This window comes from Martes martes (assembly GCF_963455335.1).
Source record: "Martes martes genome assembly, chromosome: 14".
Taxonomy (NCBI): domain Eukaryota; kingdom Metazoa; phylum Chordata; class Mammalia; order Carnivora; family Mustelidae; genus Martes; species Martes martes.
Genome location: NC_137902.1, coordinates 36,645,113 through 36,717,201, shown reverse-complemented (window position 1 = coordinate 36,717,201; position 72,089 = coordinate 36,645,113). Strand labels below are relative to the sequence as shown.

The 72,089-nt window shown below is 42.7% G+C and overlaps 1 protein-coding gene across 3 annotated transcripts; it reads right to left on the bottom strand.

Annotated features, from left to right (window-relative positions):
* Positions 1-12,068: 12,068 nt before the first annotated feature.
* PANK1 (pantothenate kinase 1) lies at positions 12,069-69,579 on the bottom strand (the record flags this gene model as incomplete). 3 transcript variants are annotated; one of them, XM_080822437.1, is made up of 8 exons in its annotated part: positions 12,069-13,580; positions 16,476-16,601; positions 20,153-20,276; positions 20,777-20,953; positions 25,516-25,769; positions 35,197-35,549; positions 68,222-68,301; positions 68,877-68,935. In XM_080822437.1, 7 exons carry the CDS (start codon positions 68,232-68,234, stop codon positions 13,521-13,523), a joined length of 1,107 nt encoding a protein of 368 aa, XP_080678563.1. In that variant the 3' UTR covers positions 12,069-13,520. The 3 variants fall into 3 exon arrangements, with proteins under 3 accessions (XP_080678563.1, XP_080678561.1, XP_080678562.1); XM_080822435.1 differs by lacking the exon at positions 68,222-68,301 and having other exon boundaries at positions 68,877-69,579; XM_080822436.1 differs by lacking the exons at positions 68,222-68,301; positions 68,877-68,935 and adding an exon at positions 67,933-68,175.
* Positions 69,580-72,089: the final 2,510 nt, after the last annotated feature.

Genomic DNA, 72,089 nt, shown 5'->3' with positions numbered 1-72,089 from the left:
TGCCACTAAAGTAATTGTGCTGGGCTAAGTTGGAGAACAAAGAATTTGATTTGCAAAAAGAAAACTGTCTTTAGGGGCACCTGGGTGGCTCAGTGGGTTAAGCCTCTGCCTTCGGCTCAGGTCATGATCTCAGGGTCCTGGGATCGAGCCCTGCATTGGGCTCTCTGCTCGGCAGGGAGCCTGCTTCCCCCTCTTTCTGTCTGCCTCTCTGCCTGCCTGTGATCTCTGCCTGTCAAATAAATAAGTAAAATCTTAAAAAAAAAAAAAAAAAAGAAAAGAAAAGAAGAGAAAACATCTATTTCAATTCATAAGAGAGAAAATTGACACAGAAATCAACAAAAGTAATTTTGGCATGGGTCTTCACAATGACAAGTCAGTATTTTGTAGAGTCAAGTATTTTTTCCTGGACAAGGTGAAATACATATTTTAACCACATAGAAATTTAGTCAATACATTTTGTTGTGTTTTGTTTTGTTTTGAAAATTTTATTTATTTATTTGTCAGAGAGAGAGCACATACAGGCAGGAGGAGCGGCAGGCAGAGGGAGAAACAGTCTCCCCACTGAGCAGGGAGCCACATCTTGGGATGTGGGGCTCCAACCCAAGACCCCGGGATCATGACCTGAGCTGAAGGCAGATGCTTAACCGACTGAGCCTCTCAGGCGTCACTGTTGTGTGTTTTACAAGGACTCCAGTGTGTACTGGTCTGCATCAGTGTTGGTATAGAATGTGAAGGAAGTGTGAAGAACAAACAAAGAAAGAAGGCCACATGGAAGAATGCTCATATTAACTGAATGACAAGGAAGGAAGGCACCTGAGCTAGGACCTCAGACCAGCCGATGTGAACTTGTGAAGAAATTTCGGTGAGATGAACTGTAGGCGTGGTAGTTGCACAGCAACATCTGGATCATTTGGACCCAAAGAAGCCTCGAGTTTCCCCAGAAGGCCGTTTCAGGATTCTGGATTATTGGCAAGAGATCAGGGGAGTGTTCTTTTACCTCTTTGAGCCTCAGTCTTTTCTCCTGGCCAGTGAAGCTAGGAACCCCCACCTCCTTCGTTGTCTGAGTGGACTCAAGGCGGTTGCAGGAGAGCCAAGCACATGAGGGCTTCATCTGTCCGCGCTGTCATTGTTAGGAACTCCTTTCCGTGTCAACACCTCTTATTCCCATGTGGTACCTTTGAAAGGGCAGGCCCAGGGCCCCTCATAGAAGCTCAGGTTTGGAGGGTGTTGAAGATCATCTCTGTTCCAAGCCCTCCCTCTTCCTTCAGTGCCAGGTCACAACCTTGTGAGAGTTGAAGGGAGTTCAAAGAAGGCTTAAGATCGGGCACCTTCCTAAGGGATATTTTTTAAACAATTATTTAGCATTTATTTGGGAATTTTAAAATTAGAATGACAGTGGAAAGCCTAATTTCCACTTCTCCTACTTGGTGGCCTGGCTTTGGGCAAGGCCTTTAGCATAGTTTTGCAATTTACCACTTGAGGGATCAAAGTTAACTTTTCCCGAGGTGAACGGCAAGACTTACTGCTTCCACCGAAGTTCTCTTGTGGCACTGAACCAATGAATACAAGCTGACCTTCAAACAGGGGCAGTAATTAATCAGTAATGAACATTATGTAACGAATTTATAAATCCCTAGGTCTTAGCGTTTGTATGCCACGGTATTTCGAATTTGCTCAGCATCCCAAAACTAGGCAGTTTGGCGTTTCCTTTTTAAACCAATCTTAATGCCATCTACCCTTCAAAAAAGGTTAATTTCTTATAACCAAGTGAGGTTACGTCTTGGTAGTATCTTTCTCGATGGCCACCCAAACAGATAATGCCACAGATGAAACTGTCCTTAGGGTTCTCTGAGAACAAGATTTATAATGGACAGAGATCCTGACAGCCTGATTTTGGCCCACACACCTCACGCTTCAATTCACCATCATCGCTGTGACCGCCACAGCCAGCGGAGGTCGGACGTGGACCATAGGACGCAGGCTAAAGGATGGGAAGAATTGTGTAATCAACTAAGTGTTCAGGGCAGAGCCAACACAACTCAATTTTCCTGGACAACCAAAAGTTGCTATAAATTGTGTGGGTAGGATCTATAGATAATCGCCTCCCTTCTCCCCTCCGGTTTGCCTGTCTAAACATTGTGAAATAACTACTTGATAAATTCAGTGTTGATATTGGCGCACACACACAGATAGACAGGAATGACTGCTCATTTCAAAATTTATCAATCCAATATAACTAGTAATCAAACTCCAAAGGAGAATGCTTAAAACTGTTCCTGTTTAAAATTCACAATCCCATTTAACTTGCCTAATTTCAACCCACACACTTCTGGAGCTCAGTATAAAAACACTTTTGGTCTATATTTAAAATAATGTGTCACTTGCCAAACTATTCAAATATCTAATTTAAAAATATACTCTGCCAAAATTACAGTTTTGATATAAACTCCAGATTCATTACTTGCACAATTAACTTGGGGTCTCTTTCCCCCTACACCCCATATACAACACCCACACACACACACATACACACACACACACAACATAAATGCTAGAAAACACAGTCTGAGAACAGAATAGAAAACATTTACTATGTCAGGGTAAATAAACCTGATCAGTTAATGGAAAACAATTATTTTAGAATTTATAGTTTTCTTTAAAAGTAAAATTTAGGTATCTCTTAAAGACACACAAGGTCCACCTGTCTTGCATACGGCATTTGCTAAAATAGACACAATTCTTCAGCCGTGTCATGGTGGCCAAATGGCATAAATTCTTCAGATGCCAAACTTGGCTAAAATAGCAACAGTGAATCTCACTGAACTGAGTGAAGGAAGAGAAGAGAGAAGAGAAAGTGCAATATATTAAAAAAGGTCCAGTTTTTTCATGTTGCTTTATGACCTAAGGGAAAATTTAAAACTCTCTTTAAGCTGCAACTGCAAAAAGGAAATCGATTTGTTTAGAAAACAAAAACAAAAAAACACCCAGCAATTTACACAACTGGGGCTGAGGCTTTTTGCCTTTATATCACAGTGTCCCTACTGTCACCACATCAGCTTTGGGCCACATAAATTTTACTAAATGCACTTGGTGGTTGCATCTAAAAATGTGATCATTCAAGAAATGTACAAGGAAAAGAAGGTGGAAAAGCAAAATAACAAGTAGACTATGTAACAAAATTAAAAAATGATGTCAGGTTAAAAAAGAACATCCAATTATTAACATACATATTTTCACTTTTGCACAATATTCAAAGGATTTTTTTCAATCTTTGAATTTAACTTGCTTTTGAAAAATGACTTTACTGAAATATAAGTCATATGCCCATTTACTAGAATAAAATCCATATGCCCATTTAAAGTATATAACTTTGGACACCTGGGTGGCTCAGCCGGTTGGGTGTCCCAGTCTTGGTTTTGACTCAGGTCATGATCTCATGGGTTGTGGGATCGAGCCCCACGTCGGGCTCCATGCTCCGTGGGGAGCCTGCTTGCGATTCTCCCTCTCCCTCTGTCCTGCCCCCCAAGTGTGCTCACTCATTCTCTCTCTCCCCAATAAATAAATAAATCTTTTAAAAAATAAAGTGTATAACTCAAAGATTTCTAGTTGAGTTGTATAACCACCACCACCTCAATCAATTTTTCATCACCCAAAAAAAGAACCCTCTTTTTTGTTAGCAGTGACTCTTCATTTCTCCCAAACCCCTAGCCCTAGGAAACCACTAATCTACTTTCTATCTGTATAGATTTGCCTATTTTGGACATTTTATATAAATGGACTCATACAATACATGGTCTTTTGTGACTGGCTTCATTCACTCTGCATAATATTTTCAGAGTTTGTCCATGCTGTCATAGGCATCTGTACATCATTCCTTTTTACAGACAAATAATATTTACAGCCATAATTTTCCCCTAACCACAACTTCAACTGCATCCAATACAGTTTTGACATGTATTATCATTGTCATTAATCTCAAAGCATTTTCTGAGTTCCTTTGTAATTTCTTCTTTGACCCATTGATTATCTAGGTGTGTATTAATTTTCATGTATTTATGAATTCCCCAAATTTCTTTTGTTATTGACATCTAATTGAATTCCATTGTCATCAGAGAACATAACTAGAATGACTTCAATCTTTTCAAGCTTGATGAGGCTGGTTGAATGTCCTAAGCATGTGGTCCATCCTGGAGATGGCTCCACGTGCTCCGAAGGAGAAGGTGCATTCTGCGGCTCTTATCGGGTCTTCCTGTGTTCCGCTAGTGTTTTATAGATGTCTGTTAAGTCTGTTTTGTATATAGCATTGTTCGGGTCTTATATTTTCTTGTAGATCTTCTGACTAATTGTTCTATGTGCTTTGCGAGGAGGGATATTGAAATCTCCACCTGTTGAATTTTCTATTCCTCTCTTCAGTTCTACCCATTTTTGCCTCATATAATTTGGGGCTATGTTACTTTATTTTTAATTATAAAATTTTTTTCTCACTTGATAATATTTCTTTGCCTAAATTCTTATGAGGTAATTTTCAGGAAGTCTTGTAAGAGACTCTGAGATGACAACTATTTTTAAGGGTCCATCCCCTGATGGGGATTTTATTGACATATCTTCAAGCTCACTACAACATTTTACATATATTAACAGGTTTAATCCTCCTAACAAGTTTTGTTTGCACTTAACAGTTGAGGAAAGTGAATCACAGAGAAGTTAGCTTGCCTAAACGCATACAGCAGGTGGCTCCAGAGTACCTCATTGCCTCTCTGATTCTGACCGTTCAGATTCCTCCCTCCGCCCCATTCCCAGAATGCTGCAGTCAAGCTTACACCTCCGGAGAGTACCCCGGAAGCAACTTCTCTGGAGGATATCACCAATCCCAGAGAAAAGATCCAAAGATACTGACAGGGAGGCTCTCTAAAGAAATGACTGAGCCAGATCACTTTACAGTAAAGTCCAATCAACAAGTTCTACCCCTTACTTAAAGTTTTGGGTGCCTGGGTGGCTCAGAGGGTTAAAGCCTCTGCCTTCGGCTCAGGTCATGATCTCAGGGTCCTGGGATCGAGTCCTGCATTGGGCTCTCTGCTCAGCAGGGAGCCTGCTTCCTCATCTGTCTCTCTGCCTGCCTGTCTACCTACTTGTGATCTCTGTCTGTCAAATAAATAAATAAAATCTTCAAAAAAAAAAAAGTCTCAATCAACTTCTGGTCACACAGTGGAGGATCACAAGACATCTAGGGAAAGCCTCTGAAATGAAAGACAGAGACCAAAACACAGGAAAAAGCAACTTGAAGGAGTGATTATTCAAAGATGTAAAAACTTAAAAGACAATGTTATCTTTTGAGAAGCAAAATACAGGCTACAAAAAGGCCAGAGTATGAAAAGAGATCTTGTGAACTCCAGCCTGATGGTAGAAATAGTAGGTCTTCTCCATAGAAGAGCTGGAAAATAAAGTTGAAATGAAGCAAAAAGATTAAGATGAAAAATAGAAGAAAAACAATAGGAAAACTAGACAACCAGTATAGGAAGTCCAACATCCAAACAGGAGTAGTTCCTGAAAGAGAGATCAGAGAGGGGATGGAATTACAAAAGAAATAATATTAAAAATTTTTTCAGGGGCGAAGGATACAAATTTCTAGTTTGAAGGAATCCATTATGGAACCAGCTGATTCAATGAAAATACATTCACAGTAAGGCCTATCATTACAGATTTTCAGAATACTGGTGATGTGGTGAAGTTTCTTTCAGTAGTTTAAATATTTTTAACCTATTCTCTTACCACTTGTGTGGTCTTTGAGAAGTCCACTGTAGGTCCTAGCATTGTTCCCCGACGTACAGTCCCCCCAACTCCTCCCTTCTTTCAAAGTTTTCTCTTTGTCTTTCATTTTCTGTAGTTTGAAAGGATTTACCCAGGTATAGATTTTTGGTATTTATCCTGCTTAGATTATCAAGCTTCCTGGATCTGTGGTTTGGTATCTGTCATTAATTTTGGAAAATTTTCAACTGTTATTACTTCAAATATTTCTTTGGCTCCATTCTCTCTTCTCTTCTGGCATTCTACGTATGTGTATGTTACCCTGTTTGAAATGTGCCACAGGTCTTAGGTATTCTGTGCTATCTTTCTCATTCTGTTTTGTTTGAATTTCTGTTTATAAGTTTTTACTGACATATCTTCAAGCTCACTGATTCTTTCCTTAGACCATGTTTGGTCTGCTGATGAGCCTATCAAAGGCATCCTTCATTTCTGTTGCAACATTTTTAATTCCTAGGATTTCCTTTTGATTCCTCATTAGATTTTTCCATCTCTCCGTTTACATTGCCAATCAGTTACTGTTCTTTTTCCATTAAAGTCCTTAACATAGTAATCATATTTATGTTAAATTCCTTGATTGGGAATTCCAAAATCTATGTCCTATTGGTGCCTGATTCTTGGTTGGTCTCTTCAGACTGTTTTCTTCTTGCCTCTTAGCATGTCATATAATCTTTTACTGAAGGCTACATGGGATGCATTATGTAATAGAAACTGAGGTAAGATGGCTTTTTGGTGTGAGGTTTATGTGACTCTGGCTAGGAGTTGGGCTGCATTTAATGTTTGCTATAGCTGTAGGTACCAGAAGCTTCAAATTCCTCTTGCGGCCTTGTTTTTAACTCTCCGTTGTCTTTGAGTTTCGCTAATAAGTTCTTATTAAATAGAATCTGTACCTTACAGCTCTCTTTCAGCTGTAATCCACTATTATTATACCGAAGCTGTGGTGATGTGGTGGTAGGATATGAGGGGAAGCATCCATAATCTGAAGATGAAATCTCAGTCTTCCTTTCAGTGGGACTGTGTCCCTGGGCTGTGGTCACAAGTGTTTCCCAGCATTCCTGTTTCCTCAGAAATATGTTTCTCCCTTCTCTGCCCCAGTAACCCCTCCCCTAGCCTTGGCTGAGTTAGGGATGCAGCAGGAGGCTGACGTTAGGTAACTTCCTTTCGCCCTGGGGTGAGATAAGTCTCTGATAAACTCCTGTCTTCTGGAAAACAGCCCTTTTTCATGCAGAGCACTCTAGATGTATTTCAAAATGGTTTCTTTTACTCCTCCCTCCCCCCACCAGAGACACAGGAGAATTTTTCTTGGCTCTCCACCACAAGAACTGGGTGTGGTTCTTAGAGGTACAACCCCTGAAAGTGTAGAGACCCTCCTTAAGACCGTGGGTACCCAGGAATTTCTCACTCTTATGTTAGTCAGCCTCCATGTTTGTCAAAATTGCCATTTAAGTGTCCTACCAGTTTATGAGTGGTAGGTAAATTGATTTCAGCTGTGATTTTCTGTATTTCTTGTCTCTTCAAATTTCAATGTGGCAGTCTGCTCTATGTCCTTGATTCTCTGATAGGTCCAAGAAAAGTTACTGATTTTCAGTTTGTTTAGCTTTTTCCTTTTTTTTTTTTTTTTTTAAGATTTTATTAATTTGTCAGAGAAAGAGAGAGAGCCATGAGCAGGGAGGAGGGGCAGAGGGAGGAGAAGCAGGCTCCCCGCTGAGCAGGGAGCCCGATGCAGGGCTTGACCCCAGGACCCCAGAAACACAACCTGAGCCTAAGGCAGACGCTTAACCAACTGAGCCACCCAGATACCCCATCTTTTTTCTTATAAGGATGGGAGTGATGAATTGTAAGCTCTTTACATGTTAGGGTTGAAACCAGAAGTTGAAAAATATCTAAAAGCTTCTAGAAAAGAGAGGAAAAATAGTCACATAGGAAGATCAGGAGCCAAAATGACGTCAGTGTTTCTCACAGCAATGCTGGACACTTGGCAATAATAGGGCTATGCCTTCAAAAATCCTGAAGGAAAATATCTAATCTAAAATTCTATATTTTGCCAAACTATCAATTGAGTATGAGCATAGAATAAAAATATTTTTAGAAACATTTAGACATACAGCTACTCCAATCTTTCCCTTCATCATCTTACCCTTTCTCTGGGAAGCTGCTATGCTTAGAAGAGTGAAATAAAACCAGACAGACCAGCAGCCAATGTTGAAAAATGAGTTGCTGATAAAAAATACAACCAGGCATCATTGGTTGGAATGCTGAGCATACCCCTCTCCAAAATCCTCCAACCAAGACAGTCTCTGTGGCTATGAGTCTTAGCTACAACCTTGGTGGTCTGACATGTCCAAGTATACCCTTTTCCTGCCCTTGGCTTTGCCTTTACACCTGAGAAAGCACCATTTGTCACGAATAAAGTATAAAGAGAAGTGGGGGGGGAAGATAAAAGAAAACATGGGTACTGCAGTCTTTTCATCGTCTTCTGGAACTTTTAAACTTTTTAGATTATATGCATATAAAACTTACAAAAATTAAAAAAAATACTTAAATATAAGAAGAGGAATTCTAACTGTAGACTGGTTGAGAATTATTTGGTGACAACATTAACTGAAATCACCTCAATTAATTCCAATTTAGAATGTTTGGTGTTTACCTGATGGAGTGAGCATAAAAAGAGGCAAAGAGTTTTAATACAAATTTTCTTTTATTTTTGTATTGCAAGTGATGAATACTTATAAACTAACCTTTTTAAAGTTGACCATAAAAGGCACTACATAAATGGTTACACTGTGGCATCACCAATATAACACCTTTTGGAAAATAGAAACAAATAAGTGAGGTCATTGTGAGAATAGGTGCTTCTGGCTTGGTTAAAAAAAAAAGAAATGTCTAGCGTCAATATCATAAGTAGATTCAAAAAGTGCTATGTGTCGGACTTGGTGTGCTCTGGAAACCACGAAATGACTCTGGCCATGACAAAGGCATTGACAATAAAGATTCAAGTGAACAGCCTAAATAATATTGTTTCATGAAATGAGTGAGTAGTACAAAGAGGGCATTATTAAACTAATCTATTTTTTCACATAACATATGGTTTTAAATTCATATGGGAACTAAATATTCTAAGTAAAATAAAATGAATTAGCTCTCAAACTGTTTCCCAATAACATCTTTCATTTTCATTGAGGAGGTAGTAATAAATGAAAGCAAGAAACACCTGAGGGTCATTCCTCAAATGCTGAGGCCATGATTTCATATTTGTATCTCATGCCCAGCTTACTAAGGAAGTCTTTTGCCTTCCTCTCTGACACATCACCCTGTTTCTTCCTTCACGGCATTGATCACTAACCGCTATTTTCCTGTTTATCTGTTGGCTCGCATGCTTAAAGTCTACCTCCCTCATGAGAATGGAAGCCCGATGAAAGGAGGGACCTTGGTGTCCTACAACTGAATGTCTCCAGAAAGTTACCCAATCAGTGCCTCCCAGATCACAGGCATTCAGTGAAAATGAATCACACCACGAGCATCTGGTAGACCCAGTAGAAAATGTGGGTTAATTCAATTTTCCTCACAAATTTGGGGTCATCTGATCACTGGGAGAAAAAGAGCCTTCTCTCCAAACAATTCTTGCAAGGAACAGAGTTAATGGTAATCACAGATGTTGAAATCTCCCTAGTCACTAAAGAGAATCATAGCAGGGTTGTAGCTATTAGCAGCCTTGGTCCTGTGCGAAAATTCTCAAGACCTTATATAACCCTCTTAGTTACAGAGAAATGTGGTTCACTAAGCAGCTACTGCATGAGGTTGGACACAATAGAGGAAGTAAAGTAAACATGGTAACAAAAATGGTGTTATGTATTCAAAAGCACAATAACTGGTTTACTCGTTTACCTCAGTAGGACATTTTGTTCTATTATCACTTTGAAGCCAGATTAATTCTAGTTTCACTTTACTTGAAACCCTTTGATGGCTCTGCACTGACTACAGAAAACACCAGAATCTTTAGCATGGAATATGAGTCCTTCCATAATCTGGTTGGTTTCCTCTCTCCCAGTATCTGGTTTCTCTCTCCCTAACCAAGGCTCCAGCAAACAGCTTCTGATTCCCTGAATAATCTGACCACTTTTCATCTCTCAATGCCCCTCTCACGATGCTCTCTCTGCTTGTGAAGCCCTCCTCTCCAGGCCCACTCAGTGGTCTCTACTCATTGGTTAAGACACTACGGAAACTTCTCGAGCCCTCTCTTCCAGGAAAAGTAACCAATTCCTCCTTCAGGAGCAGCTTCTACTCTCACATACAGCCCTCATATTGGGCCTGGCCCACAGTGGCTCCCAAAACCGCATTTCCTGTCGCTCTTCGCATTATTTACTCCACACACACTGGAATCCTTGCAGTTCTTCAAAACCTTCATTCTCATTTGCCAGGAGTAAAAAATGATCTCCCAGGTATTTATACGGTATGTTCCCAACTTCATCTGACTGCTCGAACATCTCCCCTTAGGAGAAGTTGTCTTTAACCACTCTACCAAAAAAGAATCTCTTCCCTTCCACTTTCTAAATACAACTACCTCCTTTCCAGCCCCTTACCTTACCTCATTTTCTCCTTGTAGTACTGATCTAGCATTATCTACTTAGTGATTATATGTCTTCCTTCTAGAATGTAAGCTCTGTGAGGGTGGGTCTTTGTTTTGTTCACTGCTGTTCATATTGGTGAATGAACGAATGACACCTGTGATATTTTACGTCAACTGGTTTGAGACCTGTTTTCCTTGCTGAACGGCAGGGGTTACAGCCAATTCCTCTTGGAAATTCCTCAGCTCCTTCCTGGCACAAAGGAACTTATTCCTTGTATGACCAGATGATGTCAAGCATAAATTACCTGTAACAAGAGTTCCCAACAAAGGGACTCTGAACCCACATATACTACCTAAACTGTAGAATACAACCATACCTCCACAATTCCGTTTACCTAAAATTCTTGGGACCAGATGTCTTTCAAAATTCAGAATCATCCACTCCGTGGTAGAGCCCTCAGTAGAGCCTGGGGCAGTACCCTGTAATCAAACACATTAGAAGCTTTGCACCAAAACATGCTAAGAGTCCTATAGAGTTTGATAAATAATGCTCAAGTTAGCTTTTTCTGTCAAGTGACTGTCAGGATACATTTTAAGAGTTTGGAATTTTGGAATTGTGCACACAGGGTTGTGGACATGTACTGGCACAGCGAGATCTGTATCTGTGCTGAAATAGGTTCCCTACATTCTAGAAGGGTAGATACCACTGATTTCACATGTTAGTTTAAAACATCTGTTTTTCTTTTCCCAGTAGCTACCATTTACTGTTTGTCAGCCTTTGTGCTCAGCTCTTTAACTACGGAGGTGAAAACTGTTTGTCCTGTTTTATGAATAAGGAAGCTAAGGTTTAGAGAGAGGGTTAGTGTGTTGTCCAAACAGCTAGGCAAGGACTGAGCAAGAGCCATACTGAAACTGTCTCACAATTAAAAGCCATACTCTGGACTACCTGACCATCTTGAATTCACAGAGTGCAATATAAAAATTCTTTAGTCTCAGCAAGTTCCTTCTTAATGTTGAGCCAAAGGAAAGTCTCTATGATTCAAGTGAATGTAAAATTCCTCAGGCTACATGTTTCTCATTATTTAAAAAAAAAAAAAAAGGCTGGCTGTATTTAGCCAACATTTACTAATATTTGTGTAGTGGAAGAATTGATTTTCTCAGCTAAACCAATGTCTTACACATTTGCAATGAAAGATCAAGTGGTTCCAGATAATTAAAATATTATATAATTACATTAACTTGCCCTGATTCCTTTTGCAGAACCATATCCAAGGTCTACTATTCCCTGACAGAGGAGAGTAGGACTGATAGAAGGGAACAGTCAAAAAAGGCACTAATGTAGATCATATGTACATTTTTACACTTATCTTTTTTCAAGAACATCTTAGCTGGTTGAATTTTCTTAAGCCAAGTGGAAGTTAATAAAATGTATTTGTGATGACCAAATTTTGAAAAATTTTTTGAATTACCAAATATAGTAATGACATTTTGGCAATGAGTCAGTTGTATAAGAATAAAGCTATTGAAAAAAAAAAATCTCTGCATAGAGTTACAGCTTCAACTGAAGACACCCTTATGTGAAAGCCTCAAATTATGAAATGTAGTGTAGCAAAAATACAACACATTCATTTTATGGTACAAAAGCAGATAATATGGACATGAAGATTAAGAAATGAAAATAACATATACACTAAAAACATCACAACAGAAACAGGCTTTATTTCAACCAGACAAGTGAGAACTTCAATTAACATCAAGTTCTTCAGGACTTGAAGATATGGCAATTAAAGATGGTGCTCAGGAGGCAGAAAAGGAAAGATTCATCATGGAGGAATTGCACTGCCTTCAAAAATCCCTTTCAACAATATGCTCAATTCAAAAGATTAATCAGTTCTAAATCATTAGACCTCATGCGTTTCAGTATTTGTACAAGACTCTCATTTGAAAGTTACCCATCAGTTCCAATGACATCTTTCAAAAAAGAAAAAAAAAATGTATAGATAGATCAGTATCATGATTTTTTTTTAAATATTAGAAACTGGGATTGAAACAGTTTTCAGTTTGAAATATTTCAAATGAAAAAAATGTTATTATTTAAGATGCCTTGTTACAAAGCTCCTATGTACATATGTGTACAAAACAAATAGGTATTATTACCTGACACCTCAACCCGTGACTGCTCCCCCATCTCCCAATGTGAACAGTTAATCTACTGGGAGACTTTACCTGGGAAGTTCCAAAGTCCTGCATAAGGATTTGCTGCCACTCATAGGCTGGGCATGAGCGAGGACATTTCATCAGAGAAACATTTCAATTTAATATAACCTAACAGAAAATAAATCCAACAAAACATTGCAAATTCGTAAGGGTTAAGACAAAATTGCGTGTCATTTTCAACTTTTGCCTGACTCTTAAAATTCTTTCAGAGTTTTCTCATCAAGGGCACTTTCGAGAGCTTTCGATCTCAGGCTTAACTTCGTATGGAGTTGGTCAGCACCTTGATTGATACGAACGACTGGGTTAAAGAAAGGTATTGAGAAGGAGAGGGAGTCATTTGAGGACAGAAACAGGGGGAAGGACTTTCTTTCTCCGTAAGACATTCCAACAGAAAAAAAAAAAAAAAACAAGACGAGAAAAGTTATATAAACAAACAAACAAAATCGTGTTCACAGTAAAACATGCCAGATTTGTAGTTTCATTTGAAACCAACAGCAGATCATGAAACGTCATGAAGAATATAAGTAAAGGTAGAATCTCCTAGAGTCATTACTAAATGAAGTTAAAATTACCACACTGATCAGTAAACCCCAGAAGAAAAATAAACAGCACTTACATTTCGGGTCCTTCTTATACATCATTTAACTTTTCAAGGTTAATGCATAAAATTCGTAGGTTTGGCCTCGCTGCACAAATGTTTTTTTTTTTTAAAAAATACCGTATACAGAAAAAACTCTTGTATTCCCCATTTTGAATCATCAGCTCAAAACCCAAGAGTAAAAGATCAGCTAGAAGGATTTTAAATTATTTACAAATCCAGCAGGTTCATCTGCCGTAATGGCTTGGCTTCCGTCCCACAGCGGCATCTCCCTCCTCCGGCAGCAGCTCTGAGTTCTCTGTTCTCCCAGAAGGCTCTTCCACCCGCCCGTCATCACTACTGGTCATCAGTCATCTTGAACAGTTCCAGCAGCGCCCCAACAGCTCCGAAATAACCCTACAAGAGCAATGCAAAAATGTGCCCGTGATGATCTCTAAACAGCCAAATGCCTACTGTGTTGAATACTTCTAGGAATGCTGCCCCCTAAGTAAGAAAAACTTAAAACCTGAACTCGACCATGCACCGTAGAATAACAGTCGTAGTATTTATTAGATACACCTGTTTTTCTATCTTAACTACGTTAACCGATGTAAATAAAGCGCTAAGGGAAACATCTGGCACCTAGTCGGACTACACGAGGGCTGCTGTTGTTAGAATTACAATGACTGCATTTTAACCTGTGCCAGGGCAAAAATCATACTCTGACTCCCATTTTACTGATGAGAAATGGAAGGTAAAAAAGTGAATTTCCCTTTCCGGGTCACACACTTGTGCCAGGGCTCAACCCCGAATCCGTCGGACTTCAAAGTGTATGTCACAGGTGAGAACTCTTAAGCCCCCCTCAGCAGAGCTTGGAAAGGCAACTTAATCAACCAGAGATGCCCTATGCTCATGTGTAAAATAAGAGCCCATGTTTCTGTGGAAGTGAAAGGAACCGAAAAATAAAATTTTTTTTTTGGAGAACTTGGTTTCTGAAAGGTCTGAGACTCCACTCCTGTTGCCTGACTCAAGGGGTCACCAACCCAAATGGGTGCCAGGACCGGCAGTTATGTGACAGGATCTCTGCTTTGGCTGCGCCAACTAACATTTATTGAGGCCTCATTAGATCCTAACAATTGTTCTAAGCACTTTACATGAATTTACTTATTTAATCTGCACAATAACCTTATGAGACAAATATTATTATCACCCCACGTTACAATGGCTAAAACAAAGATGGAGAGGTAGAGTCACTGTCTAAGGACTCCTTGTCAGTCAAGAGACACTGTCTTATCTGCTTGGCTGACGACTTCTCCATCCTGTTAGTTGAATGAATGAGACAACGAGAGTGAGGACTCCTGAAGCAGGGCAGGAAAACCACCACACCAGTGCCTTCCAAAAGTTCTCTGTCCGTGGTATCCTCCGGGAAGGCCTGCCGACGGCAGGGTGAATTTAAGAACGCAGAGCCTCTTCTGAGGGATCTTTACACGGGGCCGTAAAAATGCTCCACTTTCGCTGGCCATAAAGACTGAGCTATGCGCAAAGTCAAGCCACAGTCCACAGTGCGTAGGTTTGCACGAGCTAATGTGACTATGTTTTCACCTACAGAAGTGAGTTTCCCCAAAATGTGGGATCTCACTCCCTATTTTACCACCAACTCCCCATGTGACCTTGTGGATGGCTTTTAATTCCTGATGGATCCCTGAGTTTGTTTCTGCCTTAGCTGAAGAGAATCTGGACTTGGGGTTGCCAGATAAAATACAGATAAATGCCAGATAAAATAACTGTGTCCTGTATTTTTAAATTACTAAATATGGCAACTCTAGCTGAACTGGAACAGTGTTTCTTTTTTCATTTTAATTGCTTCTTTAAGCTGAGGTGCTTTTTCCTTTTTCAAACAAAATTTTATGTGGAAATGATAAATAAGTAGATAAAAAGGGAGGTGCTCTGGTTGGGGGAGGGGTTGAAAATTCTGGGGGAATTCTGGGACTCCATTCCCCTCACCTCCCAAAAGTTCTATCACTCCATGCTTTAAGCCTGCTTAAAAAAAAAAAAAATCAGGCTTTCTTTAGTATTATGTTTAAGTATTAAGTTCTATCACTGGGCCTTAACTATTTAGTATTTGAGTTCCTACTGTTTTATCTGCTTTAAGAAAACAAAATATGGACTTAGGAACCTCTAAATAACTTAAAAATACATGGGCAGCTTTTCAGATAAATAATTTGTTTGAAGATGAGAAAAATGCCAGAGTAGTTATTCATTACAAGTTTGTGATATTTGTTCTCTCACAATTTTTTCTACTACAGTATACGTCAGGGATTACATACCAACCCTCCCCCTCCATTCCGTGATAAACAAACAGTTGCTCTCTACAGTACTGATTTTAAAGAAGGTGGCAGAGGAGGTAGGGAAAAGAGAGGAAGGTAAGGTCCTCACTTACTCTTGGAAACCTGATTTATAGGATTGTAGAAACTCGATAGGAGGGGCTCTCTCTAACTGATGTTCATAGCCTCTGCAGAGAGACTGCTAATGTCTAAGGACACCAGCTCTCTGGGCCACCAGGCTGCTCTTAGCAGCCGCAGAACTTCTGTTCTCACCAGTGGAGTCGTCTGCTTGCCAAGAGTCAGCTGTGTCTATCCTCAGATCTGTTTATGACAGTTTTACATTAATGTCATAATCTAAGTTAATTATATACTACCTAAACCAGTAAAAAGAGTACAAAATAAATCGGTCACTTCTTTGAAAATCCAGTTAAATTTTCAAAAAAGATTGAAAAAGGCAGTCCTAAACCATTACTCTTTACTTAGGTGGATACCACAAATGAAAGGTTAAGGGGAAAATCTAGGATTATGTAACCACAGTGCTTCATAGGTATCTTGAGCTTCTTGATCCATTTTAAAGAAATAAATCAGAAATCAAAGGAGGCATATAATACTTGTGGATTTTGAAAAAAAGCGTTAACGGCAGAACCCCTGGTTAAAAATAGGCCTTAGTTCTACATCAAAGAAATTGGTGAGTGAATGAAGATTTATATGTTTTATGTTAAAATAAAATGGTTAAAGTAGAGTTTTTTTTTAATGATTATCCATTTCAGCTCATTTTTTTAAAAATTAACCAGCTACCAGTCCTAATTGCTGGAGAAGAAAACTTCCATTTTATATATAGTTTTTCTTTATCTTTTGTATAAATGCAAAGTTTAAACGGCAACTCTTTCTACTTGACCAATTTTAAAACTGAGGGACTCACTCGAAAGTTAGATGACGCCAAATACACTCCACGTAGGACAACTAAGTCCATGCAGACTTGACCTACCTCATGTTCCAAAAACAGAGCTTTTAGCTGTCCTTTGGACCAAAAATCCATTGCATATGCTAGCAGCTTCATGGAGACCATATTGATTCTGAGAAAGTTCCCAACAAACACAACTCTGTCAATATTCTGGAAAAAAAAATTAAAGAACAGCTAAATAATGGTATAAAAATAGTATTTAGTAAAGACTCAATGTTCCATACTTCACTGTATTCCCAGGACTTTGCAGAGTCAACTTGTTAAGTGAAATTATTTCAGCATTTCCAGTATGAAGTCAAACAAACTTCATAGTGCATTCCACGAGAACAAAAGGGTGAGACTCTGGTTGGGCGAGCTAGAGACTTCTACTGGGCTTATTTTATTTGCAGGTGTTACATCAGACTGACTTAGGCCTGATATGAAATGCAGCTACTAACACACATAATATAAAACTGTAACTGGAGTTCAAGTTCAGCTAAATCTGCCTTTGCATTCCTTTCAATTCCCCCAAAGTTTCAACTATAAAATATTATTATTACCAACCCATAAATAAAATGGCCATGGCATGGGTTATTCATCTAACCAGTTTGCTCAATTTGCTCTATGCCAAATATCAGAATACAAAAAGAAACACTTCCCAGTGTCTATCCTTGGGATATATGGTGGACCATCCTGTTTGGTCAACGTGTGGGTTGAAATATCATAATGAAAAATATATCTATACTTTTGTTGACATGGATATGGACTTGCATTCTGCATACACACTTAACACTGAGCTCATCCTGTCTACCATGCAGGGGCTGTCACCAGCCACCCACTCACAGAGCCAGTTGCTATGGTCACTTATGGCAAAGGGAAGAGAGTCCCAGAAGATGGCATTCTATTCTGTACAGTCTATCAAGAGTCATCAGGATCTAGGAATATAGCCTTTTAACTGTCTCAAGTTTTGACAGTGTCAATTGATGAGCTCATTAACTACTGTGAATATCTTTTATGGGAAGAGGGTTGGGAGGTGGTTTTAATAAGTTTCCACAAATAAGAAGAGTAGCTACAAACTGCCCAGACTGAACTGTGACAAGAAAGACTCAGAGTAAATAACTCAGATTAAAGACGAATTTAATTAAATTTAGGAGTTCTCTCTTTTCCCCTAAAACAAGTGAGTCCAGAGTAGGACTTGCTCAAAGCCCCAGTCCTGCATTACTCTGGTAATGAGCCAGAAGGAATAGAATAGCAATAAAAGCTGATGAACATTCCTTATTTCAAATAAATTCCAGGTGGGTCAAATACATGAATATATGACTGTGGGGGCGAGGGGGGAGAAAGAAAGAAAGAAAGAAAGAGAGAAAGAATAAAAAGACAGACAGACTAGAGGAAACCACAGGAGAATTTTTTTTTTTAAATAACATCAAAGTAAGGAAGATATTAACACTCATATTATCATGTAAAAAAGCATGAGGTAATGTTTCTAGAAGTACATATTGAAGTACATAAGGTAGACTGATACAACCTCTGGATTTGCTTTCAAATTATGTTGTAAAAGACAGAGGAAGAGGAGGAGGAGAAGAGAGGAACAGAGGGAGAAGGAAGAAGAAAACAGATAAAGCACGTGTGGCACAGTTTTGCTAACTATTGAGTTGGTAATGGCTATAAGGAGGTTCTTTAAGCCATTCTGCTCCTTTATGTATGTTTACCAATTTTAAAAATAAAAGGTTGATACACAACCAAAGCAACACATAAAATAGTATGAAGGTGAATTGTATGACATGTAACTGTATCTCCTAATATTATTGTTCAAAAAGCAAGAATGTGATATATGTAGAGTTTGCTGCCCTTGGAAGGCTGTGTCTGCTATCTTGCAGACAACAGAGAGTAAGACGCCAAAAGTGAAAAACAATGGCTACCTCGAGTAAGGCTAACATTGCAGGACAGGTACAGTTACCCACTTCCCTGTACATCCTTCTGGTGTCTTTAGAACTCTGTATTAGCTGTTTGTATTTTCTACTAAAAAATGTGAATAAAAAATTCAGTGTTGGTGGAGAAGCATTTTACAGGATTCCGATGATCACAGCAGAGTCGGTAAATGTGGTGTCCCTCTATAAAACAGCTGAGTTCAAGGCACTGGTAACTCCAGTGCCCTCAGCAATGGCTGAAGCTTGCGTTTTGACTCGTCACAGGAAACATGGCCGCCATTTCTGCATGCACCCACAGGAGCCCGCGTGGGCGGGATGTCCGCCAGTGAAGCCCTCGCCCAGGGTGATCTGTGATTCCTCTCACTGGCCATACTTTCAAACTGCCATTTTTGCTATACTCCAACAACAAATGGTATTGAAATTGAAATCAAAAGTGAATAATAAAATATGTCACTCTCCCCCCAAAGTGAATACAATTATTGTAAAAAGGCCTCCTGCTGGCTCACTCAAGGTCTGTGGAAAGCAGGGGAAAGGGTATCTACCACTTTGTGGGGCAGGGGACATTCGGGCTCATTGGCCTTTGAGAGTGCACGAGGACAGCCCACAACACACATACTGGTCAGGCCTTGTTTGGCTACTTGAAAATATTCCCTTTAAAGGTTAACGTCAAAAAATAAACTCTGTTAAAATGAGTCCTGGGACTGAAGTGGACTTTGAAAGGCACATATCTGGGATACGTTCTTCCTTTGCATTTCGGCCTTGCATTTGAACTCCATCTCACACAGGGACATAAGAGAGCTGTGACCCCGAGCTACAGATCAGAGACATAGTCTACTCGATGTTGTAAAGAAGCACGTTTCTCTCAGAACCCCAAGGCTCCAAGGCAGGACTGTCACTGCCCAGCATCAAGATCACCTCTTGCCCTGTTTAAGCCCCGACTGCTCGACCGGGAGGGGACAGGAGGTGGTTTCTGCAGTACCTGTAATGTTCTATCTCTTGACTGAGTGGTGGCTATACAGGTGTGTGTGTGAAAATCCAAGCTGTCTCCACACTTGGGATTTGACGGTCTTCTGTGCTTCTATTAAAATTGTATTTTTAAAAACTATTGCTGTGGCGACTATGATGCTTTAATCCTTCTGTTACCCGTTGCCTGTCCCAACCCCTTTCTTGTCTTCCTAACACAACTCAGTGAGAGCTGTTGTACTTTACATGTCTTGGGTTACAGAAAAGAGTTCTAGCTTCCCAGAGGAATTTTGCAGTGTTTCAAAACCTGTTCCCAAACCTTTGCTTGTCCCCAGCTCCACCCCTTCTTGTGCCTGGGACTCTGGGTGGCCTCAGCCGTAGCAAGCTCTCCATGCTTTGATAGCCCTGTACAATGCTGCTTGAACTCCATGCCACAAGGCAACACTGTAAAGAAGCTGAAAGCAGAGAGAATATCGAATATTGCAAGTGGAACGTCTTACCTGCAATTATTTGCAAGGGTGCACCAAACTTTTCCCCACACTTCGGTAGGTGGGTGGTAATAATGATGGTCAGAGAGGTTATGGTACGGGTTGTGATTTTACCTGGACCCTGGGTCGAATGGCTTATCATTTATTATCTAGTGCCGACTTAAAAATAAGATGCATATTCCTCTCCATTCCCCCAAAATACACCCCTCGTGTTCTACAAGATGTGACTAGGACAAAGGGTAGGCTTCCCAAGGATCTATCATTTTGTAAGGGTCAACAGTTTTGCACTGCTAAAGATGTGTATGAATGACACAAGGCTTCCTCTGGATTAAGGCCTTACCTCATTCAACGCACACATCCGAGCAATGGAGCCAATGTTGTTGGTGATGGTGACCAGTGTGGCTCGGGCGAGGTCTTCCTTGCTGATGGAATCTCGCTTTTCCTTACTCATCATGTTGCCAAAGCTATGTTGGAAATATTAGCGAGAGTATTCAAAATCATCTTCAGGCAGGCCCAGGCTTCCACCAAAGTACTGTGGAAAGCTTTATGAATAACTTAAAATTTAAATGACCTGATTTGGCTACCATGTATCACAAGCAGACAGGATTACGATATGGATGGTTGGCTGCCCTTTTTTTTAATAGGGGCAAAGTAGCACGGCTATTAATGGGAACAAAATTTTTTTTAATGCTCTCTAGATATATTGACAAGAATGGAACAGGGGAAACTGTTGCAGTTTTCCAGAACCTTCTTTCAAAGCTGCCCTATTTTGCTTGATGCACAAGCATCGGGGGCTAAACATTTCAATGCTTTGTCAAGGGCGGGAGATCAAGTCTGAGCTCCAGTAATCATAGATACTTGCACCAGGCTGGTGGGTTGACATTTTAAAAATAACTAAGTGAATGGCCAGGGTGGAGAGGTTGTCTTGTTCACACACTACTGCTCCTAGCTACTTTGTCTCTACCTTGATGCTACAGCGGATCCTTGAAGGCCAAATCGTTCATAGTCTCCTCCGTAAATGTCCTTCACCAGCTTATCAACATTGGTGCTGTCGCCTTTAGCTGCCATTTCCAGAGCTTCTTCAAAGGTCTCACAACCAGTCAGCAAGCAACATAGGCCTAGGAATGTTCCACCTCCAAGACTGAAGGAACAATAAGGTTTATTTTTAAATTTTACTTTATGATATGCCCATCCAAGTCCCCAACTACATCAAGGTCACTAATATGGGTTCATAAAAACAGGAGAAGAAAAACAAAGGGGCACTTGAATCAAAGTGTAGGGTGCAACACAGTCTTAGGGTAGATTGGCTTTTTTAAAAAAGGGCAGAGGCCAAAAAGGAACGTTAAGGAAAACTTTCCCCTGAATTTAAGAACAAACCAGAGAAAGACTCTCACTGATTTCCGTTGTGAGACCTTCAGCTAGCTGCTAACCTAAGTACCTCATTCAGTCTCCTCATCTATAAAATGGGGCCAAATCAAGATCTTATTTGGTGGTTTAAAAGCAGCAAATAACCAGAGAAATGACTGGTATTAAAAAAAATGTAGCCAAATACAAATACCTGGAGAAAGAAACCATGTGTACATGAAGTTCACAATGCAGAGCCAGACTGACCTAGGGCTACTAGGAGCAGACAGTCCAGAGGCTGTATCTTTTACGTTGACTTTGATCCTCTAGCAGACATCATCTCATTGAACCTTCTCAGAAATTTCTAAAAGGAAACCACTGATTGCTCACACGCTGGATTTTTTTTCTGGTAGACTATGGAAAAGGTTATTAACATTTTACCTACTACTCAACAGTTAAAAATAGTAACTCAATGCTCAACTGTGTTTTAAAAGCTTTCAGTTGCTTTGGGGGAAAATTCCTCTAAAATCGTCTTTCCAGACAAAATTAGAAACTAATTACAGTAGGTGAGAATGAATTTCATTGCGTATGAATATCACAGGTATGTGACAGAAAGGAAAGGAGACTGAGAGTAAAGCTATCACCAGTGACCACCTGGCAGCATGGCCGAGGACGTGGACGTCACTCTGTTTACCACGAGCAGGTGCAGACGAGTGTACGCAGAACAGTCAGTTGCTCACATCAGTTTGTTCTCAATCCCAAGAGCTGCTAGCCCTTGGCTTTCCCTTCCGAGAGGAAAATCCAAGTCGAGATGGAGGTTATTTTGAATGTGAATTTGAAGAAACAAACTTAGGGGAGATTATATTTACTGTCAATAACCATTAGCAAAAAAAGGTGCCAGACTGCAGACAGGCACACAGTTCTCTAAATTACATCTAAAGTGAAACCGTCATAGCTCTTAAGTAGTGACTGTCACAAAAATACACACTAGATGGGAAGGAGAGCTCCTTGTGGGGAATTTGGTAGCTAAGCACCACTGGCGGCAGCTACCTGAACCCACAGGGAGGTACCAGGAGATCAAGAGCCTCATGGACATCACCGCCTTGACAGCTCAGTCACGGCGGAGATTTTGAATTTCCTCTATGAAAGCTTATCTTTATTTTCATTTAACACGGCATGTCATGTGCGTTGTTGGGTTCAGGCTGCCCTACAAAACTCGTATATTTTAATAGGAACAATTTTTGGTCTGCGTGGCCTCGGGATTTGTCTCTGTATATTTTTAAGTCTTTTCTCACCCTTCTAGCTGCTTTCATCCACACTGATAAGGTCTCTTTGAACATCAGGTATTCGTATCCATCAAGGCATTCAATAGCCTACTCTAAGCATAGGCAACAGGAGACATTGGCCAACTTAGAAAGAAGGCAATTCATCAGCTGATGTGTTGGTATGAGTGAGAACGAAGTGCTTTATGTGACTGGAAGATGAGCGGTGACTGCGGACAAGGCATCGGGGCTGCGTGGGGAAAGCGAGCATGCACACTTCAGGCACAAGGGAAGAAGGCACAGTTGCAGGAGAGCACCTTAGTCCTATCCTCAACCCCGCTAACTCAACCCGCTAATCAATGTGGTGCCCTCGCTCACGATCAGATAAGCTACTTCTGTTTGTTGCAGCAGACACAGTTAAGATCCTCAGCAAATCGGAGACAAAAACATATGGCCAGAGACGGCGGTTGAAAAGCATCATTACTGTTCGGAAAGCTCAACAACCTCGTAGTGAGGGATTTTAGGGGAAAGTAGAAGAAACCCTCCATTACTGAGTGCTTGTGCTCTTAGATTCCAAAACAATTAGATGTGCTGCGCTACTCCTTTCACTGAAGATTCAAAATTCTTTACATTCCTCTTTTAATCATCTGCACATTGCGACGACAATGTCGGCTGCAGAGTCCTCTTTTTCCTTTGGCTTCTACAATACACTTGGAGTAGTGTCAGTAGGTAAAAGAAAAAAAGCAAGCGTTGCTCCCTAATTTAAGATGCAATAAAATCACACATAACATGAAACAAACCATTTAAAATCATATGTTTAAAGGAGAACCGATCTCCCATAATGATGTGGCTCCCTAAAAATAAAAACATCCCAGGAGAAACTAGGGCATATAGCCTAATCACAAACACCTTGGAATTACACCTCTCAGTTCACAGTAAGAGTAGCAAACTTGAAGCTGAAGCCATTTGCTTAGATCAGTGATTCCCAAAGTGTGTTCCGCACACTCATGTCTGCTGCTCACCGTCATGGTTTCTATCAGCAGTTTTGTAACTTAGATCAAAAGACGCCTTTGGCAGGACAGCTCTGGTTGGACAGGAGGAGCGGCAGCCCACCAAACTGACGTTTCCTTCCCTTTCCCTGTCTGTGGCGGCCCCCACCAGGGCTCATTAACCTTCTGTCTGCTGCAGCACGTTTCCAAAACTACTGGCTGAAAAGCACTCGCAGGGGAACTTGGACTTCCAGACAGGATTTGCTGAGTATTGCAAAACACTGGTCATTCATGGACATTTACCAATAACCAGAATTCAGGAGCATGATTACACATGTAATAGAAGACGAACACCACAGTGAGCTCATCAGCTGCTGTTAAAGAAGACGATTCAGATTCCTAGAACTTCCAAGTTTGAGAAACTAGAATTGTGATGGTGATTCATGGATTTGCTAAGTGTTAATCAACAGATGATAAATACCTCTAACCGAGGACAGTGGTTAGCCTGTTGGCCTCGGGACTCGCTCTCTCAATTCAATGACTCCTTCTAGGAGGAAACCTGAGGTTTCTTCAAAATGGTACTTTTATGAGGAGATGGCCCTCTAAGGTAAAACCAGCTCGGGTGAAATATTCATTTGTCTTTGATGCTCATGACAGTCCTCATAAAGCCATGGGTCAGCTGTGACTCTTCTGCGAGCAAGGAAGCTGAGTCTGTACGCTCAGTGAGAAAAGGGATGCCTGGGGGCAATTAGCATCCTTTATTCTGAACACAGGCAGGATTGTGAGAATGTGTGCGTGGGTGTGTGGGGGGGTGCACGCCTGTGTGCGCACGTGCCAGGGTTTCTCATCAGCTACACTCTCATGACTTCTGAGGGTCAATACTTCTGTGGTTAGGGGGCTTTCCCGTGCATTGTAGGATATTTAGCTGTACCCCTGACCTCTAGCCACTAGATTCCGGCCACACCCCATCTCCAATTGTGAGGGCCAAAAAACACATCTCCAGACATTGCCAAAATCCCCTGGGGGGCTCAACCTTCCCTTCCCTGGTGGTGAGTCACTGACTAATGCAGGCCCATCATGGGTCATGGACAGACAGGAGAAAAACAGTGCTCTCCTTCCAAACGACAAGCAGTGCTGCAGAATTTCAGTGCTGGAAATGCCCGAAGGACCTAACTAAGAAATAACCCCCTTAAAGGCACAAACAAGGACACTGAGGCCCAGAGGAGTTACATGATATCTTCATCTTTTTAAAAACAATGGTTTCGATATCATGTCCAAAGCACATGCCCCATAGCCCTCGTTCCTTAAGTTACTCCTCCAAAAACAGCTTCTCTGGTCTCAGACCAAAGCCTTTACTTGAAGTAAGAAAAACTTGAAAATTACGTTCACACTAGGATTTCTCAACGATTTCTGACCCGAGATTCTTTGCCCAATGCCAAATCGCTACTAACAGGAAGCTGAGCACATCTGCCCTTGGGGCCTGTGGGCTGGAGAACATGGCCCCCTGCCCGGCTTTCCTCACAGGCTCTTTTCCTGTCCGGAGCACTCAGAAATGCCTGGTGAGGCGTGCCAACTATTCCAGCATTCAGGTGGAACATCTAACTGAGGTAACTGAGGGTAAAACATTTAACTGAGGGTAAAAAACATTTTTTTGGTAAACCCAGTTTGGTTCACTGGTTGGAATGACGGATTATGTCAAGCAATTCATCCTGTGCTAGGCACCAAGGAAATTCCAAAAGAAGTTTTCTTCTGAGGCCCTCTCTGACCATCCCAAGCATCCTTTCTTCTGGATTCTATTTTCTTCCTGTCCCCGCCATCCATCTGGCACTCCACCATATACTGCCTTTTGCTGTGGTGTGTGCGATCCTTCTTCCCTCAACCTGACCCGTTTCCAGCAAGCTAAGGACTAGGTTTTATGACCCTTTCCATATATTACCCTCTTACTATTTTAACATATCATGCAATAAATCTTTTCCAGTTGGCTGAGAAGGATAAAATCTTTCTTGGAAAACTGTATTGGATACAAGTAATCTTTGTGTCAACTGGTCTTCAAGGAAGAGGCCTGGGTTTGGGTACAGAAAGGTTCTCCTAGTAGAAACCATGTTTACCTGGTCCCTGTGACTCTTTTATAGTTGTCCTTGGAGTACACTGCAAGAATGCTGACCCCTGAGCCCATGTTCACCAGCAACATAGGGTATGGGTTGTCAAGGCAGTACGGCTTTTTCTGACACAATTCAGGATTTGTGGGGTTTTCAAAATAGTAACATTCCGGCTTGCCATTGAAGCCAACGGAGTCGACGTAAAGCAGGCCCTGAATGAGACAGTCCAGTTCGTCCAGTTTATGGAGCTGCAGGTCAGCAATCTGAAAGAGAACAAAACCTCGTGAGAGATGCTATGACCACCTCAGGGGAAGCCCTAGGGGCTTTCAGCTGGACTAAACACATGTCATTAGCCATAAAAGCATGGAAATATCTTTCAAACTCCAAGTTGCAAAACCCTGCAGATCCTTAATCACTCTGACACAAAAGCAGCCTTTGCTGGACCTTATGTCTGCACACAGTGGGAATGGAAGGACAGGAAGTTACCTGGTTGCTGGAAAAGCCTCCAGGAGTGTGTGTAATGGGCTGAACTGGTGGCCCGAAAGGTATATCCAGGTCCTCCTTTTTAGGACCCGCGAATGTTACCTGATTCTCAAAAAGGCTCTTTGCAGATGTGATCTGAGTTAAGGATCCTGAGATGAAGAGTACATCTCGGATTATCTGCGTGGACCCTAAATCCAGTGACAAGCTTCCTTATGAGACACATGGGAAAGATCTGATGGACCGAGTGAAAAGGCCCTGTGAAGATGAAAGCAGAGACTGGCGTACTCCGCCACTGGCCCAGGAATACCCACAGCCACCAGAAGCTGCTGGAAGAAGCAAATCGAATCTGCTCGAGAGCTGCAGAAGGAGGTATGGTCCTGCCAACACCTTGATTTTGGTCACTTCTAGAACTATGACTGACTACGTTTCTGTTATCATGGTAACTGGTTAGGGCCGCCACAGGAAACCAATACAGGGTATCACTAAGACCAGGTCTTTCCCACGGAGGGAGGAGAGTGAGAATGTTCTGAAAGCAGGAAAAACGCCACACCTGCCCACACATGTCCTGAGCAAGGCATGGTGAGCCAGGACCTGGGGGCAATGACCTTTGAGCCTATAAAACCCAACTCTCCTTTTCCCAGGCTTGGGCTTTGCAGTTAGATAGACCTGGCTTTGAATTCTAGCTCTAGCACTTAACAGAGGGGCACGGGGCAAGTTATTTAACTTGAGAGATCTCAGTTGCCTTTCTGTAAAATGGGGATATTATCCACCGTACAGTGTTGTTGTAAAGATTTCATAATAATAATATATGCACAAAGGGCTCAAAAAATGTTGGCTGCTTTATGAATAGCGGGAGTGAAGTATCCTTTCATGCTCCTATGACACAAAAACCCCCATTCTCCCAGATATAGGGAGAAAAAAAGTAAATGGGGTTGAGTTGGGTATGGGACAGCCTTAGGGGAGAATGGCCACCTTGTATCCTTCAAAGTTTAATTCACAGTCCCCAAAAGTAGTATCACTGCTGATCCAGATGTCTGGGCTGATGACCATTTCCCATGAACAGTAACAACAACAAAATATTAATAATAAATCTAATGATCACCAACATGACACCAAACCAATGGAGATCTAACTCAAATTCTTTTTTTTTTTTTAAAGATCTCATTTATTTATTTGACAGACAGAGATCACAAGTAGTCAGAGAGGCAGGCAGAGAGAGGGGGGGGGAAGCAGGCTCCCTGCTGAGCAAAGAACCAGACGTGGGGCTCAATCCCAGGACCCTGGGATCATGACCTGAGCTGAAAGCAGAGGCTGTAACCCACTGAGCCACCCAGGAGCCCTCTAACTCAAATTCTTAAAGAAATATCTTTAAGAAAATAATAGCTAGTATTTATTATTTATTATACACGAAGAACTAGATCATTTAATTCTCACAAAATCCTCTAAGTAGATGTTTTATCCTCACTTTATGGTTAAGACTCTCAGAGCTTAAATAACTTTCCCTAAGTGAAACAACTAGCAAAAAACTCCCAGGGGCTCCTTATTCTTCTCTTGTTTTCACAATGCATACTGCTTCTGAGATCAGGAAACAACCTAAACAAGTACTATACTTAGAAAATTTGCCAAAAAGGCATCATCTTCATTACAAAAGTTAAGAGCTGGAAGAATACTCTTGACTTCACATCACTCATCTGAATTTCCCATTCAACGGACTCCACTAAATCTGTGCCCAGAGAGCAGAATTAGGTTACCAGCAAGGTGGTGCAATTTTCTTGATACAAAGAAACAATCATTCTGGGTTTTGTTTTTGTTGTTTGTTTGTTTGTTTTTTTAATTTAAAAATCTAATTGGCTCTATTCAGTGATTCATGAATTGGACAGCATACCATCTAGCAAGTAGAAAGGAGGTCCCTAGAAAACATCATCCTAAATGACACTAGCTGATAAAGTAAATCTATCTCATAAATGATTCCAAACATTTCATTTTTTACTGAGTAAAAATTTTGGGTGAGATGCAAATAATTACACACGTTTTAAGGGGGTAATACTTTGGGTATAGAACTACCTGGAGACCTGAAAGAGGGTAGTGAGACACAGCAGTGTAAATGCTGTCTTTGTCCTCTCCATTCCTCAGCCCTATTAACCTCTTCCACTTACAGAACTAATCACATTCTGTCTGGTTTTCTGGTTCATCAGGTGCCCCTGAGCACTATGCTCAAAGCCCACCCCACAATAATTGCTTAAAAAACAGTTGTTAAGTGGGACAGGGAAAGTTTTCACTTCTTGGATTAAACCAAACTGAAAAGTAGCAATTTCGTCAGCCTGTCATGGGACCGTGGGTTAACCTGCTTAAAAATTAATCAGAGATCCATCAACAATATCGACCGCCCATGCCCAGGGCCAACATCACAAACACAGCCAGAGATACACTGTGTCCGGCTGGACATCCTGAACCTATACTGTGGAGAAAGAAAAACCTCTCCATGTAAATACACTGAGCACACACAACTTTGATCTGAAAGAAAACACTGTTATCTCACCTTGCTCATCAAATTCAGTTCCAAATACAGTGTCAGCAGCAAAAAGACACCTCTGCTATACGTTTTAGTGAAGTATAGATATTTCTGAAGCCTGGGTCTTGCATTCCCAAACTGGGAAACAGGAACATTCATCTCTTTCACTGAGACCTACAGAGACCTTCCTTAAAAGTCTTCACCATCCAGAGAAAAGTCCAGGCTCCCAAATGTAAGCCGTGAATCAAATCATTACTGGGATATTCACACAGGCCATCTGAAATTCAGAACAAGATGGGAAGTACTTCTCACACTCTGCAGTTGGTAAATACGATTGAGTGGACTCTACAACGTTTAGCATGTTCAGATCCTAGCTATGGAGAAACACGTCTCTGGGCTTAGTTTTCTTTCTATCAGGAGTAGCAAAAGCAAATGCCTACAACCACAAAGAGAGTGAAGCCCTGGGCTAGATGTCAAGTAATAGAACACACAGAGGACAATACACTCAGATTTACAATTCACCTGCAGCTCTTTGTCGCCATGTCATAATGGGAGCTCAGCGTAATTAATTAATTGAGAGCTATTTAAAATTCTTTTTTGTAAATATTGCAGGCCAACCAAACATATCTGTAGGTTGATGCTGACTTCCATCCTATTAATTTTATATGCATTCAAATGCTGATCTCTATGATGGGTCCTAAGTGATGACAGATCTGGAGTATCAGATTCAGCAAACATGCAGATGAAGTTTATAGCTCATGTGAATATAACCTTGTAACCAAGGTATGCTGGTAAATGTTTAACAACCAGCTCTCCGGGAGCAAAACCCTGGTTTATAGCATTCACCAATTTCTGTGCTATAAGTGCCCCTATGATGGCTAATTTCAAGGTACCAGCATGGTGTCACTAAACACAGAGATGGGAAGACATGCACACAATGGGCTCTCTTAAGCCTGTAGGAACTGGCCCCAGCACCCCACTGCTTATAAGTCTCCTAAGCACTTTCAGAAAATATGGGTTCTGCTACTTCCTAAATCTTTACGCTTAAACCACTCCCCAAATATAAAAGAAACAAACCTCAGCTTCTCCTAAGACTCAAATAAGTTTTGTGTAAATAATGGAAGCTAATAAAAAACTACATGGATCTCATCTGCAGGACTTCAGGCAAGGAAGCTATTATTATTAGGACCCATTTTGTGGATGAAATATATCACTGGGGGTCAGTGGGTTGAGTGACCTAGTCTGGATCCCAAGAAGCAGAGTAGAAAAAACTTTCAAACTACAACTATGATGAACTAACGTGGTTGTGCCTAGTACTAAAGTCACTCAAGCAAGTGTGTGGGTGCAGTGGAATTATAGGGGCCATCAGAATCACTCAGGTTTGTTGAAACAGATCGCTGGGCTCCACTCCCAGAGTTTCTGACTGCATTTCTAACAAGATCCCAGGTGATGCTGATGCTGCTGGGCCTTGGACCACAGAGTAGTAGGAGTTGAAGAACTGAGATGAGTCTGTGACCCCAGTGAGAACAGACACTGGGTAAGATCACATACTGTCCCTAACAGCACCTGGCCTAGATAACTCACAGGGCTACCTTCAAGAATCAAATGAGACGCCTCTGTAAAAATGTTTTGGATACTGTAAAGAACTATACATATTGGGGGGCGCCTGGGTGGTTCAGTGGGTTAAGCCTCTGCCTTCAGCTCAGGTCATTATCTCAGGGTCCTGGGACTGAGTCCCGTATCCAGCTCTCTGCTCAGCGGGGAGTCTGCTTCTTCCACACCCCTTCCCACCCGCCCCCCATCACCTCCCCGCACCCCCCCCGCCTCCCTCCCCCTACACCACCTCTCTGCCTGCTTGTGATCTGTCTGTCAAACAAATACAATCTTAAAAAAAAAAAAGAACTATACATATGGGTTTTAATTACATGAGGAGTAAAATAATTTGGGTCTTCTTATCTCAAGTTGAAATGCACTAGTCCGCTAGTCAAAACACTATTTCCACACTGAAGACTCTAATTCGTGGAGGGAATTCAGCAATTCCAGTTTATTAGTATTAGGGAAAAAATATGGATCCTAAACACAAGGCACGTTAAGGATACAACTGTAAAATGTTGTCCGTATGTGCTTCAGCTCAGTCTGTCAAAAATACTAAAGAAAGAGTTAAATAGATAAATCTGGTAAAACAATAAAAAGCCATCCCAAGAGATTCCATAGTTACTCCTATGAGGCTATTCTCTGGACCTGCCCCAAACCAGTGATACTACTCCCCTGTAACTGAGAAATAAGTCACCACATTATATTTCAGAAATGAATAAAATACACATCTTTATGATACCTTACACTTCCCAAGGTACTTTTGAGGACAGGCTCCACGAATCATTGGAAGTAGCAGAAAAGGTTATCTTACTAAACTGAGAATAATCTGCATATAAAATAGTTGATTCTGAATTACAAATTTCACTCAGGGCTCTTTCCTCTTCCCCAATGAGACCTAGAAGACCTGAGAGAGATGAATTTCAAACACATTCTGTGAGTGAGAAGTAGGACAAAACCTCAAAGATGGCTTCTTCCTCCCTGAGCCCAATGATAAAGAGGCCACAGACCAGTGGTCAAGGGTCAAGCCAAATCCAAGCAGAGAATGACAGTGTCTACCAAACCTCACCCTGCCTCAATGCCATGAATCGGTCTCTGGATTCATAATAGGAGCCAAGCTAATAAATGTTCTTGAATGGTCCACCTTAGATTTAGAATTTCACATATCCACAACTATCCTCCTTCCTCCTGATAATTTTTCCACTATTCTTAACTTTTCTAGATTGTTTCCTTAGAGATTTCTGGCTTAAGAAAGTCCAAGTCTTAAGTGCTCACACCTTGAGAAAAGTATCATAAAGCCACCAGATCCTTTCCTGTTCCCTAAATCTCAAGTCAACCAAATACGATTATTGTTACGTCCTGTTTGTTAGAGGATAGGTCTTTTTTGAAAAGTAACTGAGTCACTTCTCGCTTCTAATTAAAGTTAGTCTTAGACCAAACAAAATTCACAAGGAAAAGTATCTATTATAATGAAGAGGTAGGTAGATAAAAAGTATGATTTTTTTCCCTATACATTCTCCATTGTTAGAATACTTTGCATTTTAGGGGCGCCTGGGTGGCTCAGTGGGTTAAAGCATCTGCCTTCAGTTCTGGTCATGATCCCAGGGTCCTGGGATCGAGCCCCGCATTGGGCTCTCTGCTCAGCGGGGAGCCTGCTTCCCTTCCTCTCTCTCTGCCTGCCTCTCTGCCTACTTGTGATCTCTGTCTGTCAAATAAATAAATAAAATCTTAAAAAAAAAAAAAGAATACTTTGCATTTTAAAGAATACTCTTGTTGAAGTTAGGAAGTGCAGTTGTGGATGAAAATATTAGATTTGGTACATAAAATATTCTTGGTGGGTTCTTCAAAACAAAACTCACAGAAATAGAGACAGGGGATAGCCAAGCGTTCCCCCTGAGGATCTCCTTCTTCAATGGTGGGATTCCTCATTGTCTTATCACTTTCTTAGGCCATTTGTAGTTAGATTAAGTTTTTCTTTTGTGTCCATTTTGGTGTATCATTACTTTAGAAGGCTCATTTTTGCCAGTCAAAGTTTATTTGTGACAGTGATCCTAAAATGTTAAAAGAAGCAGAGAGGAAACAAGGAAGGAAGGAAGGGAGAGAAAGAGAGACAGAAAGAAAGAGAAAGAGAAAGGGAGGAAAGAAGGAAGGAAGGAAGAAAGAGAAAAAAAAGGAAACAAGAAATGTAGCTTTGATCAGCTGAAAGTCTTCTACATGGGAGTCTAACTTAATGCTTGTCTTGCGGTTTATAGCTCTTTCTTATACATTCAAAATTGGATGATGACTAGTTGACATTATCTGAGGATTTAAGTATATTTATTATAAATGAAAAGGATATAATCATTAGATGTAACAATTATGAACTATTCAGGGTCTGCTGAATATCCTTTAGTTAGTTCTAATTACTTAGGTTTTTAAAACACATGTCTTATAATATGTATTATATTATATATGATATATAATATAAATCATATTTTATCTATATATAAAAAAACGCACTGCTTTATTTTGTCAGATTGCTTAATATTACAATAGTAAATATTGATCATTTACAACCAGGTTTTATTTTTCTATTCTGGAAAAAGAGGGAAGAGCTTGGATTTAGCACACCTAAGGGTTTTAGCACTTACTGTTCCCTCTTCCTAAAACACCCTTCCTGGGATACTGGTCTGCTTTGTTTCATTACTTCCAGTTCCTGCTCCAATATCACCTCATCACACTAAAACTCTCCCAACCCTCCCTATCCTCCTTGCCTTGCTTCCCTCTCCTTCCATAACATATATCAGGTATACAGAGGTAAGATATAGTGGTATATTCTGTACTTCCATATTCATTTGCTTAATTACTGACCATCTCTTCACACTAGAAGAATATAAGCTCCTGGAGGGCAGGGGCTTTGTTTGGCTCGTAACAGTACTTGGTGCACGGAAGGAGCACATGAACACTTACTGGGTGAGTGAACAGAGGCCTAGGAAAGAGGATGAGAAAACCTATCCATCCTCCCACACTTTAGAAGGATAAGGGCACGTCACTTAGCGAACGGACCGACAGGCTACGGGAAAAGATCCGCTCCGTCTTCACTTCGGCTGAGACTGAGCGCGGACACAGAAGGCAACATTTTTCCTTTTTTCACGGACGTGTGCCCCTGGCTGGCCAGGCTGTTGGGCAATCCTCTGGACTGGCTCCTGGCTCCAGTCTACTCACTAGGCTCCCACAGCCTGCCTGAAGAAGCAGAAGCTTCCTTATCTTGGTTATTATAAAATATGACCTTTCTCAGCTCAGAACCTTGAGAAACACACTTGCTCACAGCCAACATCCATTGAGTAACATTTTCCCAGAACGTACATTACCCCAAGGAGGAACAGAGGCATTGAGGATTGTTGCATAAATGCCCCAGGTCACCTGGGTTCTTCAGGCTCCCTAGTGGAGATGTCCAGATAGGGTGACCTGGAGAGTTCTCAGCACTAGGGCTGGGTCAACGTACTCTTCTGAGTCAGAATTGAGCTGACACCCCCGCTCTTACGAGGAGGCACTACTAGAGTCCCTTAATCCCTCCTTAGCTTTAGTTTCTTTATCCATGCAGCACAAGAATGCTGTACTTCCTGGTCTCCAAAGGTGACCTTGTGTTCTGATGTCCTAGAACTCCTCCCTCTTCTCTCTGCTTTACTGCCACCTTTTTGCAGATGGTAATACCGTGGGCCCCAGAAGGGATCTGCCTCACCCAAAGTCGTCTGGCTAGTAAAACACAAGAGGTAACATTGCAATTCAGGTTCAATGCTCTTCCAAGTATGAACTCAAATTTAATTTTCATGCCCCTGGATCTCAGCCTTTTCAGTTTCAAAACTCTTTGGTCATTGGGTCCCTTTGGTGGGAAAAAGATGCCACAGACCACTCAGGTGAGAGGCAGCATCAAATTCCACGGATAGGCTGGGAAAGGGGACCCAGAAGAAAAAGCCAAAACCTGCTTATCGTCCGTCTCACCCAGGACACTGTGCTAGGACTCCACTGCCAGCTCTCCTGGAAACTACTTCATTTGCTTCATTAACTTCTTCATTAATGATAGACTTTACAGCAAGACTAGATTACACTAGTTACATGACAGAACGCACCAACTGGCATACCAGGCTTTGAAAAAATGTATTTTACCACTTACTAGATTTTCAACTTTCTGGCAAGACTCACCCCAAATCTTCCAACCCTTTCTTCTCGAACACTCAGACACTTTTGTTGGACCTAGTTAACCTTCCTATCTCTTTATTTTCAGTATCTTTTATTTCACTTTTTTCTGATATTTATTCCCTGTGAGTTGAGGCTGGACAGTAGAGAGATTATCTTGACTGTAGAGATGGGGAAACTGACACACACAGCTGTTAAATGACTAAATAAAGAGAAACAGGAGCTATCTTATTCATCCATGTCCTCCACGTAGCCAGATCTGTGAAACGTACACAAGCAGCGCAGAGCTGGTACGGATGGCCACGCAGAAGACAGCATTATTCTAAACACCTAAAACCATAATCCTAAAACCTTCCTCACTAATAAAGGAAGCCACCTACAAATAATAACCAAATGTTTCCTTTTGTTTCGGACAAAACTTCTGAGGGATAGTTACAAAACAAAAAAGACACTTAGAGCCAACAACAGGTAGGCAGCCGTTGTCATTTTTCATAGGATTTATAGGAAGCCTCTCCAGAGGGGCCTACAGAACCAGAATGATGACTACGCTTTTCATGGCACTGTACTAAAAATCAGCGGAAAATTCTCAAATACTCCAGAAAGGGACTGATATCATCTTATCTTTAGCATATCATGCAGCAGCAACTGTAACAAAAATGATGACGATAGCTAATATTCGTGAGCATTTACTAAATGCCAAGTATGTATTTCCTCATTTAATCCTGCGTGGAACCCCCCTAGGAGGTACGAACTATCCAGACACAGGAGGGAACTGAGGCACAGAGAGGTGACATGAACCAGTCCGGAGCCCCAAGGCTCCAGTCTAGCTCTTCCACACGAGAAGCCGTGATTATGGACACGGGAGAGGCTTCCTTTCCTCCTCTGAGAGGCGGTTTTGTTGTTTAAGGAGCACAGAGCTGCCCTACCATTCTGAAGTCCTTTTCGAACTTGAACGCCCCGCCTCCTGTGGCGCAGAGAGTGGTGTGAAGGCTGGAGAAGTTCTTCTCACTGCCCATCTGGATGAACCTGTGCATTGCACAGCTGGGGAAGCGGATGAAATGCAGATTCCCTTTGCGCCCACACATGGTCAGATTTTTCAGTTCTAGGTGGACATCTCGGATCCCAGTCTTCCCATAAGCTGTGTTAGAGGTCAAATACTTCCGGATGCTCTTCAGGTTCTCTACTTCCTCTTGTTCCTCTTCGGCTGTAATATCCTTTGGCTCAAAGTAGACCAATTTAACCAGTGTTCCACCGATATCCATGCCGAACCAGGGGAATGCTAGAGGACAGAAGGAGAGTACTGTTGAATTCTATGCATTTAACAAGATGCTCAATTTCTGCATATCCGATCACGAAATTCAGTGGTGTCACATCTGTATGTGCATTGAACATCCAATGCCCCTACCATCAACTCTATGTGCCTAAAAGAAGAAACAGGCAAGGAAGGAGACATTCACCATTTACATGGCGCCCATGATTGTGCCCATTCTCTGTTCAGAGTCTGCCTCTGAGCCTGAGATGAAAACAGGAGTAGGCCCCTAGGCCCGTCTCAATTCCCAGGGCTTCTCAGGGCTCGAGTGTCTTCCCAAGCTGAGTACAATTCCAACTCTTAAAGATCTAGATCTGTATACACCATGGTTCCCAAATGCTAACGATTTTATCAGCATCTCGGCCAAAGAAACAGTGGTCTGTTCCAACACTGGGGGAAAAACAGGCTATGCTAGGTGTACCATGGGGTGTGCTGGTCTCTAACCCACTTGGCGCACTCTTAGGGCACTTTTCAATGACAACTGTTACAGCATTCAATTTCTGTCTCCACAAGCTCATTCTGCAAGACATGAGTCCACTGCTTTAACCTACAGAAGAGGCAGGAAGGAGGAAGTGAGTGGGTTACGAGAGATGATGACCCTACGGCGGCATAACTCTAAAGAGAACAAACAGCTCCTGTCATAGCTCATTTCTTTCTTCATGAAGCAGAGACACTCTCTTCGCCTCAAAATGGCCTGCTAAGGAGTCCTCCACTCAGCTGTGGGCTAGAAATCACCTTTATGATCCCGATTCTCATCTCCTCTACCACTTGTTCTGATTTTATTCAGGGCTGCAACCTGGGCATGAGTATTTTCTGCAAGTTCCCTCGTGGTTCCATTCTGCAGGCTCGGGAACTATTAAACCAGAAGAACCATGGTCTCTGACAGGCAAGACCAGCAATAAGCACAGCGCCCGACCAGGTCTGCAACACGAAGGTATACCTCTGGGGACGACGGTGTGTGCATGTGTGTTTGTGTGTGTGTGCGTGCGTGTACATTACATGTATATATATACAAATATATGTAGCAAATCTGCTCGAGATGCTTATCTGTAACAGATTTCCATCATTATAATTTTTTTTGTTATTTAAAGAACAGGCTGAGCTCCCCGAACCCCGACTTCATTTAGAGGCGACCTAGAAAATTAATACTGTGCTGTCAGATGCTCTGCGATGAACACAGAGCAAACCCAAATGAGACTGCGAAATCCGGGGTCTCCCTTTTCACTTCCCTCAGCAGACACCATAGGCTAAATGTGAAACTGGAATATTAAAGCTGAGTTTAAAGATACAGGGAGCTCAAATGACTTCTTTCAGGAGTTTATGTTATTCAGCCCTGGAGAACATCCATCTGAGCCCTAGTCAAGTTGTGTATTGTCCAACACAGAGAATATGGCCAGGAACACGAGGGAGACTTCCAGCAGTTCTTTTTTCGTAGCCCCCTTCATCAGTCAGTTGGGGAGGGTGCGGGGAGAGGTACGTAGTAAGAAGCCATCCCTGTACATGCAGTGTTTTTCTCCAGTGCTTCCCTGCGGACATCTGAGCTGTCATCCAAGCCAGCAGCTCCACCCTTGGAAGCAGTAACTCTTAACAAGTATAGCAAACTAAAACCCCAAACTCTCCGAAAGATTAAGAGCAACAGATTCTATGGACAAGACCAAGGTCGCCAATGTCCTACTGTAATTGCGGAAGTTTGCGTAGCAAATCCCACAGTGCAGGTTGGGAAGCTTGCTTGTCCCAGCAGGAGATAATAGAAAACCAGAAGCAGTTCACACCTACCAGTCAGTTCAACTCGCAGATGACATTTCTTGGTCCCTTCCCTAAAACTCACGGTCAGCATGGCCCACAGTGCAGCTAAAAGGTCAAACCTCAAATCAGGATTCACAACTGCTTCCAATAAATAGCAGTCAGTAACCAGCTCACTGCCACTCCCTCCGCCTCTCTGGGTCTCAAGTCCCTTACTGTGAAAGAAATGAATTGCAGCAGCAGAATGGTCTCCAGTTCTCTCCCTACTCTAAACTTCCTATGGATTCTTTCAGAAATATATATATATATATATGCATAGATATATATATGATTTATATATATATATTATTTATATATGTATATATATATAAATCACAACCACCCCCAATCATGTAGGCTGGCCAGAACCCCAGTTTCAATCTCCACTGAAATACTTTATTGGCATGTCAACAGGTGCCTGGGCTATGCAATCAGTGTTGCAGGTATAATCCATTCTTACCATACTAAGAAAGACACCTACTACTGGACAGGATGGGGGAAGTTTCTGGAATATTGCTAGGCTAATCATTTGGAAGAACTCTAGCAGCACCTATTAAAATCAAAAGTACACATACATTTTTAAGCCAGCTAATCCCTCTCCTGGACCATACATATTTGAGGGTAAGTATAAGAATGTTCATTGCATACGACCCAGCAACTGCACAACTGGTAGTTATCCAAAGGATACAAACACAGTGATTCGAATGACCACATGCGCCCCAATGTTTACAGCAGCAATTTCATAACAGCCAAAGTATGGAATGAGCCCAGATGTCCACAGACAGATGAATGGAACTACAGGGTATTAAGGTAAGCAAAATCAGTCAGTCAGAGAAAGACAAATACCAGGATCTCACTCATACATGGAACTTAAGAAACGAAACAGATGAACGTAGGGGAAGGGAAGGAAAAATAAAGTAAGACAAAAACAGAGAGGGAGGCAAACCACAAGAGACTCTTAATTCTAGGAAACAAACTGAGGGCTGCTGGAAGGGTGGTGGGTGGGGGGATGGGATAACTGGATGACGGGCATTAAGGAGGGCACTTGATATAATGAGCACTGGGTGTTATATGCAACTGATGGATCACTAAATTCTACCCCTGGAACTAATAATACGCCATATGTTAACTAAACTGATTTTAAATAAAAAAAGGGTAGGGGGCGGGACGCCTGGGTGGCTCAGTGGTTAAGCGGCTGCCTTCGGCTCAGGTGATGATCCCAGCGTCCTGGGACTGAGTCCCACATCGGGCTCCTTGCTCCACAGGGAGCCTGCTTCTCCCTCTGCCACTCTGTCTGCCTGTGCTCGCTCACTCTCTCTCTGACAAATAAATAAATAAAATCTTTAAAAAGGGTGGGGGGAGAATGTTCATTGCAGTACCCTTTACAGTGGCCAAATTAAAATAGAACAAAACAGGGGCACCTGTGCTCACTTCTGCAGCACATATACCGAAACAGGGGCACCTGGCTGGCTTAGTCAGAAGAGCATGTGACTCTTGATTCATGAGTTCCAGCCCTACACTCGGGGTAGAGATTACTTACACGAATAAAAACTTCAAAAAGAAAAAAAAACATAAAAACAAAAACCTGAAAATAAAGTGCATGCCCTGTAACAGGAAAACTGTTCAACAAAGTTTATTATTTCCAAACTAAGGAATATTGGGCATCTGTTGAAAAGAATGAATGAGATCTGTACCAGCTGCCTGTTATCCCTAAGCTTCCGTTAATGAGAGAAGTAAAAGATGCCCAGAAGTACAAATCATTTATTTACCCTGTGTGGTCTGGGGGCTGAGGGAGGATGGCTGGAAGGCAGGAAAGTAGGTGGAAGGGAAACCCCTATATTTAAGATGATACGAGCCTGCTGAAAGACAGAGAAGGCTATCCCTCCAGGCTGTTAATATCTTTAGCGGGGGGCAGGATGGGCAGGCTGTATGGGTGGAGGCTCTATAGAGATTAGGGGAGGGGATGAAGAAAATTCTACACTCAGATCATTCAGTACATGCAGAAGTAAAAAAGAAAGAAGAGTTCAGTGACAATGGAAAACAGGAGACGTCCCAGCACAGAATCGACAGAACAAGCTGTGTGAAACCCAGGAAATAATCTAATTCTGTAGTCGAAACCCAGTATTCACTCAGCCACAGCTGTCACCAGCCCTCGGAAATGAAGAGTCCCTTCATGGCTTTTTATTTGGTTGTCTATTGGTAAGTACAAGCAAGTGCAAAGAGGTCTCACTTTTAAAAACGTGACAGGGGACACCTAAACATTTCATAAGTTATTTAGAATCCTGCCGTCTTTCCTGCTTCACCTCCTGCTCATTTCAAAGCTTTTGTTGGCAATCCAACAAAACAGTGGGAAAATGTGTAGAGTTCTGAAAATTCAGTTATATTAGCAGTTTTGCTTAAGGTAAAAGGGAATAAAGATCGGAATACTGCATTAGTTTAAATTGCAATAGAAACGGCTTTCACTTACCTGTGTTCACTTCTTACCTTCATGAAAAAAAAAATGCTCTTCTATTCACATTTCAGTGCTTTTATAGAAACTGTCAGATTTCTGAATGCACAGTTTTATTCATCTCCCTGATATTAAGGGCTACCTAAATCTTACACTTCCCAACCATAAGCACTGGATGGAGATTAAAAAACAAGGGGAAGGAAGAACATCCCAGTGCAGCTATCATCCATGACTCATGTGTTCTTTAATCCAGAATATCCAAATGCTTTGATAAATTCAGCTGAACCACTGATAAGAGTCTGTTCTGTGTTTGCCGGGAGTGATGCTGGTTCTAGATACAGAATGTCTGCATTCACCCTCTACTCCCTCCACCAGTTGTCATTTTTTAAGAATTTCCAGAATATTCATCAAAAATGTTCAGCAGAAGACACAGCTTAAAGGGTACAAGAAGACCTTCACCACTGATTTACTCATTCTAGATGGTTCCTACCATAGTGAGTTGTGCATAAATGAGAAGCCAACATTCATCAAACAAGGTGCTACAGATAAGCAGTAGACTTTAGGTCCACCTTCCCTCAGCATATTATAAAGAATCATCATAATAGTAAAGAATAAAAGGAACTATTTCTCAAAGAAATTCTTGCATGGGTGCACCAGGAAACATACACAGAGATGTTCACTGCAGCAATTTTTAGCAATGAAAAGCTGATAACACTGTAGACATCCATCAGTATGTAAATGAAATGTAATATACTTATATGATGGAATACTATATAGCTATGAGAAGCAACTGGATTAGTATGTGTCAAGACAGACGGAGCCCAAAAACAATGCTGAAGGAACACTGCTTTAATGGTGAGCCCATGACATACAGATCGTCACTGCCAGGTCAGAACGTTTAATTAGAGGCATGAGACCTTCCAGTGCTTTCCCACAGTGACAGGAAGCATTCCACATGTTGGCTGATCTGTCAGCTTAGGCCCTGGAGTGAAGACAGAGCGGGTCTTCAATGCACAAACAGCATAAGCACGAAATGAACCTTTGTTCTTTAAACCACCAGACTTGGGTATCGCCTGTTACTGCAATGGACCCTGACCTGAATGCTACTTGAAATGGAGTGACTTCAACAGCAACAAAAAAGGTCAGCCATCAGGGAGGGAGGAAATGGATTTTGGAGGCTGGCAAAACATTTGGTAAAACCATCATGTATGATAACTTGAAAGGCAGATAATATACCTAAAGAATTAGTAGATATTGGGTGCCTGGGTGGCTCAGTGGGTTAAAGCCTCTGCCTTCGGCTCAGGTCATGATCCCAGGGTCCTGGGATCGAGTCCCGCATCGGGCTCTCTGCTCAGCAGGGAGCCTGCTTCCCCCCTCTCTGTCTCTGCCTGCCTCTCTGCCTACTTGTGATCGCTGTCAAATAAATAAATAAAATCTTTAAAAAAAAAAAAAGAATTAGTAGATATTGAGGAAGAGATTGAAAGTCAAATGTTAGTAGCATATGTTGGCTACTATCAGCTGCATTTTATTTTTTAAAATTTTATTTATTTTTGTAAAAACAGGCTCCACACTTACCTTGGGGCTTGAACTCACAATCCTGAGATCAAGGGCTGCGTGAGCTACTGACCGAGTCATCCAGGCACCCCTGTTGGCTGCATTTTTAAAAGGTGCACCCAGAAACAAGCTGAGAGTTGCTGGAGGGGACAAGGGTGGGGGGGGTAACTAGGTGATGGGCATTAAGGAGGGCATGTGATGTAATGAGCACTGGGTGTTACATACAACTGATGAAGCACTGAACTCTACCTCTGAAATTAACTGAATTTAAGTTAAAAAAATAAAAAAGGAATTTACCATTAAAAAAAAAAAAGTGCACCCAGAAAGTACTGACTGGTTTACAAACAAAAAGAGGGAATAGGATCCGTCAAGTTAGAGTTGGAGGGTTGGAAAAAGCAGCTGCTTCTCTTCCCCAACAGATAAACAATGAAACCCAGAAATGAGAAAGGCTCTGCATAAGAGAGGACAATCAGCACTTAGCTGTGGGGTGAGGTTCAAAGGAAGAGAATAGGCTCTCACACTCATTCTTAACACTGTGAGAGGGTTACAACATCTCCAAGCAAAGATGCAGTTAAGATTATGGGTTCTTGGGGCACCCGGGTGGCTCAGTGGGTTAAAGCCTCTGCCTTCGGCTCAGGTCATGATCCTAGTGTCCTGGGATCCAGCCCTGCATCAGGCTCTCTGCTCAGCGGGGAGCCTGCTTCCTCCTCTCTCTCTGCCTGCCTCTCTGCCAGCTTGTGATCTCTGTCAAATAAATAAATAAAATATTAAAAAAAAAAAAAAAGACCATGGGTTCTTAGTTAATTCTTTCAATTAGAATACCTCAGGGAAAAAGAGACCAGAGGTGTGGCTTCCCACCAAAGGCTGATAGGTTCAAAGTATCATCAATTAAGTCAATAAAGAAATGCTGGAAGGAAAACTACAAAGGCATCCAGGGAACGTAAGTATGCCAAGGACTGAGGGCTTGGCATATGGAAATAAACTAGAGTTAAATAGATAGGAAACTTACTTCCTTTTGAAAAGAGTTTTACTGCCAGAGAACGCCCGAGCCCCCAAACCTCTAAAGTCAGCTGAGAAAGCAGCTCGGCTCCCACAAAGGGCATATTCTTCAGTCTCGCCTTCGTTGTGATCCAGGAAGTTATTGGAAAAAGCCAAGGCTTGAAGAGACCAATGGACTGGGGAGCCGCTTTCCGAGAGAACAATCAAGACCCAAAGGGACATCCTCTACCTACAATTCATCGAGCCCAGACGGATTTCAGAACTGCTTCAGCATTTCTGCTAAAGAGGACAGATATCCAGAGTTGAGGTCAAAACCACTTTGTATCACCCCCCCAATTTGGATACCCGTGCCCATCATCTGGATGCCATGACTGGGGGAGGCTTCGGGGCTGTCTACTTTGGGACGGGAATGCCTGTATTTCGCCTGCAAGGCAATTATCTGGTAATCCGAAGAGTAAATTGTGGTGGTCACTAGTGCTGCTGCCCAAGTATTTCTGCTTCTCTTCCTGCCAGGCCCATGTGGTCAGACTGCAGCTCCTGGCCATTTTTTTTTTTTTTAAGATTTTATTTATTTATTTGACAGACAGAGATCACAAGTAGGCAGAGAGGCAGGCAGAGAGAGAGGAAGAAGCGGGCTCCCTAATGAGCAGAGAGCCCGATGTGGGGCTCGATCCCAGGACCCTGGGATCATGACCTGAGCTGAAGGCAGAGGCATTAAACCACTGAGCCACCCAGGCGCCTCCGCTCCTGGCCATTTTATAATTGAGCTGGGCAACGCGCCTACTCTAGTCGGTGCATTGTGCTTGGACACGTGTCTGTAACTTGCAGGCAAGAGCACTCACGCCTGTGGTGAGACCCTTCAGAACGCCTTCTCTATGACTAGGACCAGTCAAGACTGAGATAATGACTGTTGCCTCATCTGGGTCAGAGTGAGGATGAGCCAGAATGGAGCCTCCAGCCACCCCCTCGATGGACTTACAGTGTGAATGAGAAATAAATCTTTGTTGTTCTAAGGAACTGAGACTTGAGGGTTGTCACACAGATGATTCGTCTATCCTCACTAATGTGTCCTCCATCAAAATCTGGCTATTGGGCACCTAGGTGGGGCTCAGTCATTAAGCATCTGCCTTTTGCTCAGGTCCTGATCTCAGGGTCCTGGGACTGAGTCCCGCCTGGGGCTCCCTGCTCAACGGGAAGCCTGTTTCTCTCTCCCTCAGCCCCTCCCCCTACTCATGCTCATCCTCTCTTTCTCTCTCAAAAATAAATAAGTAAAATCTTAAAAAACAAAAAAATCCAGCTTATTTCCCTGGAACCCTCCCTCTCCTGCAGAACCAGATCCAGGGACTGTCAGTCTCACTGATAAACATGTGGTTGCTGAACGTTAATAAAAAGGTATGTAGGGGGAAAAAAAGGTATGTAGGTCCTTTGCGTTTTTTTCTATCTAAAAATTTCTCCATGGGGCGCCTGGGTGGCTCAGTGGGTTAAGCCTCTGCCTTCGGCTCAGGTCACGATCTCAGGGTCCTGGGATCGAGCCCCACATTGGGCTCTCTGCTCGGTGGGGAGCCTGCTTCCCCCCACTCTCTGCCTGCCTCCTGCCTACTTGTGATCTCTCTCTCTCTCTGTCAAATGAATAAATAAAATCTTAAAAAAATAAAATTAAATTAAAATAAAAAAATTAAAATTTCTCCAAACACAAACCAGGATTGGCAATCTGGTAGTAATTTAAAACCTGTATTCCAAATCTGTATTCCAAATACTGTGGCAAAGATGTTTAGAAGTTTTATTGGTAGTCGGTGGCTTTAAAACAAAGCCTGTTTCTTAAAGACCTTTTTGGAACCCTGGAATAGTCTCTGAGAGGCACCCATGCTTCCCGCAGTAAATTTCAAGGGTTACACAGTGAACTCCAAATAGCATCAATGAGCAAAGACCAAACAAACAAACAAACAAACCAACCAAAAACCCCAACAAGCACAACGCAGAAAAAGTTTCCTACCAGTCAAAGGAACAATTTTAAGGGCCAAGGGAGCCTGACCTCCTCTTAAACAACAGGCCAGAGCTTTAAGGTGTTCCCAGTGAGGCAAAGTTCACTAATCCACCAATATTTCTTCCTGGGTGGAAGGTTAGCACCTCTGGGCACAGGTCTGACTCAGCAACCAATCACTGTCCCGCACAGTTTAGCACATCTCTCGAGGTTCCACCAAGTTGGAATTTGGTGAAATAATTGTGAATAGGGAATGGTGTGATTGAATTTCTTTTCCCACTACTTGAGAATAGATTTTTAAAAACATTTTATTTATTTATTTGAGAGACTGTGAAAGTGGAGGGTTGGGGCACATGAGAAGAGGGACAAGCAGACTCTGTTTGGCGTGGAGCTAAACTTAGGGCTCGGTCTCAGGACCCTGAGCCAAAATCAAGAGTCAGACGCTTAATAGACTGAGCCACCCAGAAGCCCTCCAAATAGATCTGTTGAGCTAACTAACGGGTAGAAAATGTATTTGAGGTTTGGATAAGCAATAGGGGAAAAAAAGATTTTTAAAGCACTGATATTTGGGGGGACCTGGGTGGCTCAGCTGGTTAAGCATCTGTGTTCAGCTCTGGTCATGATCCTGGGGTCCTGGGATCAAGTCCCAAGTTGGGCTCCCCACTGAGCAATCTTGAAGAAATAAAATAAAATAAAGCACTGATATTTTTACACTACATGAATACTAATTATGTTCAAGTCGCCAAAGGACCTCTACATGTTAAAAAAAAAAATAGTTAACTTAGATTCGAGGGTGTTAACAGAACTGAATTCCTTAAAAAATTAGTTCTCTGAGGCCAAGCTTTCTCTTCACCATGTCTAAATTTAGCTGGTAGTATAATGTAGTCTTTGCTAATATATTCACAGAAACATTTAACTTTAGGAGGTGAAAGGGACCTTAGGTCGAGTCCAACATCCTGCTTGCAGATAAGAAAATTATGGCTCAGAAAGATCAAGGATTATCCAAGGTCAGTCCCAGTAGTTTGGACCCATTTTCAGTTTCATGAGCCAGTAAGCTCCCCATTTTGCAAGACTTGTCTGAGTTGAGCAGCTTGTCACTTGCAGTGACAGCACGCAGACAGACAGGTTGGTCGTGGGCAAGCTCCTTCCTTGAGCCACTGAATAAGCCGTAAGCTGGAATTGGGCTCACGGATCACCAAGGTTGTGTCCACTTCTCACATCCCATCATCCTCAACACACAAACACACACACACACACACTCACACACAGTCCTCCAAAACCATAGTTTTAACTGTGTAAAACATAAGAGCTAAAAACCTAACAGCTATTTAAGGACTTTGAAGGAAGTGGTAAATGTAAAATTTAATAAAAGGGTTTCGGTAACACTGCAGAAGGAACCCATAATTATCGCACACAGAGCAATCGGCTAAACATGAAATATTCTATGCGAAGAAACTTGAGTCATGCTCTCTTTCAACTGAACGCACACCAGGTTCCCTTCGTTTGAATTTTTCACATGGCAATCCCCAGTTGTCAAGGGGAAAAGCACCCAAGCACTTACATAGCACTGGTGGGAATGGAAACATGGGCTTTTTGGAAATACCTATTAAAAAATCTCCAGATTCTGCCTATATTCTTTAATGTATCAGTTCCACTGTACCCTAAAGAAATAATAATTATGCATGTATTCAAAAATTTATCTTAAAAAGATCACTGAACTTTCACTACTGAGAGTGAGAAAATTATTGTCTAAACATACAGAATGGGTTAAATAAACTAAATAAACGATTACCCATTAACACAAAGAACAAAACACAACCATTAAAATAATTTTGTAAGATGGCATTTAATGATGTGAGAAGAATGTTCATTATATGTTGTTAGGTGAAAAGGAAACGCGATGCAGTGGTACAGTGTACAAGATTACAATTTTGTATAAAAATCAAATAGCAATTTGTGCACAGACAACAAGACTAGAAACTTCAGGTGGAAATGTTAACAGCTGTTACCTCTGGGTCATGGATTAGGGTAATTTTTTTTTTCCTTCTGGCTTTTCTGATGATGCTTTTCAATTGCTTATAATAACTTAATCTTAACAATGCATTTAATTTAATCTTAATAATCAAAGTCATTTTATTTATTTATTTATGGATAAAGATTTTATTTCTTTATTTGAGAGAGAGAGCACAGCAGGGGGCAGGGGGAGAAGGGTTGGGGGAAAGGGCAAGAAGCAGACTCCCCACTGAGCAGGGAGCTGGACACAGGGCTCAATCTCAGGACCCTGAGATCATGACCTGAGCTGGTCAGACACCTAAATGACTGGGCCACCCAGATGCCCAATAATCAGAGTTATTTTAGAATTCTAAATCAAAAACTTCACTGTAACGATGCAAAAGAAAAAGAAATTATTTTCCTTTTGTTTCAGGGAGCTGACAGCAGGTCCTGCCCCCAGAAACCCATGTGCCTGCATTCCCCAGCCCCACAGCCCTTTCCCTGCTCAGGAAATACCCTCCCTGTATCAAACCTCTTATTGAAATCCACTAGGCACAAGTTATCAGTGATCAGGAACACCAGGCCCCCAAGAACAAAGCTGTTTCAGCAGTTAGACCCTTGACAGGTGGAAATTTAGGGTAGGAGGAGTCCTGATTTACCCGCCTGCACTACCATCAGGGCCAAACCTGTAGGTTAAACCTGGCCACTGTAAACACACTTGATGGCAGAGATATGTTTGCTGGAAATGATCACCGTGGGAAAGGCCACATATCCCTGTGTGACAATAACCCTCCTGCCACTGGCATAGCCTCCAATTCCCATCAACTTTAGGTGATTAAAAAAAAAAAAAAGCCTGATCAGATCCTATCATCATGTCATATTCTCATATACGAGAGTGAAAAAGAGAATAGCAAGGATTCCTTTCAGAACGCCTGAGGCCAGCAGAAGCGTCATCCCAACAGCCACCAGAACTAAGGCCCGGATTTCACCAACTCTGCTCACACACAACACACTCAGTGCCTAGGACCTGCCTCCTTTTTGGGCACTCATGAAAATATTATAATTTCTTTAAAAAAACATACAAATTTTCAAGGCAAAAAAAATGTTGTAATGTGTCATATTACCACAATTGTCTTTATATCAAGAGTTAAAGACTGTTAACTTTGAATTTCATATGCAGGAAGGAGCACATGAAGACCAACTGCTCCTTGGGGAGGGGGCTGGGGGGGTCCACGGAAGTTAGCTTCAGTTTACATTCTGCACCACATCCAGCCACAGGTTAGAATTGACAAGATGCCAGACCAGAGTCTGCTTTGCATCTGCAATTTGAACTGGGGAACTAGTTGTTTACAATTTTATTTCCTTAAAGCAACTTCAATTTTAGTATTTAGTGCAACTAAATTTAAAGTCAAAATTTAAATGACTTTTTTAAAAAAAAGATTTTATTTATTTATTTGACAGAGAGCACAGGTAGGCAGAGAGGCAGGCGGGGTGGGGGGGAAGCAGGCTCCCTGCCTGAGCAGAGAGCCCGATGCGGGACTCAATCCCAGCATCCCGGGATCACGACCTGAGCCGAAGGCAGCAGCTCAACCCACTGAGCCACCCAGGTGCCCTAATGACATTTATTTTTTGAAAAGGACAGGCTACATTGAACCACATGCTTTCTCATCTTTGCCTCATTATAAAAAACTGCCAAAGGCACGTGTTAAAAATATGGACTGCCAGGCACAGCCTGGAGACTGGGATGCAAGCAGGACTGGAGAAAATCCTTCGCAGTGGGGTGGGGTGGGGTTTGTAATTCTCACTGGTCAAGTTCAAAACCACTGCTCTAGCTGAATCAAAATGAATGCTGTAAGAAGCTAGACCACAACTTAAAAGTGAGAAATCAGAATTTGAACGGGCTACTCTTGCTTTTAACTGGGAGGGAGCTCTGAAGCTGGTGTGGTGCCTAGCACTGATCTGGCAGACGCTCCCATTCCCCAAAGGGACCTGAACACATCTAATTGTTCATTAATGAAATTACTAATGGGCAATTTATACCATGAGGCCCGCAGGTGATTTTTAAATTTTAAATACAGCTTTTGAATTTCCAGGTATCATCCACCCACAACTAAACCCATGGTCAAGGGTTTAGAAACGTTCCACATGTGATTAAGTATTGTCAGTGCGCTCCTCTCTCCCAGTGACCCCCAGGTTAAAGGTGACCATGCCTTCCTCCATAAAGAAGGCAGCTCACGACACAATGCTGGTGTATTCAGGGCAGGCAGGCAGATGTTCTTTGATTCGCAACCCATGGGGCTGACCTTGACACAGACGACCACATGAAATCTGAACAACAGAAACACTAACATAAAAGCTGTGTTACTTTTTTAGGTTAAGATTTGAGAGAAAGAGGGAAAAAAGAACGCCATTCTGGTGTCACCCATAAATGTATTCTTAGCTTGAACCTGGGCCAGGAGGAAGCAGGGGCAAGATGGAGCTACAGATGAGGGGATCCAAAATGTCAAACCCATGAGGTGAAAGACATTTTTCCTTGAGCATCCTTCTCAAGAACCTGAGCAACTCAGTGAGGTGCGGTTTCTTTCCCAAGGTCCTGGAGCCTCTCCCTGCCACCCCTACAAGAGAAAATCAGAGCAGGAGGAGGGATGTCGCTCTAGTGACCACAGAGCTCATTCTGTTTCTATCATCCCCACTGCCAAGCCCTGGATTTCTGTCCTAGGTTCTGAGGAGGAGAAATGATAGGCAATGAAATAGGAAATGAAAACTGTGTCCCAGTCCTCAGTAATCGTCAAGCCGTGGAAAGGGGCGGGGAGGAGGGGGATAGTTACAGACAGTTAAGGACGTTGACCCTATTTCTCACCAAGAAGTTGTCTGTCCTGCGCCACAGAGAGGCAACAGAAGGTGAGTATCAACCTTCCATGTGGTCCTCGGCTTTAATAACGCCACTTTTGTCATCAGAAATACAGTCCCTTGGACTAAAAAGAAAATCCTACAGAGATGTGCTGAGGGACAAGAGTACAGTGGGCCTGTGTGATTATCGCCAATGTGATCATTTCAGCACCCAGAACTAAACAGCGCATCCACCCAGGAATGGTTCCTCCTGCTACCCAACGCCTTACGCTGAAGCTCAAGATGGCAATCTCATTACCTGCTTAAACAAATCCCAGTTTAAACCACCAAGAGGTTTAGCTTTCTGTCTTGATAAGCCACCAGAGCATATGTACTTACTCCAGGGATGCTACTGACAATTTAATACGAGGGAGTGGTTACCTGGAGGCTTCCGGGAGAACTGCAGTGCTAGGTGGCCCCACTGGGCGGAACAACAGGTCTACCAGTAATGGGCTTTGCTCATGCACTTTAGCTTGACTGTTAAAGTCTGGCGTATCTTTAAAGTCGAGCTGAGTGGGGACTGAGGAAGATGTGCCAACTGTTCACACGGCATTGCAAGCTGAACGAAAGAGATCACAAGCCCCTCTTCAAATAATCTGAGAGCAAGTACGCACTGACGGAGCCACTGATTCATGAACGTGTATTTATGACAGTGAGAGGCACTGCGGCACAGAGTCGGGATATGGCCATGAACCTGCCCCCTCAGCACTTACATTCGGGTCTGCAAGGACTGACCGCTGATCAAGAACAATCAGGAAAGAGTGAAAACTCTGCTATGAGTGAAATCCACACTGTCCTAGGACCAGATACCATTTAAAACAATCCTTTAGTATTTATGAATGGCAGCTCCAAGCAGGGTTCCCTCTTAGGCACAATAATCATCAAAAACTTAAGCTTAAGACTACCTCGCCATCCAAGAACCTCTTCATTAAACTTGAGATGATACTCAAACCTACAGAAAAGTTTAAAACCACAGGATGTGAATGTTGGAGGGACATCAGAGCTCTTTGAGAGACATGCACATTAAAATCACAATGAGATACCACTTCGAACCCACTGGAGCAGCTATAATTTAAAAAATGGAAAATACCAAGTGTTGGTGAGGATGTGGAGAAACAAGCCCTCACACACTGTTGGTGGGGATATAAAATAGTGCAGTCACTTTGGAAAACAGCCTGACAGTTCTGCAGGAGTTTAAACGTAAGCTAGTATATGATTTAGCAAGTCCGCTCTCAGGCACACCCAAGAGAGATGGAAACATGTCCACAGAAAAAGTTGCACGCGAATGTTCATAGCAGCATTACTCATAATAGCCAGAAAGTGGAAACAACCCAAATGTCCCCAGCTGATGAAAGGATCAACAACCTATATTATCTCCATGCAGTGAAGTACTATTAGGCAATAAAACGGAATGAAGTACTAATATGCATTGAGACATAGACGAACGTTGAAAACGCCATGCTAAGTGAAAGGAACCAATCACAAGAGACCACCTAGTATATTACTCCAATATGTGACATCTGTAAGAGGCAGAAAAATTAGTGGCTGCCTGGCCTTGGGAGTTGTGGGGGCAAAAAGGAGTGACTGCCAATAAGTTTTCCAGGGCGGGGAGCGATGGAGTGTTCTAAAATTGACTGTGGTAATGGTTGCACTCTGTGAATACGCCATAAAACACCTAACTGTGCACTTTAAATGGATGAATTGCATGTGAATTATAACTTTTTTTGTTTTTTAAAGATTTTATTTATTTGTCAGAGAGAGAGGGAGAGAGCACAGGCAGGGAGAGTGGAAGGCAGAGGGAGAGGGAGAAGCAGGCTTCCTGCTGAGCAAGGAGCCAGATGCGAGACTCAATCCCAGGACCTTGGGATCATGAACTGAGCCTAAGACAGACGCCTAACTAACCGAGCCACCCAGGCGTCCCTGAATTATATCTTAATAAAGCAGATCTTGGGGCGCCTGGGTGGCTCAGTGGTTAAAGCCTCTGCCTTCGGCTCAGGTCATGATCTCAGGGTCCTGGGGTCAAGCCCCACATTGGGCTCTCTGCTCAGCAGGAAGCCTGCTTCCTCCTCTCTCTCTGCCTGCCTCTCTGTCTACTTGTGATCTCTGTCAAATAAATAAATCTTAAAAAATAAATAAATAAATTTTAAAAAAAAATTAAGCAGATCTTATGCATAAATGAAACTCTGGCCTAATCCCTTCATTTCACAGATAACTTTTAAAATATAAATGCCAAACTGGGGTGCCTGGGTGACTCAGTCAGTTAAACACCTGCCTTTGCCTCAGGTCATGATCCTGGGGTCCTGAGATCAAGCCCCGCATCCAGCTCCCTGATCGAAGGGAAGTCTGCTTCTCCCTCTCTCTCTCTGCTCCTCCCTCCCTGCTTGTACATGTGCTCTTTCTCTCCCTCGCTCTCTCAAATAAATACATAAATAAATAAAATCTTTTAAAAACATAAATTAAAATAAATGCCAAATTATAATTGCTTCTGAAGAAAATCTAAAATGCATGACCAACTTTCCCATATTTTTAAAGAAAGTAAATCGTAAAAAATTTTAGCTCTTCCTGATGACTGATGGGCGTATGAGAATCAATTTTTGTGTCCACTATAGACTGATGCCCTCAGGAACCACAAGAACCTGTGCTTCCCAGGCTGTTATGACCTGAGTATTCTTTGTCTCTATTAGAGCTTTCTCTGTCTTGCTTTTGGGCTAATGTTGTTAATTTCTTGCTGCTATCAATGTTACTGCAGTGTTTCTATCCCAAACACACTGTATATGAATGCAGAGAAACCAGAAAATCAAGTCTGTTAAAAACTGTGCCTTTGGTAAGAGTAAATAGACTCAGAGCACAGGAAGTACTCTGAATGCAAAATGCAAAAGCATCTCCAATTTTATCTACTTTCCAACACTGATTTGGGTGGCTGGCTCCTAAGTGTTTGCTTCCTTCCAGGTTCTCAGCCACCTTCTGGCTTATCTCTGGCATGTTTCCAGAAGTGACGATCACTGTCATTAGTTATAAATGTATTCTTTTACTCTAACAATTCTTATCAAAGGCACAGCTAAATGTAATATGTAGTTGGAAAAATAGGTTTCAACTCTAAAACTATAAATATGAGTATTGAAAATATTTTTCTGGTGTCATTTAGTTTGGGGACAGAGTACCCTTCTTCATCATTAAGGTGAGATTTTTCAAACAACTTAGCACTGGAAATTTATTACATCTGAACTCTAGACCTCACATATGAAAGAGATAAAAGCAACATCTTTACATTGGTTAACTTTACAAAACACATTACATATTTAATGTAAAGTTCGTCTATGAGAACAACACTGTTTTGATGAATGTGAAGGCTGGACAGTTATCACTTAGGGATGATAGCAGTACTCTCATAAACTTCAGCATCCAATTTATTTTTGTTCTATGTTGGGATTACACAATATGGAGAAAAGTTTGACTCACAGAGAGTAGGTGCAAATCCTCACTGTTTTTTGAACAGCTTTCCTTGCAATCCGGGGATTTCTGTTATCAAAACTGATTCAGTAACTTGGAAAGATCTCCTGAAAATGTTTCACAAATAGCTGAACACTGAAAAAAACTAACAACTCCTCGGCTTGCATGTAACATACACAAAAATCAGATGAAAGCATCTAAACCTTACAGTAAGTGCTAGAACTCTAAACTGGACAGGTTATTCATTTACTTGTTGTATAACTGACCTATGCCAGAGTGAGAGCATTTGCCAAGCAAAAACTAAGTCTTGCCTAAGATTTGAGTATGGTATACTTTACTAAAGCGGTATTTTAGCCTGTGCAATTTTATGCAATTTTATGTGGACATATGCACACAGGCCAAATTTTTTAAAAGGCTTCAGAGCCACCAACTGGCCAATCAATGGTCTGTTTGTAAGAATTCAGGAGAAGCTAATTCCGAGGTCTACAAATAAATGGGTTAACCAAGCAGCAACTCTGTACCAACTAACATTAAGGGCTTTCTACGCGGCAGGTTCTGTGCTAGGAGCTTTATGTACAATATCTGATTTCATTCTCATAACCCAATGTGGTAGGCCTTCTTATTATACCCACTTTACAGATGACAGAACTGAGGATGAGAAGTGAAGGAACTCACCCAAACATTAGTTAGGTGGTTTCCGAAATGCTTTTTTTTTTTTTTAATTTATTTATTTGACAGACAGAGATCACAAGCAGGCAGAGAAGCAGGCAGAGAGAGAGGAGGAAGCAGGCTCCCCGTGGAGCAGAGAGCCCGATGCGGGGCTCGATCCCAGGACTCTGGGATCATGACCTGAGCCGCAGGCAGAGGCTTTAACCCACTGAGCCACCCAGGCGCCCCTCCGAAATGCTTTTTAATGACAGCTTTTAAATAGACAAAAATATTTTTAAAGCAGAACTTTGAATGAAATATTTGGACCCTTTTCAAAAAGTTCCACCCTGTACATAGCAAATATCCTCTGTTGAGCAACAAGAGAGCAACCATTTATACACCAGTACTTATACAACCTAGTATAAAAACAGGTATAGTAATGCCCCTAAATTATTAGAAAATATCACATGATCCTCAGTATTCTGTCAAAAACACAAATGTAGAAAATGCATCTGAAGCATGTTTCTCTCTTTTTTTCTAAATGGTATGTCAGCTTTTTTTTTTCTTAAAGATTTTATTTATTTATTTGACAGAGAGAGAGATCACAAGAAGGCAGAGAGACGTGGTGGGGGGGTGGGGAGGGGTGGGAGTGGGGGGGTGGGGGGGTGGGGGGGTGGGGGGGTGGGGAGGGGTGGGAGTGGGGGGGTGGGGGGGGCGGGAAGCAGTCTCCCTGCTGAGCAGAGAGCCCGATGCGGGACTCCATCCTAGGACCCTGGGATCATGACCTGAGCTGAAGGTAGAGGCTTAACCCACTGAGCCACCAAGGTGCCCGAAGCACGTTTTTCATAAAAACTGAAAACCTCCTGAGACTGATAAGAGTAAGCCAGTCCTGGCAGTTACACAGATAAGAACTCACTGATGTTTAACTGGTTTGATCCCCAGGAATGCTTGACAAGCAAGAGTGATACTAAATAGATTCAGGATCTTTTTCTTTGTTTTTTTGTTGTTTTTGTTTTTGTTTTTTTTTGTGGTAAAGATTGTCTGGAATGGCAAACCACACGAATTTCAGCAATACCCCTCCTGGGAACCTCTTGTAAAGCCCAGGTTCAACCTTGAAGGCAGCAACTCCAGATCTCCAGCCCAGTCCTACTTCCCGAGTCTTCAGGATGAGTGCTAGCTCACCCACTCTCACCCTAGTGGCTACAGAGGAAAGAAGGCTGGAATTCTTTTAATGCTGTTCCCCAACTCTCAATCTCAAGACGAAAACTACATAGGAGATACAAGTCACTTCTAAGCCAGTGAGCCTGCAGTGATCCCCAAGCACCTTTTGGGCACAGGATTACTGCATTCCAAGAATGAAGTTTGAAGTCTCAGCCCATGAAGAAATGGTTAAAAATTAATTGAACACTAACGATAACAGGGACTGGCAAAACAAACAACAATCCCCTCCCACCCCCACAAACTGAATCCTTCCAGGCCACACAATGTCAAATTTTCATCTACCTATCAACAAATAGGATGTAACTATTTTATCCATAGTTAGATAACTAAATTTATTCCTCTAACTGTGCATCATAAAATGTTATAGTTCAACTGAAAATAACACATTGTTAACTTTTTACAGCAATTAACAGATTAGGATTATGTTTTTAAAAAGAGTTCTTACCTTTTAGAAATACATATGAAAGCATTTCCCACTGAAATGATGTATCTGAGATTCATTATAAATCATTCAGTTTAAAAGGGGAGGTTTGGATGTAACAGATAGGACAGTACATCAATGGACAGAGAGGCCGAATGATGATTAGCACTTCATATATACACTTTGGTTTTGTATAAAGTTTGAAATTTTCCTAGATAAAAAGATTTCTTTAAATTCCCAACACTCTCCAAATATTCCTACAAAACAGTGAGAGGATAGTGGAAGATGAGTCACCTTTGGAGTAAAATTCAAATGGGAACGAACTGGGGAAGTCCCTTTTTTTTGCCGCACAGATGCTGCTGGTGGAAACAAACATGTCAAGCTCCTTTCCCTCTTGGCTGGGACAAATTTCAACCTGTCTGCCCTAACCAGAAACATGAAACAAAGATACTCCGGCAACTCCACCCTGCCCTTTCACCAACAGTAAATTAACTTTAAATCACCCTAGAATGGTGTCAAGGCTCATTGGGGCAGACGTAGCTCCTATTTAAAGAAATGTTGGTGTTTCCCAATTCATGTATAATGAATATATAGCTCAAGACAATTCAAGTCATTTGAAATAAAAACAAGAGTGAATCATAAAATGAGTATAAAGAAGCCCAAAGTTGTGATTTCTCTGTGATTAACACTTTGGTGCATGTATGGATATGTATCTGTATACATAAAGTCATGTATACTGTTTTCTTCTCCTTTCCTTAGTTCTCTTGCTGTACTGCTAGTACAGTAACACCTGCTTGTTCTACCTACTGCATTATCCAGCATGGAATCCAACTGTATTTGGGGAAGGAATTTAAGAGGGAGAAAGGGAGACAGATAACAATGTGATCCTAATTGCTACCCTTATACCATAGTATATTCGTAGAATATTTGCTTTCCTGAGAATGAAGCTCCTTTGTCCAACTCCTCATCTTCTGGCTTTGTCCCACTTAGTAGAGGACATGTTGACCTTATCCTCCCCTTCTGACTCAAACGCTTTAATAATTCAACTTGTATTACTGATGGTCTCTGGGACTTTACTCTGCATGACCCATGACCTGTTTTCTAGTCAGAGGTGTACTGGTAAATGTTTAGCAACTGGCTCTCTAAAAATAAAGCCTTGATTTTCACCGTTTACCAATTTCCACAGTGTAAAGACACCCACTGTAGCCAATTTCAATCTACCGACACAAGGACATTGAATGCAGAGTTAGGAAGTAATGGGTATAGCCAGCTCTCGGAGCCCGTAGGAGCGGCACAGCATGTTATGGGGACTCGTCCTGGCTGGCCTTGGATAATCCCAGTTTATGCCTGTGGTCCTGGTATAATTATTCATGATACCCCTCACCACTCTTTAAAAGTGTTGATGATAGGGGCATCTGGGTGACTCAGTCAGCTAAGTGTCTACCTTTGGCTAAGGTCATGATCTTGGGGTCCAGGGACTGAGCCCTACATCAGGATCCCTGGTCGGAGGGGAGTTTGCTTCTCCCTCTCCCAATGCTCCTCCCCCCCACACATGCTCTCTCTCTCACTCTCTCTCTCTCAAATAAATAAATAAAATCTTTGGGAGGAAAAAAGTGTTGATGATCTATTATGCAGTCACTCCAAAGAATAAATCACATTTGGGCCACTTCCTCATAGTAAAAACCTTCCATAAAAGATAAGAAGGTATGGGGACGCCTGGGTGGCTCAGTTGGTTAAGCAGCTGCCTTCGGCTCAGGTCATGATCCCAGAGTCCTGGGATCGAGTCCCACATTGGGCTCCTTGCTCGGCGGGGAGCCTGCTTCTCCCTCTGCCTCTGCCTGCCTCTCTGACTGCCTGTGCTCACTCTCTCTGACAAATAAATAAATAAAATCTTAAAAAAAAAAAAAAAAAGATAAGAAGGTATGGTATCTCCTTGACCAAACCGATATTATCTTCCTTCCCTTAAATACACAGCATGTCTTTAGATGTTTTACCAAACACTGGTAGTTGTTAAAGTATGAATAGTAGGGGCGCCTGGGGCTCAGTGGGTTAAAGCCTCTGCCTTCGGCTCAGGTCATGATCCCAGGGTCCTGGGATCGAGCCCCGAATCGGGCTCTCTGCTCAGCAGGGAGCCTGCTTCCCTTCCTCTCCCTCTGCCTGCCTCTCTGCCTACTTGTGATCTCTGTCTTTCAAATAAATAAATAAAATAAAATAAAAATAAACTATGAATAGTAAACAGACAGCCTCAACAAGTTCTCTGATTCATACACACACAGTTTAGTGACTTTGGAAATGCCATAGTATTTGAGTAAAATCAAGCCAGGCAACTGGCTTCAGACCACACTCCAGCTTGGGATCACGTGAAGCCAAGTATCACATGTAGAGTCTAGTCCAGGGATAAAAACTAGTTAGCCCCTGTGGGACCCGTAGGCTTATTAAATCTCAGTGTTCAAGGGCACCCAGGTCAGTACTTACCTAATCCCCTTTATGACAACTCCAAGAGGCCGTCCTTCCATCTAAGCTTTAATACTGTTGGCAACCCAATCAGTACTGACTCACATGGATGATGGAGTTTGGCAAGAGAGTGTGTGGGTCTTGGTTTTTCAGAGGGTAGGACCGCAAGGAAAAGTCAAGATAAAATAGCTGTCTTTAAATATCTAGTGAGCAGGGGCGCCTGAGTGGCTCAGTGGGTTAAGGCCTCTGCCTTCGGCTCAGGTCATGATCTCGGGGTCCTGGGATCGAGCCCCACATCGGGCTCTCTGCTCGGCGGGGAGCCTGCTTCCCCCCTCTCTCTGCCTGTCTCTCTGACTACTTGTGGTCTCTGTCTCTCTCTGCACCAAATAAATAAAAAAAAAAAAAAAAGAAAGAAAAATCATGCATAAATATCTAGTGAGCAGTCATGTAGAAGAGAGACTGGACACAATGTGTGGCCAAGGTAGAAGCTATGAGAGTCTGATCTGACTTCGTGTAAGGAAGGGCATCTAACAGCACCATTCATAACAGCTAACATTTGAGTGCTTACGTTTCTGCTGCAAGCCTCATCACACTGCTGACCCATATCAAGCTTGAAGTCACACAAGTCCACCCCTGTCTCTCTCACTCCTGGACCATGTACCTCAGGCTGTAAAGAAGCTGTGTGTCCAGAAGCCCCAGAGGATTCCTAGTAACCGACACTGCCCAGGCTGGCCCCAGCTCACAGAGGTTCATGTAGGCTCACACTGTCCAGAGGCACAAGCTAAAGGCCCTGTGGCCCAGATTCAGCATAGAGTCAAGGCCAGGTGCACCAGAAGGTTCATGTGCTAGTCTTGAAGGCTATACAAGTGCCCAGAAATACCCATGTCCTCATCTACCAGAACAAGTTTGCTAGGCTGTGGGTTAAAAAGAAGGCCGAAAGGGGTGCCTGGGTGGCTCAGTGTGTTAAGCCTCTGCCTTTGGCTCGGGTAATGGTCTCAGGGTCCTGGGATCGAGCCCCGCATCGGGCTCTATGCTCGGCGGGGAGCCTGCTTCCCCCTCTCTCTCTGCCTGCCTCTCTGCCTACTTATAATCTCTCTCTCTGTCAAATAATAAATAAAATCTTAACCAAAAAAGAAAAGAAAAAAAGAAGGCCCAAGAACTCCATGCAGCTGTTCTGAATTCTGAAGCCTTGTCTGATTCATGCAGCTTTTACAAAGGCGAAGTGGTCACTTCCTAATCCTTCTCATCTCTTTTGTGCCTTATCTGCTTCACTCAAGGGCTGAGGTATCAAAATCTGAAGATCAAAGGAAGAAACTTGCTTTTTTAAAAGTTAACTTCGTCCTGACACTAGATTAGCAGTAAAATAAATGACAGTCTTCTTAGTCACAAAATTGCCAACATCACCCTCAGACAGGGCACGCTGTACTCCATTTCAGGAGCTGCAATGGGGCAACTTTTAAAAGTGACAATGAGGTCACTGAACTGTGACACAGGCCACATATCCAGCTTCTAGAAACGTCAGAGGGAGTTCCACTCGGGATGTGATGTTAGGTCAGTTTGGAAGATACCCTGAAACCCAGGCCCAGTCTCAGTCCGGGCAAGATGACTTCATGCAAATTCTGAGATTTCACAGTTTTGAAAGCCTCTATGATGAAGTAACACCAATAATATTAATATTAAATGCCCTTTATTAACAGTCGCTAGTGTTAATAGCAAAATGTCTTTTACTGTGCACACACCAGGGTCCAGCCATTCTATTCTACAGTTACTACATTTTCCACATTTGGTCCTTCCAACGAATAAAACGGGCTCCATTAGGCAGAAGACATGAACAGACATTTCTCCAAAGAAGACATCCAAATGGCCTACAGACACATGAAAATTTGTTCAACATCACTCGGCATCAGGGAAATACAAATCAAAACCACAGTGAGATACCACCTCACACCAGTCAGAATGGCTACAATTAACCAGTCAGGAAACAACAAGTGTTGGCGAGGATGTGGAGAAAGGGGAACCCTCCTACACCGTTGTTGGGAATGCAAGCTTGTGCAGCCACTTTGAAAAACAGCACGGAGGTTCTTCAAAAAGTTGAAAATAGAGCTACCCTATGACCCAGCAATCACACTACTGGGTATTTACCCTAAAGATACAAATGTAGTGATCCGAAGGGGCATGGGCACCCCAATGTTTATAGCAGCAATGTCTACAATAGCCAAACTATGGAAAGAGCCTAGATGTCCATCAACAGATGAATGGATAAAGAAGATGTGCGATAGATATATATATACTGCATAGTATTTCATCATATATCTACATGATGGAATACTATGCAGCCATCAAAACCCCTGAAATCTTGCCATTTGCAATGATGTGGATGGAACTAGAGGGTATTATGCTAAGCGAAATAAGTTAATCAGAGAAAGACAATTATCATATGATCTCTCTGATATGAGGAATTTTGAGAGGCAGGGCAGGGGATCATGTGGGGAAGGGACGGGAAAATGAAACAAGATGGGACCAGGGAGGGAGACAAGCCATAAGAGATTCTTAATCTCGGGAAACAAACTGAGGATTGCTGGGGGGTAGGGGGAGAAAGGGATGGAGTGCCTGGGTGATGGACACTGGGGAGGGTATGTGCTATGGTGAGTGGTGTGAATTGTGTAAGACTGATGATTCACAGACCTATACCCCTGAAACAAGTAATATATTACATGTTAATAAAAAAAAAAAAGACAGGGGTGCCTGAGTGGCTCAGTGGGTTAAAGCCTCTGCCTTCAGCTCAGGTCATGATCTCAGGGTCCTGGGATTGAGCCCCGCATTGGGCTCTCTGCTCAGCGGGGAGCCTGCTTCCCGGCTCCCCTCTCTGCCTGCCTCTCTGCCTATTTGTGATCTCTGTCTGTCAAATAAATAAACAAAATCTTAAAAAAAAAATAGGCCCCATTATCTCTATTCAAGAAGTAGTCCCACAGAGGTGCCTGGGTGGCTCAGGCAGTCAAGTGGCTGCCTTTGGCTCAGGTCATGATCCCAGCCAGGGTCCTGGGATGGAGCCCCACATGGGGCTCTCTGCTTGGCAGGTAGCCTGCTTCTTCCTCTCCCTCTGTCTGACACTCTGCCTACTTGTGCTCTCTCTGTCAAATAAATAAGTAAAATAAAATCTTAAAAAAAAAAAAAAAAGAAGAAGAAGTAGCCCCAGAAGTTGAGGATCTCACCTTAAGGCTATACTGTTATTAAACAGTGCTGGTCCACTAGGGGGGCACAGTCAATTAAGTGCCCAACTCTTGGTTTTGGATCAGGGCATGAACTCAGGGTCCCGAGATGGAGCCCTATGTCAGGGTCCACGCTCAGTACAGAGTCTGCTTAAAACTCTCTGCCCCTACCTCTCCCACCCTTTCTCTATCTAAAATAAATAAATCTTTTATAAAAACAAAAACAAAAAAATACCAAAAACAACAAAAAAACCCCGCATATTGCAGTGAGGCTCTAAATTTAGGTCTGGTGGCTCTAAAGCTCTTTCCACTACAGAACACTACTCACACTTCCCAGAGCCCTCTAGGGTCTTGAGTCTAGCCCAGCAGAGTCAAAATCTGAACTGAGATGGTTTTACGCTGAGCCCCTGGGCCCTCCCTCAAGTTTCTCCACCTGAAGAAGGAAGATCATGATAGAATCTGTCTTAACATAGTCTGAGTATCTTATAAACAGCAGAAATTTGTTTCTCACAGTTCTAGAGTCCAAGATCAAGGTGCTGGTGGATTCGGTGTCTCTTGAGAGCCTGCCTCCTAGATGGCTGGCTTTTGGCTATAACCTCACATGACAGGAGCAGGGATGGCAGGGCGGGGCGGCAGCTCGCTTTCTGAGGTCTCTTATAAGGATGCAAATCCCAATGGCTCTACCCTCTCGACCTAATCACCTCCCAAAGGCCCCACCTCCTAATACAATCACCTTGGGGGTTACAAGGTCAATATATAAGCTCTGGGGGGCGCACAAGCATTCAGTCCATAGCCATACCCATCTACAGGGTGCTAGGAGTGTTTGTTCAGATAATCCACATAAAGCGTTTAGCTCGGGGTCTGCACGTAGTTAAGTGCCCATGCCTGGCCAGTGCCTGGCCACTGTTACTTCCACAGACCCTCAGATCAGCTTTCTGCCAGAGGGGCACAGACTGCAGACACTTATCTCCTCTGAAAATTTTACAGAACACACTTCTTTCCCTGATGTAAAGAGTAGATTTATTGTGGCAGAAAAGAGAGCCAGCTAGCTGTCAATGGACTTAGACCTAGGTCTGAATTTTGGCCCTGCCCATTCACTCACTACAGGTCTTCCAGCAGGATCCTTCATCCCTCTGAGCCTCTCTTTCCCCATCTGTGAAATGGGAAGTAGGGTTGGTAATTTGCATACTTTCATAAGAACCTAGGTGTACAGATGTCACGCAATGACAGCTACTCTGATTACTGAAAGTGACTACTCTAAGTACTCACTATGTCATGACTTTTTCCTGTCCTCCTTCCCAACTATAGAGGAAATCTGCTAGAGGTCCAGACCATTATTTTGATGCAACTGGCTCTAAAAATAACATTACCTCACCCCTTCAAATTGACGGAGAATATGAACACACACAAGTGTGATTAGCCAGCTCTAAGCATCTAAGAGATGGCATGAATTAAGTAATGAGATATCAAGCTTGACAGCTGCACTATCTGGAGAAAAGGTCTACTTAGAAATTCTGTGCAGTACGTTCGGTACACTGAACAGTTTCCATATCTGAATCAGAATACTGCCATGCAAGGTGAATCCTGACCTATGTATTAAAGCTAAAGCACATGGAATTAAGTATCATAGAATTCTAACTTTGATTTATTTTTACTCTCATGGCATTCGGTTTGTTTTAAAAAGACACATACAGTGCTCGCTTCGGCAGCACATATACTAAAAAAAAGACACATACATACACAAGCCAGGTAATCACAAAAACAAAACAAAACAAACCCCTGAAACCTGTCAATTAAAACCAGTACTCCTTTGTTTCCCTACTAATTCTGTTTCCAAAACCACGATGGATTTTTATTGTACTCACTTGTTACGTGTCCCACATGCTAAAAATTTGCAGCACTCTTTCCATCTTTGGTTACTGTGCCAAACAAATATGCTTTGGATTAATGCTGAAATTTGCTTACCGATCTTTTGAGGAAAAGTGTTCACCTGTTTAACATATCCTGATACCTGGCTTAACCACTTAGATGCTGGACACTTGGGCCTTAAATTCTTAAGTCTTCAGTTCAAAGGTGCATTGCACAACTCATAACTTCATTGACAAACCTGCGAATCTGACCATGTCCCAGAAGTAGCAATACTATAATGTGCCCTTGCTTTCCATTTGCCTTTTGTTGTAGAATTTGCAATGCTTCCCATCCATCTAGAAGCACTGAATATGGTTTAAAAAAAAAAAAGCACATATATCTACACTCTATGCAAATCCAACCAGAAAATTCTACCTGTTATCTTTTTATCCTGGTTTTTATAATTAGCCTGATTTAGTGGTAGTGGAAAACCCGAATACCACAGCTGAATACTCCAATATTTAGAAAACTGACACTCCTTGCTTTCACGATGGTGGCTAGCTGAAACTGGTAACAGACCTAGGTTTCTTCAGTTTGTACCCATGATTATGTTCTGTGCATACTGAACTCTCACCCATTTCCTGCTAATAGTGTTCTATCTAAACGACTTGAGAAGCCAGAGCTCCCCACCCCCACCCCACAGGAGGATGCTGGCACTGATCCAGTCCTTATTCTGTCCTGTTGCCACACAACAGAAGAGGGAATGGAGAGGGCAGCACTCATCCCCCAGCCTTCTGATGATGCCCAAATATTTGCCTTTCTTCAGCATAGTGTTCGGTGGCCCCAATAATCCCCTTGGCAGTTTTTCCTCCCTCCACTAGGGTGGCTCATCTAACAGTGTCCTTGTGGTCTAAAACACCCAGCATTTCAAGGCAACATCTGAATACTACTTGGTGCCTTTTCTGTTCCTCCTCCAAAAAGAAGGTATTCACCGATCTCAACAAAAATAACTTAAGAGGCACCGACGTGGCTCAGTCAGTTGAGCACTGGACTCTTGTTTTCCTCTCAAGTCATGATCTCTGGGAGTGTGATTGAGCCCCAAGCTGGGCTCCTGCTCAGTGCAGAGTCAACATGAGATTCTCTCTCTCTCTCTCTTCACTATCTCCTCCCCACACTCATGCACGTGCGCACGCGCTCTCTCTCTCAAATTAGTAAATACATTTTAAAAAAACAAACGCAGAAAGGGGCGCCTGGGTGGCTCAGTCGGTTGGGCTTTTGCTTTCTGCTCAGGTCATGATCCCAGGGTCCTGGGATTGAGCCCCACATCAGGCTCCCTGCTCCTGGGGGAGCCTGCTTCTCCCTCTCCCTCTGCCGCTCCCCCTGCTCTCTCAAATAAATAAATAAATGAATAATAAATGAAATCTTTAAGCAAAACAAAAAAACATACAAAAAACGACTTAAGAAAGAGTTATGTACAAAGATGTTGCTGTAGTGATGTTTATGATATAGAGACCCCCCATACAGCCTAAAGCTATGAGAGAAAGATTAAATAAATTTTGGTATATCCATATAATGGAATATTGGGAATATAACACAACGTTAAAAAAATGATGTCTTGTTTTTGTTTTTGTTTTTAGATTTTATTTATTTATTTGACACACAGAGAGAGATCACAAGTAGGCAGAGAGGCAGGCAGAGAGAGAGAGGGGGAAACAGGTTCCCCGTCGAGCAGAGAGCCCCATGTGGGGCTCGATCCCAGGACCCTGAGATCACGACCCCAGCCAAAGGCAGAAGCCCAACCCACTGAGCCACCCAGGCGCCCCTAAAAAATGATGTCTTAATGCCGTAAGAAAATGCTTATGCTAAAATTTTATTTTTAAGTAAAAGTTATCAAAATCTTATCTTAGTATGATCCAAAAATTACCTATAAAATATGGTACATTTTAGGGGCGCCTGGGTGGCTCAGTGGGTTAAAGCCTCTGCCTTCGGCTCAGGTCATGATCCCAGGGTCCTGGGATTGAGCCCCACATCGGGCTCTCTGCTCAGCAGGGAGCCTGCTTCCCCCTCTCTCTCTGCCTGCCTCTCTGCCTACTTGTGATCTCTGTCTGTCAAATAAATAAATAAAACCTTAAAAAAAATATGGTACATTTTAAACATGTGTTTTCTCTGAGTGATGGGGCTGTGAGTACTTTTTAACTGCTTTTCTCCTACATTTTTGTATTATCCACTATTTTTACTGGGGAAGGGTAAAAAAGAAATCATTGAAGGACTGAGAGTGTCAGAGCTAATCAGATAAAACATTTTGGCTTTTCTCATTCTGACCCTGTATTTTTTTTAAAACTAAGTCAGTTTGAGGTTGTCTCTGCCAGCTCAGTTGTCCTGTCCTATGGATTAACAGTGGACAGGATTCTGTATGTGGATGATGACAGCTGGCATTTGTTGAATAACTGCTATGTCCCAAGCAGGAATCTATGTTCTTAATATATACTATCTCATTTAATCCTCACATCAACCCAGCGAGCTAGTATGATTATTTCCATCTCATCACACAGAACTGAAGTAGAAAAGTAAAATAACCAGCCTGAGGCCATTCAGCTTCATTTCAAACTGAAGCCCTCTGAGTATGAATGGCTATACCATTAACAACACATCAGGTCCTCTCAGCATTTTATAAGGACTATTATTAGTTTCAAAATATTTGGGAAATGAGCTGACTCTCTAGGGTGCTACTTATGTGTGCTTCAAAGAATCAAAGCACCAAGGAGCAGGCAGAAGGAATCTCCCAGTTGATACTTTATGGAAATTCCACTGAAGGATTTTGGGCAAAGTCTATCTTATGGATGGACACGGCTACCTCAATGAGGTGAAGAAAATGTCACTTGTACCTTTTCTCCGTGACCTCAATCAAATGTTCATGTCCCCAAGGTGCAAGGCATAAGAGAAAGAACTGGATCAGCTATAATCAGACTTCCAACTTAATTGAAGAGATAAGACAACTAACACTCATGTAACAATCAGCACAAGGCAAAAAAACCCCAAACCAAAACCAAACCAGACCAAACCATAATTAAATCTTAACCATGTGGCAGAGTAGATAACTCATGTAGCAGTCACACGGAAAGAACTATCAGCTCTGAAGTGTCAGAACTTGAAAGGTACAAGAAACCACACTTGAAGATCACCTGGCCAACTCCAGTATCTCAAGATGAGAGCTAGTAACTTGACAATTACATAGCAGTAATGCAGAAATAAAATCAAGAAAATTAAAAAAAGAAAAAGAAAAAGAAAAGAAAAGCCTTCCAAGGATAAGCAGTGAGGTGACAGTACTTTTGATGGAAACAGTGGACAATGTTCCCGTATCCTGCCTTAGCAAAATCAGCCTGCCACAGGTCTGGTGTTTAGATTACAAGCTTGTGAAGAGTCCCTACACTAAGATTTATATTTTTAAAACAATTAGAAACTACTGAATTGTTTGTTTCATTCCACTCATTGTTTTTAAACATGAAGCACTTTATGAACCGTACTTTAACCTCGATATTACCAAACAGAAACACACCTACTCACACCAGCATTCCAGATGCTTATCTGAGAGAAGTGAGATCTGGCTGTCTTTAACACACCTCTGGTTTAGGTAGTAGACTCAGGTGTCTGATGTTGTAAACTGGTAGTAGGAATTATTTATTTGTCTAGCTTCGATGCCTCCACCCCAACATACTCTTATATTTTATTTAAAGCATCTAATACTCCGTTATAGTTGCTCACATAAAATCTATCAGTCATTAGAAAATAGGGATATGCTTAACTCTAAGTGGTTTAGAGAACCTAAATATGAACTGATTGAGCACTATCTTTTTTAATAAAAAGATAACGAAATCTCAAAAAGATACCCAAAAGATCCTAGGTGTAAAGTTATTAAAACTAGTTTTCACTGGGAAATTTTGGTAGTGAACACAACAGATGTGACTCAGGACATGTAAAATTTATTTTCAAAAATGTTAGTTCAGGGGCACCTGAGTGGCTCAGTGGGTTAAGCCTCTGCCTTCGGCTCAGGTCATGATCCCAGGGTCCTGGGATCGAGCCCCACATCGGGCTCTCTGCTCAGCAGGGAGCCTGCTTCTCCCTTCCTATCTGCCTGCCTCTCTGCCTACTTGTGATTTCTCTCTCTGTCAAATAAAAAAATAAATAATCTTTAAAAAAAAATGTTAGTTCAAATTTGAGAAAAGAAAACATGGTAGGATAATGAAAAGTTGATTTTGATGAATCCTTTTAAAGGTTTATAAGTAAGAGTCCTGGTCACTGAATTTAAATAACTAAGGTTTTTATTTTTGTAAAAAAATACAAACCACTTTAATTTCTGACACCAAACATATAGGCATAAAGTTGTATTTTCGTGTATTCTAAGGTAATAATCCCTGTGGGTTTGCCAGCTCAAATTAAGGCTCAAAATTATTTTTTTTCTATGCTTCCAATCCTAAGAGTATACTTTAGGGGTGCCTGGGTGGCTCAGTGGGTTGAGCCTCTGCCCTCAGCTTGGGTCATGATCTCAGGGTTTTAGGATTGAGCCCCGCATTGGGCTCTCTGCTCGGCGGGGAGCCTGTTTCCCCCATCTCTCTGCCTGCCTCTCTGCTTACTTGTGGTCTCTCTCAGTGTAAAAAAAAAAAAAAAGAGTGTACTTTAATTCCTCAAAAAGTACTTCAGGGGTGCCTGGGTGGCTCAGTCCTTAAGCGTCAGCCTTCTTCGGCTCAGGTCATGATCCCAGGATTCTGGTATCAAGCCCCACATCGGGCTCCCTGCTCAGGTGGAGGCTTGCTTCTCCCTCTCCCGCTCCCCCTGCTTCTATTCCCTCTCTCGCTGTCTCTCTCTCTCTCTGTCAAATAAATAAAATCTTTTAAAAAAAGTACTTCAAACGGTGTTATGCTCTCATAGACCATTTAAGCTAGCTGTAATACACAAAAACTCAATATAGTTCTCTTTCAATATATTTTAGCAATTTACATTGCAAACTGTCATACAATTTGTACGCGTGGATCAGAGAGGTAACTAAAATGTGGTTTCGAAAGAAGTAGAACGGGTTAATAAACCGTAAGTAATCAATATTAAACCCATAAAGAAAGTAATTTTCCAACAAGTCTCAGTAACAAAAATAAATACAAATTTAAGTGCTAAGTAGATGTCCTCCTTACAACCATTGCCAAATCCTCTGCGTGACTTCAAAGTTCCAGACAAGACTTTTAACTTTCAATCTAAACATTTCAGATCTACAAAATACAAGTATCAGAGTCACGTCCCACACCGATATTTCCCAAAGTCTGAGAGTCTAAACAGAGAAACAAAAAAGTTTGCCAAATATCAAGTTTTTACAGATAAACCCAAAACCTATACTAGCAATTTCTCAGTATCAGACATATGCAAATGATGTTGAATGCAATCATTAATTAGCAATGCATTCTACTTACTTTCCTTTTTGCCATTTATAAGCTTCATTAAAGACACCCAGAGAAGAGGTAACCAGTTGAATGAGGTTCGGTTCAGATAGGAGAAACCAGTTGTAAGCTTTATCTACAAATGTACATCTCACAATGTCCTGCAGGGAAGGTACTCATAGACTAACAACATATACAAGCTTTAGATTGTGAAATAACGCATTTCAGCTTTTTACGCCGCACATTACCATTAGAAACCCTCAACTCTACATCACTAGTTCCCGAAAAAAAAAAAAGAAAAAGAAAAAAAAAGAAAATCCACCTCCAATTCTCATTGGTCCACATAGTTCCGGCCCACATGGTATCAGTGGGTGTGTCGCTGCCAACAGGTCCTCTCATTGGCTGCGAAGAAAAAGCATTTAATAGGCTGTGATTTTGGGGGGTTGTCAAACTCCACGCCTCCAGGCCTGGCGCTTGCCAATAGACCCGTGGTACTGGCGGCTACTCTGCGATTCAAAGGACAAGGTGGCTGCCTGAGCGCCAACCCCAGAAAGACGAACTCTGAGAAGGAAAAGGGGCAAGGAGGGAGAGGGCGGCTCCAGCTGTCCCTCCAGCTCAACGCCTACTCCCGGACCCCGAGAAATGTTCTCACACGTGCATTTTCCCATCAGCAAATTAGAAAGGCTGGCAGTGCACTAGCCTTTTTTAGAGTCGTGACCGAGGGAGCAGCGCAGGGTCCGCATTCTATCGGCCCATTCTACAGACTGAAGCAAGCAAGTGTGAGGCTCAGGCGGCGATCTTTAGTGCCTGGCGCCCCTGGGGAAAGAATCAGTCCCGGGAGCCCCCTCCGTACACTCCCCCGACAGCGGGCGCTGAGGCGCACCGGGCGCGCAGCGGAGTCTGCCCCGCCGCTCCCGGGTGCCGGGCCCGCGGGATGCGCCTGCCTCGCGCCGGCGCTCCCCTCGCGAGGGACTTACGCGGCCTGTTCTTTCTCCCAGAGTCCATCCTCCTCCGCAGCCGGCATTTCTTGGCCGGGGAGTCGTGCTGAGGGGGCGGTGGCTGCGGCTGGAGCTCCGGCAAGAGCGGGAGGCGCGGGGGCGCCGCCTCGCCACCGCCCGCGGGGCCCCGGTTGCAGAGGCGCGGCGGCTGGACTGGCGGCGGGTGGAAGCCGTTGTGCAGCAGCCCGTTCACGGCGGCAGCGCCGGTGTCGGCGGGGGCCCCCGGGGCGTGCGTGGCCGAGTGCTCCGGCCGCCTGCCCCGGTCGCCCATGCCCGGGGCTGGTGCGGCGGCGCGCGGGCCCCGGTTCAGGCGGCCTCGCTGGAGGTCATTCTCGGGCGTCTTTATTTCCCCGGATCCTCCCTGCGGTTTCCGATTCAGCAGCCGCAGAGCCGGCGCCGGGGGATGGCGAGCCCGGCGCTCCTCCCCTTCTCCCACCGGCTCCCCCCGCTCCTCGGCGCTCTGCCCCCCGCGCGCCCGCCCCGCCGCGCCGGCCGGGAGCATGCCGGCTCCCGGCGCGGAATTCGGGATCCCCGCGGACCCCCAGCCGGGGCCCCCACAACCCGCCTCTCTCTGATCCCCGGGCCGCGCGACTTCAAACGCGGCTTCCTTGCCTCCCAGACCTGTCCCCGCTACTGAGCATGCCCAGTGCTGCCCGCCACCGCCACCGACGAGTTTCAACATGGGGACTGAAGTTCTCTGGGTTTGCAAAGAGATGGGCGGGTTGGGCTTTGTATCTCGGAGCAGCCGAGAGGGGACTGGGCGAGGCTGGCGCTAGAGGAGCAGGCTGTCTGGGGGAGGAATTACGGAGGAACACAAATATTTGTAGAGGTTTCAGGTTTGCTAATCCTGCCCGCAGTGGGCTAAACACCTTTGCAAGGTCATTCACGTTGTCCCCTCCGACACCCCTCCTCTCCGTGCTTTGTGAGTGTGCCTGTTTGGTTAAGTGACCAAACTACTCACAGGCCCGAGTGGAGGGAGGAGAACGATTATTTATAGAAAGGTAGGCCGATTTGGGAAGCGAAGGGAGTGAAATTTCTTTACTGGCACACATGCAGACACCATGTGCTTCCCTGGAGTTGTCTTTGCAGGGAGGAAACCTAGGAATACAGTGTAAGGACAGTGAAGGACACAGCTGCACACGGGATTAACCGGTGCTGGAAGAGACCAAGTAAACAGAAGCAGTCCCAAGCTATAAAAAGCGCTTTCCTCACCCAGAAAGGACTTCAAGAGACAATGTCATTCCATTTATAGAGGAAGGAGTTGCCTGTGTTTTAAGAAGGGAAGGCAGCATGGCAGGGTGGTCAACACCATAAGCTTTGGAGTCAGAGCTGGGTTCAAATTCCAACTCAGCCACTAGCAAAGCCATGGAAAATTGCTGGAGATACCACACCTGGCAATCAGAAACCGGGCTGGACATGCTCAGTAGGCAGAACGAATTTGGGTGGTAAGGACCTTACCAAAGTTATGTAATCCCTTGAGGCCTCAGCTTTTGAATTTAACCAGGCCCTGTTGTGAGAAATCTGCCTAAAGTAGCTGGTACAATCCTGGCACACAGTAAATTCTTCAAAGAAGCAGTTATTTTAATGACATTGTTATTAGCAGTTCACCTTTCAAGTGAGGGGAGCAAACCATGCTCGCAGCCATATTTTCTGTGTGATTAGTTATGTGTGATGTTCTCCATCATTTGTATGGACTGAATCTGCAAAGGAGAGGCCAGCAAGTGTGGGCTGAGCCACTGGGTTGCCAAGACCCCGGGCCTCAGTGCATTCGGCAGCAGTCGGGGCCTGTATGCCGGATGGGCAATTGCTTCCCGGAGAGCCCTACCCAGAGCCACAGCTTTGGAACCATAGGGGCTGATGTTTTTGAATATAGGTGAGGTTTGGTGGGGTCTGGAGCCAAAAGCCAAGAAAGGATTCTTGAGGTGTCTTCAGTGCAAAGCTGGTGGGTTTTTACTAAAAGCACAGGTACAGAACCCAAGGACAGAAAGAGCTGTTGCTGCCTGCTGCCCTGGGATTGCGAGGGGGCAGCTGATTGTATACTTTGGGGTGGGGAGAAGTAAAGATAAGGGAAGTTCCAAAAGGACTTTCATATGCTAAAGAAGACTCAGCAGATACTGGAGGCCTTGCTGTAATCAAACCGAGGTTGTTTTCCCTTCCAGCAAGACATTCACTTAAGACCATTGGGAGCTTCCTAGAGGAAGGCTAAACTCTGCTTGCCTCAAGTATTTGTCAATAAGGACATTTCATTTTATCTACATTTCCTTCTGCCTTTGTTTCTTGCATCATGGGCCACTTGAGAACTCTGGTCCATCTGCTCATTTTTCCAGATAAGGAAACAGCCACAGAGAGATGGCTGAGGTTATGAAGAGCAAAACTAGGGCTAAACCCTAAATCTTCTATTCCTGACCTTATCATACTATTTGAGACATAGAGGAAAAACAAACAAACAAATAAACTTGGGCGCTATGGCTCCTATCTACCTCTTCTGCCTCATCTCCAGCTCCCTGTGCTCCTGCTATAAGGCAGCCTGCCAGTTCCTCAAATTATTATCCCTTTGCACCTTTTATTTCCATTGCCTGAAATGCTCTTCCTCGAGACCTCTTTGTCCACTAGATTCTGACCCAATCCTCAGACCTCTGCTTCAACCTCTTGTATTTGGAGAAATCTTCCCTGACCCTTAGGACTAGATCAGGTGTTCCTACTCCCTACACTGTATCTTCATGACTATCAGTCTGTAACTCTACAATGCATCTGTTCCCTTATCTGTCAATGGGGATAATAATAGGGCATCACTGAATTGTTACAATGATGAAAAGAATTAACATATGCAAAGTGCTCAGCACATCATAACTGCAGGGAAAAAGCTACATATTGTAATGGGGGCCCAGGGGTGCAAGAGCCCCTGGCTCAGGGGGTCCCAAACAGACAAGGTCTGGCCACTTGCCACTGACAAAAATCCAAAGGGAGAGAGACGAGTGGTGGTGAAACAAGAAAGGGATTTATTTCAGTGAGGCCAACACTGGGAAGACCTTGGACTAATGTCTCAAAGACTGTCTCCAAAGTGCTAAAAATACTTCCAGGTTTATATAAGGAAAATGTGGGACAAAGGTCAGTGGGTAAATGCAGCTGGGTAGTCAAGGTCAGGTTGGTCAGGCTGTCTTGGGGTCAATCACCCAGGCCTTGCTGGCCCAG